Consider the following 50,672-nt stretch of genomic DNA (forward strand, 5'->3'; position numbering starts at 1 on the left):
GGCCGGTTGGGTCGCCCCACCAGGAGCCCTCCCCCCCCCCCCCCCCCCCCCACGGCGGGACCCCTTGGCTTACAGCCGCACTCCAGCGCTTTGCTGGTGTTCCTCATCTCCTCCTCCACCTGGCACGTGTAGACGGCGCCGGCGTCCCACTCGGCTTCGGTGACAACCACCCGGCTGTCGGTGACGTAGGCGGCTCTGCCGTCGGCCACCGAGGTCTCGGTGGTCACCCCCCTCGCGGAGGGGGGGTCCCGTTCTTCAGCCAGCGGATGGCGGCGGGGGCTGCCGGGGGCCGCGGATCTGGCAGAGGAGGCTGGAGTTGCGGTAGGGGCCCTCGAAGTCCCTCGCGGGACGGCGGGGTGGAGCGTGACGACGGGGGTCACGTGGGCCGAGGGACCTGCGGGGGGAGGGGACACGGGGGGGGGGGGGGGGGTGAGCGGGTGGAGGACCTCCGAGGTGGGGGTGGGGGGAGGGGAGGGGTGCGCGAGTGCTGGGGTGTAGCCGTGGTGGGGGTGCAGGACCGGGATGCTCAGGGGAAGGATGCAGGGGTGGGATGCAGGAGAAGATGCGGGGCGGGATGCAGGGGTGGGATGCAGGACCGGGATGCTCAGGGTGGGATGCTCAGGGCGGGATGCAGGGTGGGATGCAGGACCGGGATGCTCAGGGTGGGATGCTCAGGGCGGGATGCAGGGTGGGATGCAGGACCGGGATGCTCAGGGTGGGATGCTCAGGGTGGGATGCAGGACAAGGATGCTCTGGGTGGGATGCAGGACAAGGATGCTCAGGGTGGGATGCTCGGGGCGGGGATGCAGGGTGGGATGCAGGACCGGGATGCTCAGGGTGGGATGCTCAGGGTGGGATGCAGGACAAGGATGCTCAGGGTGGGATGCAGGACCGTGATGCTCAGGGTGGGATGCAGGACCGTGATGCTCAGGGTGGGATGCAGGGTGGGATGCAGGACCGGGATGCTCAGGGGAAGGATGCAGGGGTGGATGCAGGAGAAGATGCGGGGCGGGATGCAGGGGTGGGCTGCAGGACCGGGATGCTCAGGGTGGGATGCAGGACAGGGATGCTCAGGGTGGGATGCAGGGACCGGGATGCTCGGGGTGGGATGCTCAGGGCGGGATGCAGGGTGGGATGCAGGACCGGGATGCTCAGGGTGGGATGCTCAGGGCGGGATGCAGGACAGGGATGCTCAGGGTGGGATGCAGGACCGGGATGCTCGGGGTGGGATGCTCAGGGTGGGATGCGGGACGGGGATGCTCAGGGTGGGATGCTCGGGGCGGGATGCAGGACAAGGATGCTCAGAGTGGGATGCGGGGTGGGATGCAGGACAAGGATGCTCAGGGTGGGATGCAGGGCGGGATGCAGGACAAGGATGCTCGGGGTGGGCTGCAGGACCGGGATGCTCAGGGTGGGATGCAGGACAGGGATGCTCAGTGTGGGATGCAGGACAAGGATGCTCGGGGCGGGCTGCAGGACCGGGATGCTCGGGGCGGGATGCAGGACCGGGATGCTCGGGGCGGGATGCAGGGCGGGATGCAGGACAGGGATGCTCGGGGCGGGCTGCAGGACAGGGATGCTCGGGGCGGGATGCAGGACAAGGATGCTCGGGGCGGGATGCAGGACCGGGATGCTCGGGGTGGGATGCTCGGGGTGGGATGCTCAGGGCGGGCTGCAGGACAAGGATGCTCGGGGCGGGCTGCAGGACCGGGATGCTCGGGGCGGGATGCAGGGCGGGATGCAGGACAGGGATGCTCGGGGCGGGATGCAGGACAGGGATGCTCGGGGTGGGCTGCAGGACCGGGATGCTCAGGGTGGGATGCAGGACAGGGATGCTCAGGGTGGGATGCAGGACAAGGATGCTCGGGGTGGGATGCAGGACCGGGATGCTCAGGGTGGGATGCAGGACAGGGATGCTCAGGGTGGGATGCAGGACAAGGATGCTCAGGGTGGGATGCAGGACCGGGATGCTTGGGGCGGGATGCAGGACCGGGATGCTCGGGGTGGGATGCTCAGGGCGGGCTGCAGGACAGGGATGCTCGGGGCGGGATGCAGGACAGGGATGCTCGGGGCGGGATGCAGGACAAGGATGCTCGGGGTGGGATGCTCGGGGTGGGATGCTCAGGGTGGGCTGCAGGACCGGGATGCTCAGGGTGGGATGCAGGACAGGGATGCTCAGGGTGGGATGCAGGACAGGGATGCTCAGGGTGGGATGCAGGACCGGGATGCTCGGGGTGGGATGCTCAGGGTGGGATGCGGGACGGGGATGCTCAGGGTGGGATGCTCGGGGCGGGATGCAGGACAAGGATGCTCAGAGTGGGATGCGGGGTGGGATGCAGGACAAGGATGCTCAGGGTGGGATGCAGGGCGGGATGCAGGACAAGGATGCTCGGGGTGGGCTGCAGGACCGGGATGCTCAGGGTGGGATGCAGGACAGGGATGCTCAGTGTGGGATGCAGGACAAGGATGCTCGGGGCGGGCTGCAGGACCGGGATGCTCGGGGCGGGATGCAGGACAGGGATGCTCGGGGCGGGATGCAGGACAAGGATGCTCGGGGTGGGATGCTCGGGGTGGGATGCTCAGGGTGGGCTGCAGGACCGGGATGCTCAGGGTGGGATGCAGGACAGGGATGCTCAGGGTGGGATGCAGGACCGGGATGCTCGGGGTGGGATGCTCGGGGTGGGATGCGGGGCGGGATGCAGGACCGGGATGCTCGGGGCGGGATGCAGGACCGGGATGCTTGGGGTGGGATGCTCGGGGTGGGATGCTCAGGGCGGGCTGCAGGACCGGGATGCTCGGGGTGGGATGCAGGACCGGGATGCTCGGGGCGGGCTGCAGGACCGTGATGCTCGGGGGCGGCCTGTGGGGGTGGCGTGGGGGGTGGGGGTGACTCACCGGGGTTGGAGACGTCCCGCCGGCGCGTGCCGCGGGGGTGGGCGGCCGCGCAGCTGAAGGGCTGCTGGGCCTTGCCCTGCTCCAGGGGGAGGCTGAGGCGGCTGCTGGCGGTGTAGAGACCCCCGGCCGGGGTGGGGGGGAAGGCGGCCGCCCCCTCCCCCACGCTGCGGTTGGCCGAGTCGCTCCAGCTCCAGGTCAGCTCGGGGGGCAGGAAGCCCACGGCCAGGCAGCCCACCGCGTACAGCCCGGGGGCGGCGGGGGTCCCGCACGACACCAGCGGGAACAGCTCCGGCGCCATGGGGGACGCTGGGGGAGGGGGGAGGGGGCGTCAGGGGGCGGGGCGCGGCCCGACAGAGGGGCTCAGCCCCCCGCCCCCTCCCCCCCCCCGGCTGGGGGAGAACCCAGCGATTTGGGGGCAGAACCCAGCGGTTTGGGGGCAAAATTTGGCGTTTCTGGGCAGTCACCCCGTTTTGGGGCAAAACCCGGCGATTTTGGGGCAAAGCCCACCCGGCTGGGGGCAAAAAAGACCATTTCTGGGCAGTGACCCCATTTTGGGGCAAAACCCAGCGATTTTGGGGCAAAGCCCACCCGGTTGGGGGCAAAATTTAGCATTTCTGGGCAGTGACCCCATTTTGGGGCAAAACCCAGCAATTTTGGGGCAAAGCCCACCCGGTTGGGGGCAAAATTTAGCATTTCTGGGCAGTGACCCCATTTTGGGGCAAAACCCAGCGATTTTGGGGCAAAGCCCACCCGGTTGAGGGCAAAAAATACCATTTCTGGGCAGTGACCCCATTTTGGGGCAAAACCCGGTGATTTTGGGGCAAAGCCCACCCGGTTGGGGGCAAAATTTAGCATTTCTGGGCAGTGACCCCATTTTGGGGCAAAACCCAGCAATTTTGGGGCAAAGCCCACCCGGTTGGGGGCAAAATTTAGCATTTCTGGGCAGTGACCCCATTTTGGGGCAAAACCCGGCGATTTTGGGGCAAAGCCCACCCGGTTGGGGGCAAAATTTAGCATTTCTGGGCAGTGACCCCATTTTGGGGCAAATCCCAGCGATTTTGGGGCAAAGCCCACCCGGCTGGGGGCAAAAAATACCATTTCTGGGCAGTGACCCCATTTTGGGGCAAAACCCAGCGATTTTGGGGCAAAGCCCACCCGGTTGGGGGCAAAAAATACCATTTCTGGGCAGTCACCCCATTTTGGGGCAAAACCCAGCGATTTTGGGGCAAAATCCACCGATTTTGGGGCAAAATTTACCATTTCTGGGCAGTGACCCCATTTTGGGGCAAAACTCAGCGATTTTGGGGCAAAACCCACTGGGACCAGTGCTGGACCTCCCAGTTGCTCGTTACTGGGCCAGTACCAGCACCACAGAGCTGCCCCTGCAGGACCAGTATGGACCAGTATGGACCAGTAAGGACCAGTACCGGCACCCACAGCCGCCCCATAGCCGTTCCTCCAGTACTGGTACCAGTAAGCACCAGTCAGTACTGGTACCAGTACACACCAGTACCAGACCAGTACCCACAGCTGCCCCACAGCTGCCCCTGCAGAACCAGTACGGGACCAGTACGGGACCAGTACGGGACCAGTACGGGCACCCACAGCCGCCCCATAGCTGCGCCTGCAGAACCAGTACGGGACCAGTACGGGACCAGTACGGGACCAGTACGGGCACCCACAGCCGCCCCATAGCTGCCCCTGCAGAACCAGTACAGGACCAGTATGGGACCAGTATGGGACCAGTACGGGCACCCGCAGCCGCCCCACAGCTGCCCCTGCAGAACCAGTACGGGACCAGTATGGGACCAGTACGGGCACCCACAGCCGCCCCATAGCTGCTTCTGCAGAACCAGTACGGGACCAGTACGGGACCAGTACCGGACCAGTATGGGACCAGTATGGGCACCCGCAGCCGCCCCATAGCTGCTTCTGCAGAACCAGTACGGGACCAGTACGGGACCAGTACGGGACCAGTACGGGCACCCACAGCCGCCCCATAGCTGCCCCTGCAGGACCAGTACGGGACCAGTACGGGACCAGTACGGGACCAGTACGGGCACCCACAGCCGCCCCATAGCTGCCCCTGCAGGACCAGTACGGGACCAGTACGGGACCAGTACGGGACCAGTACGGGCACCCACAGCCGCCCCATAGCTGCCCCTGCAGGACCAGTACGGGACCAGTACGGGACCAGTACGGGACCAGTACAGGCACCCACAGCCGCCCCATAGCTGCCCCTGCAGGACCAGTACGGGACCAGTACGGGACCAGTACGGGACCAGTACGGGCACCCACAGCCGCCCCATAGCTGCTTCTGCAGAACCAGTACGGGACCAGTATGGGACCAGTACGGGACCAGTACGGGCACCCACAGCCGCCCCATAGCTGCTTCTGCAGAACCAGTACGGGACCAGTACGGGACCAGTACCGGACCAGTATGGGACCAGTATGGGCACCCGCAGCCGCCCCATAGCTGCTTCTGCAGAACCAGTACGGGACCAGTACGGGACCAGTACGGGACCAGTACGGGCACCCACAGCCGCCCCATAGCTGCCCCTGCAGGACCAGTACGGGACCAGTACGGGACCAGTACGGGACCAGTACGGGACCAGTACAGGCACCCACAGCCGCCCCATAGCTGCCCCTGCAGGACCAGTACGGGACCAGTACGGGACCAGTACGGGACCAGTACGGGCACCCACAGCCGCCCCATAGCTGCTTCTGCAGAACCAGTACGGGACCAGTACGGGACCAGTACGGGACCAGTACGGGCACCCACAGCCGCCCCATAGCTGCTTCTGCAGAACCAGTACGGGACCAGTACGGGACCAGTACCGGACCAGTATGGGACCAGTATGGGCACCCGCAGCCGCCCCATAGCTGCTTCTGCAGAACCAGTACGGGACCAGTACGGGACCAGTATGGGACCAGTATGGGCACCCACAGCCGCCCCATAGCTGCCCCTGCAGAACCAGTACAGGACCAGTACGGGACCAGTATGGGACCAGTACGGGCACCCGCAGCCGCCCCATAGCTGCCCCTGCAGAACCAGTACGGGACCAGTACGGGACCAGTATGGGACCAGTACGGGCACCCACAGCCGCCCCATAGCTGCTTCTGCAGAACCAGTACAGGACCAGTACGGGACCAGTACCGGACCAGTATGGGACCAGTATGGGCACCCGCAGCCGCCCCATAGCTGCTTCTGCAGAACCAGTACGGGACCAGTACGGGACCAGTACGGGACCAGTACGGGCACCCACAGCCGCCCCATAGCTGCCCCTGCAGGACCAGTACGGGACCAGTACGGGACCAGTACGGGACCAGTACGGGCACCCACAGCCGCCCCATAGCTGCCCCTGCAGGACCAGTACGGGACCAGTACGGGACCAGTACGGGACCAGTACGGGCACCCACAGCCGCCCCATAGCTGCCCCTGCAGGACCAGTACGGGACCAGTACGGGACCAGTACGGGACCAGTACGGGCACCCACAGCCGCCCCATAGCTGCTTCTGCAGAACCAGTACGGGACCAGTACGGGACCAGTACGGGCACCCACAGCCGCCCCATAGCTGCCCCTGCAAAACCAGTACGGGACCAGTACGGGACCAGTATGGGACCAGTACGGGCACCCGCAGCCGCCCAATAGCCGCTTCTGCAGAACCAGTACGGGACCAGTACGGGACCAGTACGGGCACCCGCAGCCGCCCCATAGCTGCTTCTGCAGAACCAGTACGGGACCAGTATGGGACCAGTATGGGACCAGAACGGGCACCCACAGCCGCCCCATAGCTGCTTCTGCAGAACCAGTACGGGACCAGTACGGGACCAGTACGGGACCAGTACGGGCACCCACAGCCGCCCCATAGCTGCCCCTGCAGGACCAGTACGGGACCAGTACGGGACCAGTACGGGACCAGTACGGGCACCCACAGCCGCCCCATAGCTGCTTCTGCAGAACCAGTACGGGACCAGTACGGGACCAGTACGGGACCAGTACGGGCACCCACAGCCGCCCCATAGCTGCCCCTGCAAAACCAGTACGGGACCAGTACGGGACCAGTATGGGACCAGTACGGGCACCCGCAGCCGCCCAATAGCCGCTTCTGCAGAACCAGTACGGGACCAGTACGGGACCAGTACGGGCACCCGCAGCCGCCCCATAGCTGCTTCTGCAGAACCAGTACGGGACCAGTATGGGACCAGTATGGGACCAGAACGGGCACCCACAGCCGCCCCATAGCTGCTTCTGCAGGACCAGTACGGGACCAGTACGGGACCAGTACGGGACCAGTACGGGCACCCGCAGCCGCCCCATAGCTGCTTCTGCAGAACCAGTACGGGACCAGTATGGGACCAGTATGGGACCAGTACGGGCACCCACAGCCGCCCCATAGCTGCCCCTGCAGAACCAGTACGGGACCAGTACAGGACCAGTACGGGACCAGTACGGGCACCCACAGCCGCCCCATAGCTGCTTCTGTAGAACCAGTACGGGACCAGTATGGGACCAGTATGGGACCAGTACGGGACCAGTACGGGCACCCGCAGCTGCCCCATAGCTGCTTCTGCAGAACCAGTATGGGACCAGTACGGGACCAGTACGGGACCAGTACGGGCACCCACAGCCGCCCCATAGCTGCTTCTGCAGAACCAGTACGGGACCAGTACGGGACCAGTACGGGACCAGTACGGGCACCCACAGCCGCCCCATAGCTGCTTCTGCAGAACCAGTACGGGACCAGTACGGGACCAGTATCAACTGGTACTAGCACCAGCTGACCCCATACCAGTACCAACTGGTACCCGTACCGGCTGCCCCACACCAGTTCCACACCAGTACTGGCTGCCCCATAGCAGTACCACACCAGTACCATACCAGTACCAACTGGTACCAGCCCCAGCTGCCCCACACCAGTTCCACACCAGTACCGGACCAGTACCAACTGGTACCAGCCCCGGCTGCCCCACACCAGTTCCACACCAGTACTGGACCAGTACCAACTGGTACCAGCCCCGGCTGCCCCACACCAGTTCCACACCAGTACTGGACCAGTACCAACTGGTACCAGCCCCGGCTGCCCCACACCAGTACCGGACCAGTTCCAACTGGTACCAGCCCCGGCTTCCCCACACCAGTACCGGACCAGTTCCAACTGGTACCAGCCCCGGCTGCCCCACACCAGTTCCACACCAGTACCGGACCAGTACCAACTGGTACCAGCCCCGGCTGCCCCACACCATGTACCGGACCAGTACCAACTGATAATTATCTGCACTAATTAATTAATTAATTGATTGACTGATTAATTAATTAATTAATCCCGTTTATCTGAGCGGGGCCCTTACGCTCGGCTTAATGAGGCGATCTGATTGGTTACGATGGATGGATTAATTGGATTAATCGGCGATTAATTGGATTAATCGGCGATTAATTGGATTAATCGGCGATTAATTGGATTAATGGGCGATTAATCGTTGGCAGGGCGGGAGAATGTATGGATTCCGTATCTCCCTATGGGCACCGAGGCGTTTAATTAGTTAATAACTGGATTTAATTAAGACGCCGCTATTAATAGATCAGTTAGGCCTCCTATAGATCTAAATTAACGTATTAATAGGGAGTAATAATTGACGATCGGGAACGTATAGGTGATGTATAATCGGTATGTAACAGCTGCGACCCCTAATGTTATCGATAATTAATCAGAATCGATTAAATCAATCAGAACCGATTAAAAATCTATTCGGTACCGGGTTTACACCCGTAGGGCAAGATATACGTTAAAAGCTATGCTATATCGGATTTGTATCGATATGGTGAGATATAAGTTAAAAACCTGTCGCGGATTTATGTCGACATAGCAAGATATAAGTTAAAAATCGATTCTCTAGCAGAGTTATATCGATATAATAAGATATAAGTTAAAAATCTGTATCAGATTTATATCGATATAGTAAGATATACGTTAAAAATCAATTCTATATCTATTATATCGATATAATAAGATATAAGTTAAAAATCTGTATCAGATTTATATCGATATAATAAGATATAAGTTAAAAATCTATATCAGATTTATATCGATATAAGTTAAAATCGATTCTATATCAGATTTACATCGATATAGTAAGATATAAGTTAAAAATCTGTATCAGATTTATATCGATATAAGTTAAAATTGATTCTATATCAGATTTATATCGATATAGTAAGATATAAGTTAAAAATCTGTATCAGATTTATATCGATATAAGTTAAAATCGATTCTATATCAGATTTATGTCGATATAAGTTAAAGATCTATTCTATATCAGATTTATATCGATATAGTAAGATATAGGTTAAAAATCAATTCTATATCAGATTTATGTCGATATAAGTTAAAGATCTATTCTATATCAGATTTATATTGATATAGTAAGATATAGGTTAAAAATCAATTCTCTATCAGATTTATATCGATATAGTAAGATATAAGTTAAAAATCTGTATCAGATTTATATCGATATAAGTTAAAATCGATTCTATATCAGATTTACATCGATATAGTAAGATATAAGTTAAAAATCTATATCAGATTTATATCGATATAAGTTAAAATCGATTCTATATCAGATTTACATCGATATAGTAAGATATAAGTTAAAAATCGATTCTCTATCAGATTTATATCGATATAATAAGATATAAGTTAAAAATCTGTATCAGATTTATATCGATATAATAAGATATAAGTTAAAAATCTATATCAGATTTATATCGATATAAGTTAAAGATCTATTCTATATCAGATTTACATCGATATAGTAAGATATAAGTTAAAAATCTTTACTATATCAGATTTATACCGATATATTAAGATTTGAAATCTACTATATATTAGATTCCTACCTATATATTAAGATATAGGATATGAGATATAAATCTACTATACATTAGATTTCTATCTATATATTAAGATACAAGATACGAGCTATAAATCTACTATATATTAGATTTATATCCATACATTAAGATATAGGATACGAGATATAAATCTACTATATATTAGATTAATATCCATACATTAAGATATAGGATACGAGATATAAATCTACTCTATATTAGATTTCTATCTATACATTAAGATACGTGATATAAATCTACTATATATTAGATTTATATCCATACATTAAGATATAGGATATGAATCTACTATATGTTCGATTTCTATCTATACGTTAAGATACGAGATATAAATCTATTATATATTAGATTTATATCTATATATTAAGATAAGATATTTAAATCTACTATATATTCGGTTTCTATCTATACATTAAGATACGAGATATAAATCTACTATATATTAGGTTTCTATCCATACATTAAGATACGTGATATAAATCTACTATATGTTCGAGTTCTATCTATGCATTAAGATACGAGATATAAATCTACTATATATTAGATTTATATCCATACATTAAGATATAGGATACGAGATATAAATCTACTCTATATTAGGTTTCTATCTATACATTAAGATACGTGATATAAATCTACTATATGTTCGAGTTCTATCTATACATTAAGATAGTCAAGTCTACTGTATATTAGATTTCTATCTATACATTAAGATCCGAGATATAAATCTACTACCTATGAGTTTTCCATCGATGTGTTAAAATATGCGATAAAAAATTATGATGCGTCACATTTATATCCATATATTAAGATCACCCTATATCCGTGGGGTCACATCCCTATATTTAAATATATCTAGCCACATATATAAAATATAGGTGTAAAATCACGTATGGGGATGTCAGATGTATTTTTTTACGTCCGTATTAACAGCGTGCGTCAGAACATACGCCTTTCTATATGATGAAACGTATAGATTTTGAATCTCTGTGTAAAGTGTGTTTTATATATATGAAAATACGGAGATTTGTTAAAAAAAAAAAAAAAAAAAACCAAAACACCTATTTTTTTATAGCGCCCCTAAAAATTGCCTTAAAAACGCCTCTTTCGGGGAAAGGGCTTTGCCCCAAAACCGCCTGAATTCAACCCAAAACAGCCCCCCACCAAAAAAAAAAAAAAAAAAAAGGCTGTTTTCGCCCCAGGCCAGGTGGTGTTTTTCGGACGGGGTCGGTCATTTTTCATGCAAAAAAAAGGGGAATTGGGAAAAAAAAAAAAAAACCAACCAAAACCCACCCACCCGCCCACTTCCCCTTTCTTGCTGTTTTCGAAACCGCTATTTCGGGCAATTTTGGGCTGAAAAACACGGGGCGCAGCTGCCACCTGCGGGCCGCCCCCTCCCCCACCCAAAGAGCCTTTAATGAATCTCGTTATCTCGCTGCCCCAAAAGCCAAAAAAAAAACCCCAAAAATAAAAAACGGGGGGAAAAAAAAACAAAACAAGAAAAAAAAACCAAAAAACCCATTTTTGTGATATTTTGTCACGGAGATTTCAAGCCCCGGAGCCGCTCTGTAACTCACGAGCCCTAAATTTAAAATATATTAATTTATATATATTTTTATATATATATATATATATATATATATGTATATATATATGTATATATATGTATAGTGTATTTTATATGTTGAAATTGTTATAAATTTAATTTTTAAAGATTTATCTATAGTGTATATATTTTTTATATATTTATCTCAAATATATAGGCTCGATATTTTGCATGTATATAATATATATTATATACCATACGTAAAATACTATGAATTATATAGCATATAGTATATACTATACACAATACTATGAATTATATAGCATATAGCATATACTATATATAAAAAACTATGAATTATATGGTATATCTTATATACTATACACAACACTATGAATTATATAGTATATCTTATATCCTATACACAATACTATGAATTATATAGCATGTAGTATATACTGTATATAAAAGACTATGAATTATATAGAATATAGTATATACTATGCATAATACTCTGAATTATATGGTATATATTATATACTATAGATAAAATAATGGTATGTATTATATGGTATATATTGTATCCTATACACAATACTATGAATTATATAGCATATAGTATATACTGTATATAAAAGACTATGAATTATATAGCATATAGTATATACTATGCATAATACTCTGAATTATATGGTATATATTATATACTATAGATAAAATGGTATGTATTATATGGTCTATATTGTATCCTATACACAATACTATGAATTATATAGCATATAGTATATACTGTATATAAAAGACTATGAATTATATAGCATATAGTATATACTGTATATAAAAGACTATGAATTATATAGCATATAGTATATACTATATATAAAAGACTATGAATTATATGGTATATATTATATACTATAGATAAAATACTATGAATTATGTAGTATATATTATATACTCTATATAATACTATGGTTTATAGTGTATATATTATGTATATTATATATACTGCATATAGAAGACCGGCGTACAGTTCATTTTTTTCTACATTATATACTATATATGACCATATGTTGTATAGTATATTTAATATACATTATATATACACCATATAAAAATTACTCTCTATTATATAAGGGGTGCCCTGCGTTTCGTAAACGATATATATTCTATATGTTTAAATACATATATAAAAATAATAACACTGAATCCCGCGGCCTGCGCCATAATTCACCCTTAATTTGCCCCAGAAACACTTCAAATTTTTTTTTTTATAAAATCTGACAGTTTCTTGGGTGAATCAAGTTTTCATCGGGGGTGGGGGCGGGGCAGGGAGAAAAATAAGATTAATTTTACGATTGTGTGAATTCAATCAAACGTGTCAGCGCCCTGCGGGGGTTAATCACGTTTTATCCTAAATAAATCCCCCCCCAAAAATGCATTTTCTTCACGAAAAAAAAATCCCCCACCTCCCTCGAAAACCCGATTTTCAACCTGTTCTTAGCTTTTACGATTATTTAAGGAATTAATTTTAATTCATTAATCTTTTTATAAAGCTGAGATGCTGAGCCGCCTCCCCGAAGCCACTGATTTTTCCCCCCACTCCTCAAAAAAAATCACTTTTTCGACCCAAAATGACCCACCCTGAGCCAAACTGGGGGGGGGGGGGGGGGATCATCATTATTTCTGCCGTAATTAATAAATTCCCTCTTAACGAATTAATTAGAAAGAAGTCCCCTAATTACGGATTCTAATACAATTTTTTCAGCGTCCTAAAAAGTCAAAAGAGCCCCCGAAAAGCCAAATTAACCTTTTTCTACGTCAAAATGCGGCTCCCTAAAAAAAAAAAAAAAAAAAAATAATTAAAAAAATCTAAAACTGCCTGGAAAAGGGCATTAAAAAAAAAATGATGTTTTCACCCAAAATCCCACAAAAGGGCTCGAAAAAATGAGGGGTTTCATAAAAATTGCATTTTTCAGCCCAAGTCTTAACCCATCATTTCAGGTTGGACCTCAAAATTTATATAAAAATAAATATTTCATATATTAAAAATACATCATTATTTATATATGTTAAATATGTGTGTATATATATATTTAGATAAAATATATATATAAAAATTCAGATTTTTGAAAGATTTTCGAAAAAAAAAAAAAAAAAAAGAGATTATCCTCGGGCTGAGCCCCCAAACCCGCCTCTTTGACCCCAAATTCCATATTTAAAAAAAAAAAACAAGCCAAAAACTAATGCACCTGCCCTAAAACCTAAAAACTAAAAATTTGGTCTTTTTGCACCATTTTTGCCATCAAATTTCCACCGGGTTAATTCTTTCAGAAAAAAAGACCCCAAAAATCACCTTTCTTTGCCCACTGCTGCCACCAAATAACCTAAATGTTGGGTTTTCTGCCGAAAAAAAACCCCTTAAAATCGTCTTTTTTGCCCAATTCTGCCAGAAAATCGCCCACCGATGAGTTTCCCACCTAAAAAGGTCCTAAAAATTGACTTTTTGACCTATTATTATTTATAGTATATATTGTATATAAATATATTTATTTATCTATAATATATAAATATGTTAATTTATATATATTTTATATATATACAATACTGTCAGATCCCCTCCAAATTTATTTTTTTTTTGCCAAAAAAACAGCCTAAGACCTTTTTTATAATTTTTTGCCCAAATCTGCCGTTAAAATCATCTAGAAATCATTTTTTTCCCCTAAAAAAAAAAAAAAAAAGACCCTAAAATTGACATTTTTGCCCGATTCTGCCAACAATTCGCCTCGGGGTGAATTTTTTCCCCCTGAAAATCAAATTTTTTCACCGATTTTTGACAATCAAATCGCCACCGGCCAAATCCTCCACCAAAAAAACCTCCAAAATCAAATTTTTTGTCCATCAAATCGCCTCAAAGTTAAATTTTCTCCAAAGAAAAGACCCTAAAATCCACCTTTTTTGCCCAAATCTGCCATCAAATCACCTCGGGGTGAATTTTTACCCCCCAAAAACCCTAAAATCGACATTTTGACACATCTTTGACCATCAAACTGCCACCGGCCAATTCCCCCCCGCAAAAACCACCAAAACTGGAATTTTTGACCGCAAATCACCCCCAGATGGACATTTCCACCCTAAAATCGACATTTTGACCCAACGACCGGCATTTCACCCCGATTTCGACCCCCCCAAGGGGGGGTGGGGGGGGTGGGGGTCTCCCACCCTCGACCTCCCCCCACCCCTCTGCCCCGGCCAAAATTTGGGGAGAAAAAGACCAAAATCCGTCGTGACAGGACGTCGACGACGGGGACTCACCGGAGGAGACGGTGACGACGACGCCGCTGCCCCACGCGTCGATACCACCAGCATTACACAGCGGTGCGACGCCCATGTCCCGGCGTGCAAAAACTCCTCCCCTGGCAACTTTTGGGGCTAAACACCAAAAAAAAAAAAAAAAAAAAAAGTTTTTTACCATCTTTGGGCATTTTTATCCAAGGCGCTCCGAAAAAACGCCTAAAAATGAGGGGTTTTGTCCTTCTTGAGCTCGTCCTTCAGGCTTGAAATTGGTTGTTTTTTTTTTTCTTCTTCTCGTCGGGCGCGTCGTCGGGACGGGTGGAACAGAGATCAGAGGAAAAAAATGCGGAAAAAAATGAAAGAAATGGGAAAAAAGCCACCAAAGGGAAAAAGCATCAACATATTGGGGGGAAAAGTGGGTGTAAAGGTGAGTAAAACCCGAATTCGGGATCTCAGTGCCCGTGTTTGGGGCAAAAATGGTCCAAAAAGGCAAAAAAAAAAACCCAATATTTGGGGAATAAAGAGCCAAAAGAGGCAAAAATAAATCCCAAAAGTTTGGGGAGAATGGCCAAAAGAGGTAAAAAAGTCCAATATTTGGAGAATAAATAGCGAAAAGAGGCAAAAAAAAATCCCAGCGTTTCTGGGGAAACTGCCAAAAGAGGCAAAAAAGTCTAATATTTTGGGGGAAATGGCCGAAAGAGGCAAAAAAGTCCACTATTTTGGGGAAAACGACTGAAAGAGGCAACCCCTCCCCCCAATATTTGGAGAATAAATAGCCAAAAGAGGCAAAAAAGTCCAACATTTGGGGGGAAATGGCCAAAAGAGGCAAAAAAGTAAAATGTTTTTGGGGAAATGGTCAAAAGAAGCAAAAAAAAGTCCAATATTTTCGGGGGGAAATGCCCAAAAAGAGCGAAAAAGGGCCAAATCATGCCCAGATTTGGGTCAAAAATGGCCAAAAATGGCCAAATCATGCCTGGATTTGGGTCAAATATCAGCCAAAGAGCCAAATTATGCCCAGATTTGGGTCAAATCCAGCTGAAAATGGCCAAATCATGGCCTGGTTTGGGTCAAAAACGGCCAAAAGGGTCCAAATATTGCCCAGATTTGGGTCAAAAATCCACCAAAGAACCAAATCATGCCCAGATTTGGGTAAAAATGGCTGAAAATGGCCAAATCATGCCCGGATTTGGGTCAAAACCAGCCCAAAATGGACAAATCACGCCCAGATTTGGGTCAAAAATGGCCAAAAATGGCCAAATCATGCCCAGATTTGGGTCAATAGTCAACCAAAGGATAAAATTTGGCTCCGATTTGGGTCAAAACCCGCCAAAATGGCCAAATCATGGCCGGATTTGGGTCAAAAACAAACCAAAGAGCCACAGCGATCTGGGTCAAAAGTTACCTAAAAAAGGCAAATCATGCCCAGGTTTGACTCAAAAGTCAAGCAAAGAGAGAAAACGGACCCAGATTTAAGTGAAAACCTGCCGAATAGGGCAAAATCGTGCCCAGGTTTGGATCAAAAGTCAATAAAAAAAAACAAAGCAGGCTCTGACTGGGAGAAAAAAAGAGAAAATAGAGCAAAAAATGACTCAATTTGCTAAAAATAATGACTATAAAAGGAAAAGCGTCGCCGGGCTCCGTCAGACGCGGCCAGAAAGGGGAAGAGGCACCCCCGGGGGATGGTCCCGCGGGAAAGACCCCCCCGGCCGCAGCGGGGCTGAGCCCCGGCACCTTTTTGGCCCAAACGCCCCCAAAAAGAAAAACTCCCCCCGGTTTGCACCAGTAACGCCCGGACAAGGCAAGAGCATCCTCAGGTGTGGGGCAAAGCTGGACAAAAAGGGTCAGAATGTGCCCAGATTTGGGTCAAAATTGGATCAAAAAGGCAAAGGGGTTCCCAAATTTGGGTCAAAATTGGCCCAACAAGCCAAAATGTGCCCGGATTTGGGACAAAATTTGGCCCAAAGAGCCAACAAGTGCCACAGTTTGGGTCAAAATAGGCCTAAAGTTCCAACCGGGGACCAGGTTGGGACAAAATAGGCCCAAAGTGCCAACCAGGGACCAGATTTGGGTCAAAATTGGCCCAAAGTTCCAATCAGGGCCCAGCTTTGGGTCAAAATAGCCTGAAATTGCAAACCAGGGCCCAGATTTGGGTCAAAATTGGCCCAAAGTTCCAATCAGGGCCCAGCTTTGGGTCAAAATAGCCTGAAATTGCAAACCAGGGCCCAGATTTGGGTCAAAATTGGCCCAAAGTTCCAATCAGGGCCCAGCTTTGGGTCAAAATAGCCTGAAATTGCAAACCAGGGCCCAGATTTGGGTCAAAATAGGCCCAAACTGCCAACCAGGGCCCAGATTTGAGTCAAAATAGGCCCAAAGAGACAAAACATATCCATATTTGGGCTTTAAATTGGCCCAAAGTGCCAAAATGTGCCCAGATTTGGGCCAAAATAGGCCCGAAGTGCCAACCAGGGATCAAATTAGTGTCAAAATAGGCCCAAAGTGCCGAGCGGTGCCACAATTTAGATCAAAATAGCGCAAAAAGTGCCAACCAGGGCCCAGATTCCAGTCAAAATAGGCCCAAGAGCCAAAATATGCCCAGATTTGGGTCAAAGTTGGCCCAAAGTGCCAAAATCTGCCCTGGTTTGGGTCAAAAGACGCCCAAGAGCCAACCTGTGTCCAGTATTGTCAAAAATTGGCCCCAAGAGACAATGAGTCCCCTGATTTTCGTCAAAATTGGACCAGTGTGCCAAATCATACCAAAGTTTAAGGCAAAATGGGTCAAAAAGGGTCCAAGTGTGCCCAGATCTGAGACCACACAAGACCCAAGAGACAACCAGTGCCCAGGTTTGGGTCAAATGTCAACCAAAGGGGCAAAGTGCGACCAGGTTTGGGTCAAAACTGCCCAAGCAGCCAACGAGTACAAAGATTTAAGGCAAATCTGGACCAAGAGGGTCGAAGTGGGACAAGATTTGGGACCAGATGGGACCCCAGAGCTAGCGAAGGGCCGGATTGAGGACAAAAGAGGCAAAACAGGGCAAAATATCCTGAGGTTTGCTGGAAAATTGACAATAAAGGGTAAAAAATGCCCTCAATTTGCTGAAGAAGTGGTTGGGACAGGAAAAGCGTCGCCGGGCTCCGTCAGACGCGGCCAGAAAGGGGAAGAGGCACCCCCGGGGGATGGTCCCGCGGGAAAGACCCCCCCGGCCGCAGCGGGGCTGAGCCCCGGCACCTTTTTGGCACCGCCGGCACCACCGTGGGAGCAGCATCACCCCAACCAGCACCAGCACCCACGGTGACACAGGGCAGCACAAAATCCCCCCTGCCCCAGCGGCCACCGGCTGAGCTCGTCCCTCCCACGCCACAAAACGCCCCCAAAAAGAAAAACTCCCCCAGGTTTGCACCAGTAACGCCCGGACAAGGCAAGAGCATCATCTGGCATGGGGCAAAACTGGACGAAAAGGGTCAAAATGTGCCCAGATTTGGGACAAAATTGGCTCCAAGAGCAAAAACTTGCCAATTTGGAAGGCAAAGTTTTGAAAAAGGCAAAAGTGTTCCCAGATTTGGGTCAAAATTGGCCCAACAAGCCAACACGTGCCCTGATATGGGTCAAAATATGACCTAGGAGGCAACCAGTGCTCAGACTTTGGTCAAAAGAGGCCCAAAGTGCCAACCAGGGCCCAGACTGGGGTCAAAATAGGCCCAAAGTTCAAAACCAGGGCCCAGATTGGGGTCAAAATAGGCCCAAAGTTCAAAACCAGGGCCCAGATTCAGGTCAAAATAGGCCCAACGAGCCAAAATGTGCCCTGATTTGGGTCAAAATAGGCCCAAGGTACCAACCAGGGCACAGATTTGGGACAAAATAGGCCCAAAGTGACAACCAGGACCCAGATTTGGGTCAAAATAGGCCCAATGTTCCATCCAGGGCCCAGATTTGGGTCAAAATAGGCCCAAAGTGACAACCAGGACCCAGATTTGGGTCAATATAGGCCCAAAAAGACAAAACATGCCCAGATTTCAGTTTACAATTGGCCCAAAGGGCCTACCAGGGATCAAATTAGTGTCACAATAGGCCCAAAGTGCCGAGCCGTGCCACGATTTAGATCAAAATAGCCCCAAAAGTGCCAACCAGGGCCCAAATTTGAGTCAAAATAGGCTCAAAGAGCCAAAATATGCCCAGATTTGGGTCAAAGTTGGCCCAAAGTGCCAAAATCTGCCCAGATTTGGGGCAAAAGAGGCCCCAGGAGCCAACCCGTGTCCAGTATTGTCAAAAATTGGCCCCAAGAGACAACGAGTCCCCTGATTTTGGTCAAAATTGGACCAGTGTGCCAAATCATACCAAAGTTTAAGGCAAAACTGGCCAAAAAGGGTCCAAGCGTGCCCAGATCTGAGACCACACAAGACCCAAGAGCCAACCAGTGCCCAGGTTTGGGTCAAATGTCAACCAAAGGGGCAAAGTGCGACCAGGTTTGGGTCAAAACTGCCCAAGCAGCCAACGAGTGGCAAGAGTTCAGCCAAAACTGGACCAAGAGGGTCAAAGTGGGACCAGATTTGGGACCAGACAGGTCACAAGAATCAACAAAGGGCCGGATTGAGGACAAAAGAGGCAAAACAAAGAAAAACAAATTGAGGTTTGCTGGAAAATTGACAATAAAGGGTAAAAAATGCCCCCAATTTGCTGAAGAAGTGGTTGGGACAGGAAAAGCGTCGCCGGGCTCCGTCAGACGCGGCCAGAAAGGGGAAGAGGCACCCCCGGGGGATGGTCCCGCGGGAAAGACCCCCCCGGCCGCAGCGGGGCTGAGCCCCGGCACCTTTTTGGCACCGCCGGCACCACCGTGGGAGCAGCAGCACCCCAACCAGCACCAGCACCCACGGTGACACAGGGCAGCACAAAATCCCCCCTGCCCCAGCGGCCGCCGGCTGAGCTCGTCCCTCCCACGCCACAAAACGCCCCCAAAAAGAAAAACTCCCCCAGGTTTGCACCAGTAAAGCCCGGACAAGGCAAGAGCATCCTCAGGTGTGGGACAAAACTTGACAGACAGGGTCAAAATGTGCCCAGATTTGGGTCAAAATTGGCTCAAAAAGTCAAAGGGGTTCCCAAATTTGGGTCAAAATTGGCCCAACAAGCCAAAATGTGCCCAGATTTGGGACAAAATTTGGCCCAAAGTTCCAACCAGGGACCAGGTTTGGACAAAATAGGCCCAAAGTGCCAACCAGGGACCAGATTTGGGTCAAAATTGGCCCAACGTTCCAATCAGGGCCCAGCTTTGGGTCAAAATAGCCTGAAATTGCAAACCAGGGCCCAGATTTGGGCCAATATTAGCAATAAAGATCTAACTAGGGCTCAAACTAGTGGCAAATTAGGCCCAAAGTGCAAACCAGGACCCAGATTTGGGTCAAAAGAGACCCAAAGAGACAAAACATATCCGTATTTGGGTTTAAAATTGGCCCAAAGTGCCAAAATGTGCCCAGATTTGGGCCAAAAATAGGCCCAAAGCGCCAACCAGGGATCAAATTAGTGTCAAAATAGGCCCAAAGTGCCAAGCAGTGCCACGATTTAGATCAAAATAGTCCAAAATGTGCCAACCAGGGCCCAGATTCCAGTCAAAATAGGCTCAAAGAGCCAAAATATGCCCAGATTTTCGTCAAAATTTGACCAGTGTGCCAAATCATACCAAAGTTTAAGGCAAAAGTGGGCAAAAAGGGTCCAAGTGTGCCCAGATCTGAGACCACACAAGACCCAAGAGCCAACCAGTGCCCAGGTTTGGGTCAAATGTCAACCAAAGGGGCAAAGTGCGACCAGGTTTGGGTCAAAACTGCCCAAGCAGCCAACGAGTGGCAAGAGTTCAGCCAAAACTGGACCAAGAGGGTCAACGTGGGACCAGATTTGGGAGCAGACAGGTCACAAGTATTAGGAAAGTGCCGGACTGGGGTAAAAAATGCCCCCAATTTGCTGAAGAAGTGGTTGGGACAGGAAAAGCGTCGCTTGGCTCTGTCAGACGCGGCCAGAAAGGGGAAGAGGCACCCCCGGGGGATGGTCCCGCGGGAAAGACCCCCCCGGCCGCAGCGGGGCTGAGCCCCGGCACCTTTTTGACACCGCCGGCACCACCGTGGTTAACAGGAACATTGCCGACTCCAGGAAGTTTAACGTAATAACCAGCACCCACGGTGACACAGGGCAGCACAAAATCCCCCCTGCCCCAGCGGCCACCGGCTGAGCTCGTCCCTCCCACGCCACAAAACGCCCCCAAAAAGAAAAACTCCCCCAGGTTTGCACCAGTAACGCCCGGACAAGGCAAGAGCATCATCTGGCATGGGGCAAAACTGGACGAAAAGGGTCAAAATGTGCCCAGATTTGGGACAAAATTGGCTCCAAGAGCAAAAACTTGCCAATTTGGAAGGCAAAGTTTTGAAAAAGGCAAAAGTGTTCCCAGATTTGGGTCAAAATTGGCCCAACAAGCCAACACGTGCCCTGATATGGGTCAAAATATGACCTAGGAGGCAACCAGTGCTCAGACTTTGGTCAAAAGAGGCCCAAAGTGCCAACCAGGGCCCAGACTGGGGTCAAAATAGGCCCAAAGTTCAAAACCAGGGCCCAGATTGGGGTCAAAATAGGCCCAAAGTTCAAAACCAGGGCCCAGATTCAGGTCAAAATAGGCCCAACGAGCCAAAATGTGCCCTGATTTGGGTCAAAATAGGCCCAAGGTACCAACCAGGGCACAGATTTGGGACAAAATAGGCCCAAAGTGACAACCAGGACCCAGATTTGGGTCAAAATAGGCCCAATGTTCCATCCAGGGCCCAGATTTGGGTCAAAATAGGCCCAAAGTGACAACCAGGACCCAGATTTGGGTCAAAATAGGCCCAAAAAGACAAAACATGCCCAGATTTCAGTTTACAATTGGCCCAAAGGGCCTACCAGGGATCAAATTAGTGTCACAATAGGCCCAAAGTGCCGAGCGGTGCCAGGATTTAGATCAAAATAGCCCCAAAAGTGCCAACCAGGGCCCAAATTTGAGTCAAAATAGGCTCAAAGAGCCAAAATATGCCCAGATTTGGGTCAAAGTTGGCCCAAAGTGCCAATGTCTGCCCAGATTTGGGGCAAAGGAGGCCCAAGAGGCAACCCATGTCCAGTTGTGTCAAAAACTGGCCCCAAGTTACGAGTCCCCTGATTTGGGTCAAAACTGCAGCAGTGGGCCCAAACATGCCGAAGTTTAAGGCAAAATTGGCCAAATACGGTCCAATTTTGCCCAGATCTGAGACCACACAAGACCCAAGAGCCAACCAGTGCCCAGGTTTGGGTCAAATGTCAACCAAAGGGGCAAAGCGTGACCAGGTTTGGGTCAGAATTGGACCAAGGAGCCAACGAGTGCAAAGGTTTAAGGCAAATCTGGACCAAGAGGGTCGAAGTGGGACCAGATTTGGGACCAGACAGGTCACAAGAATCAACAAAGGGCCGGACTGGGGACAAAAGAGGCAAAACAAAGAAAAACAAATTGTGGTTTGCTGGAAAATTGACATTAAAGGGTAAAAAATGCCCTCAATTTGCTGAAGAAGTGGTTGGGACAGGAAAAGTGTCGCCGGGCTCCGTCAGACGCGGCCAGAAAGGGGAAGAGGCACCCCCGGGGGATGGTCCCGCGGGAAAGACCCCCCCGGCCGCAGCGGGGCTGAGCCCCGGCACCTTTTTGGCACCGCCGGCACCACCGTGGGAGCAGCATCCCAACCAGCACCAGCACCCACGGTGACACAGGGCAGCACAAAATCCCCCCTGCCCCAGCGGCCGCTGGCTGAGCTCGTCCCTCCCACGCCACAAAACGCCCCCAAAAAGAAAAACTCCCCCCGGTTTGCACCAGTAATGCCCGGACAAGGCAAGAGCATCCTCAGGTGTGGGGCAAAACTGGACAGACAGGGTCAAAATGTGCCCAGATTTGGGACAAAATTGGCTCCAAGAGCAAAAACCTGCCAATCTGGAAGGCAAAGTTTTGAAAAAGGCAAAAGTGTTCCCAGATTTGGGTCAAAATTGGCCCAACAAGCCAAAATGTGCCCGGATTTGGGACAAAATTTGACTCAAAGAGCCAACAAGTGCCACAATTTGGGTCAAAATATGACCAACGAGGCAACCAGTGCTCAGACTTGGGTCAAAATTTGCCCAAAGAGACAACCAGGACCCAGATTTGGGTCAAAATAGACCCAAAGAGCCAAAATCTGCTCAAATCTAGGTCAAAATTGGCCCAAAGTGCCAACCAGTGCCACAATTTAGACCAAAACAGGCCCAAAAAGTTCCAACCAGGACCCAGATTTGAGTCAAAATAGCCCCAAAGTGCCAACCAGGACCCAGATTTTGGTCAAAATAGGCCCAAAGAGACAAAACATATCCATACTTAGGTTTAAAATTGGCCCAAAGTGCCAACCAGGGCCCAGATTTGGGTCAAAATTGGCCCAAAGAGCCAAAATCTGGTCATATCTAGGTCAAAATTGGCCCAAAGTGCCAACCAGGGATCACCTAAGTGTCAAAATAGGCCCAAAGTGCCAACCAGTGCCACAATTTAGACCAAAATAGGCCCCAAAAGTTCCAACCAGGACCCAGATTTTGGTGAAAATAGGCCCAAAGAGACAAAACATATCCATACTTGGGTTTAAAATTGGCCCAAAGTGCCAACCAGGGCCCAGATTTGGGTCAAAAATAGGCCCAAAGTGCCAACCAGGGATCAAATTACTGTCAAAATAGGCCCAAAATGCCAACCAGTGCCAGGATTCGGATCAAAATAGCCCAAAAAGTGCCAACCAGGGCCCAAATTTGAGTCAAAATAGGCTCAAAGAGCCAAAATATGCCCAGATTTGGGTCAAAGTTGGCCCAAAGTGCCAATGTCTGCCCAGATTTGGGTCAAAAGAGGCCCAAGAGGCAACCCATGTCCAGTTGTGTCAAAAACTGGCCCCAAGTTACGAGTCCCCTGATTTGGGTCAAAACTGCAGCAGTGGGCCCAAACATGCCAAAGTTTAAGGCAAAATTGGCCAAATACGGTCCAATTTTGCCCAGATCTGAGACCACACAAGACCCAAGAGCCAACCAGTGCCCAGGTTTGGGTCAAATGTCAACCAAAGGGGCAAAGTGCGACCAGGTTTGGGTCAGAATTGGACCAAGGAGCCAACGAGTGCAAAGATTTAAGACAAAACTGGACCAAGAGGGTCAAAGTGGGACCAGATTTGGGACCAGACAGGTCACAAGAATCAACAAAGGGCCGGATTGGGGACAAAAGAGGCAAAACAGAGCAAAATATCCTGAGGTTTGCTGGAAAATTGACAATAAAGGGTAAAATATGCCCCCAATTTGCTGAAGAAGTGGTTGGGACAGGAAAAGCGTCGCCGGGCTCCGTCAGACGCGGCCAGAAAGGGGAAGAGGCACCCCCGGGGGATGGTCCCGCGGGAAAGACCCCCCCGGCCGCAGCGGGGCTGAGCCCCGGCACCTTTTTGGCACCGCCGGCACCACCGTGGGAGCAGCACCCCAAGCACCAGCACCCACGGTGACACAGGGCAGCACAAAATCCCCCCTGCCCCAGCGGCCGCCGGCTGAGCTCGTCCCTCCCACGCCACAAAACGCCCCCAAAAAGAAAAACTCCCCCAGGTTTGCACCAGTAACGCCCGGACAAGGCAAGAGCATCATCTGGCGTGGGGCAAACCTGGACGAAAAGGGTCAAAATGTGCCCAGATTTGGGACAAAATTGGCTCCAAGAGCAAAAACTTGCCAATTTGGAAGGCAAAGTTTTGAAAAAGGCAAAAGTGTTCCCAGATTTGGGTCAAAATTGGCCCAACAAGCCAACACGTGCCCTGATATGGGTCAAAATATGACCTAGGAGGCAACCAGTGCTCAGACTTTGGTCAAAATAGGCCCAAAGTGCCAACCAGGGCCCAGACTGGGGTCAAAATAGGCCCAAAGTTCAAAACCAGGGCCCAGATTGGGGTCAAAATAGGCCCAAAGTTCAAAACCAGGGCCCAGATTCAGGTCAAAATAGGCCCAAAGTTCAAAACCAGGGCCCAGATTGGGGTCAAAATAGGCCCAAAGTTCAAAACCAGGGCCCAGATTCAGGTCAAAATAGGCCCAACGAGCCAAAGTGTGCCCTGATTTGGGTCAAAATAGGCCCAAGGTACCAACCAGGGCCCAGATTTGGGTCAAAATAGGCCCAAAGTGACAACCAGGACCCAGATTTGGGTCAATATAGGCCCAAAAAGACAAAACATGCCCAGATTTCAGTTTACAATTGGCCCAAAGGGCCTACCAGGGATCAAATTAGTGTCACAATAGGCCCAAAGTGCCGAGCGGTGCCACGATTTAGATCAAAATAGCCCCAAAAGTGCCAACCAGGGCCCAAATTTGAGTCAAAATAGGCTCAAAGAGCCAAAATATGCCCAGATTTGGGTCAAAGTTGGCCCAAAGTGCCAAAATCTGCCCAGATTTGGGGCAAAAGAGGCCCCAAGAGCCAATCCATGTCCAGTATTGTCAAAAATTGGCCCCAAGAGAAAACCTGTCCCCTGATTTGGGTCAAAATTGGACCAGTGTGCCAAATCATACCAAGGTTTAAGGCAAAATTGGCCAAACAGGGTCCAAGTGTGCCCAGATCTGAGACCACACAAGACCCAAGAGCCAACCAGTGCCCAGGTTTGGGTCAAATGTCAACCAAAGGGGCAAAGCGCGACCAGGTTTGGGTCAAAACTGCCCAAGCAGCCAATGAGTGGCAAGAGTTCAGCCAAAACTGGACCAAGAGGGTCAAAGTGGGACCAGATTTGGGACCAGACAGGTCACAAGAATCAACAAAGGGCCGGATTGGGGACAAAAGAGTCAAAACAGGGCAAAATATCCTGAGGTTTGCTGGAAAATTGACAATAAAGGGTAAAATATGCCCCCAGTTTGCTGAAGAAGTGGTTGGGACAGGAAAAGCGTCGCCGGGCTCCGTCAGACGCGGCCAGAAAGGGGAAGAGGCACCCCCGGGGGATGGTCCCGCGGGAAAGACCCCCCCGGCCGCAGCGGGGCTGAGCCCCGGCACCTTTTTGGCACCGCCGGCACCACCGTGGGACCAGCAGCACTACCAGCACCAGCACCCACGGTGACACAGGGCAGCACAAAATCCCCCCTGCCCCAGCGGCCGCCGGCTGAGCTCGTCCCTCCCACGCCACAAAACGCCCCCAAAAAGAAAAACTCCCCCAGGTTTGCACCAGTAATGCCCGGACAAGGCAAGAGCATCCTCAGGTGTGGGGCAAAACTTGACAGACAGGGTCAAAATGTGCCCAGATTTGGGTCAAAATTGGCTCAAAAAGGCAAAGGTGCTCCCAAATTTGGGTCAAAATTGGCCCAACAAGCCAAAATGTGCCTGGGTCTGGGTCAAAATAGGCCCAAAATTGCAATCAGTGCCCATACTTGCGTCAAAATATTCCCAAAGTGCCAACCAGGGCCCAGATTTGGGCCAAAATATTCCCAAAGTGCCAACCACGGCCCAGATTTGGGACAAAACAGGCCCAAAGTGCCAACCAGGACCCAGATTTGGGTCAAAATTTGCCCCAAGAGACAAAACATGCCCAGATTTGGGTTGAAAATTGGCCCAAAGTGCCAAAATATACCCAGATTTGGGCCAAAAATAGGCCCAAAGTGCCGACCAGGCACCACATTAGTGTCAAAATAGGCCCAAAATGCCAACCAGTGCCAGGATGCGGATCGAAATAGCCCAAAAAGTGCCAACCAGGGCTCAGATTTGGGTCATAATAGCTTCAAAGAGCAAAAATGTGCCCAGATTTGGGTCAAAGTTTGCCCAAAGTGTCAAAATCTGCCCAGATTTGGGTCAAAACAGGCCCCAGGAGCCAACCCGCGTCCAGTATTGTCAAAAATTGGCCCCAAGACAAAACCAGTGCCCTGATTTTGGTCAAAACCGCACCAGTGGGCCAAACATGCCAAAGTTTAAGGCAAAATTGCCCAAAAAAGGTCCAAGTGTGCCCAGATCTGAGACCACACAAGACCCAAGAGCCAACCAGTGCCCAGGTTTGGGTCAAATGTCAACCAAAGGGGCAAAGCGCGACCAGGTTTGGGTCAGAATTGGACCAAGGAGCCAAAGAGTGCAAAGATTTAAGGCAAATCTGGACCAAGAGGGTCAAAGTGGGACCAGATTTGGGACCAGACAGGTCACAGGAGCCAGCAAAGGGCCGGACTGGGGACAAAAGAGGCAAAACAAAGAAAAACAAATTGTGGTTTGCTGGAAAATTGACATTAAAGGGTAAAAAATGCCCTCAATTTGCTGAAGAAGTGGTTGGGACAGGAAAAGCGTCGCCGGGCTCCGTCAGACGCGGCCAGAAAGGGGAAGAGGCACCCCCGGGGGATGGTCCCGCGGGAAAGACCCCCCCGGCCGCAGCGGGGCTGAGCCCCGGCACCTTTTTGGCACCGCCGGCACCACCGTGGGAGCAGCATCACCCCAACCAGCACCAGCACCCACGGTGACACAGGGCAGCACAAAATCCCCCCTGCCCCAGCGGCCACCGGCTGAGCTCGTCCCTCCCACGCCACAAAACGCCCCCAAAAAGAAAAACTCCCCCAGGTTTGCACCAGTAACGCCCGGACAAGGCAAGAGCATCATCTGGCATGGGGCAAAACTGGACGAAAAGGGTCAAAATGTGCCCAGATTTGGGACAAAATTGGCTCCAAGAGCATAAACTTGCCAATTTGGAAGGCAAAGTTTTGAAAAAGGCAAAAGTGTTCCCAGATTTGGGTCAAAATTGGCCCAACAAGCCAAAATGTGCCCGGATTTGGGACAAAATTGGGCCCAAAGAGCCAACACGTGCCCTGATTTGGGTCAAAATATGACCTAGGAGGCAACCAGTGCTCAGACTTGGGTCAAAATTTGCCCAAAGAGACAACCAGGACCCAGATTTGGGTCAAAATAGGCCCAAAGAGCCAAAATCTGCTCATATCTAGGTCAAAATTGGCCCAAAGTGCCAACCAGTGCCACAATTTAGACTAAAACAGGCCCAAAAAGTTCCAACCACGGCCCAGATTTGGGTCAAAATAGCCCCAAAGTGCCAACCAGGACCCAGATTTGGGTCAAAATTGGCCCAAAGAGCCAAAATCTGCTCATATCTAGGTCAAAATTGGCCCAAAGTGCCAACCAGGGATCACCTAAGTGTCAAAATAGGCCCAAAGTGCCAACCAGTGCCACAATTTAGACCAAAATAGGCCCAAAAAGTTCCAACCAGGACCCAGATTTTGGTGAAAACAGGCCCAAAGAGACAAAACATATCCATACTTGGGTTTAAAATTGGCCCAAAGTGCCAACCAGGGCCCAGATTTGGGTCAAAAATAGGCCCAAAGTGCCAACCAGGGATCAAATTACTGTCAAAATAGGCCCAAAATGCCAACCAGTGCCAGGATTCGGATCAAAATAGCCCAAAAAGTGCCAACCAGGGCCCAAATTTGAGTCAAAACAGGCTCAAAGAGCCAAAATATGCCCAGATTTGGGTCAAAGTTGGCCCAAAGTGCCAAAATCTGCCCAGATTTGGGGCAAAAGAGGCCCCAGGAGCCAACCCGTGTCCAGTATTGTCAAAAATTGGCCCCAAGAGAAAACCTGTGCCCTGATTTGGGTCAAAACTGCAGCAGTGGGCCTAAACATACCAAAGTTTAAGGCAAAAGTGGGCAAAAAGGGTCCAAGTGTGCCCAGATCTGAGACCACACAAGACCCAAGAGCCAACCAGTGCCCAGGTTTGGGTCAAATGTCAACCAAAGGGGCAAAGTGCGACCAGGTTTGGGTCAGAATTGGACCAAGGAGCCAACAAGTGCAAAGATTTAAGACAAATCTGGACCAAGAGTGTCAAAGTGGGACCAGATTTGGGACCAGACAGGTCACAAGAATCAACAAAGGGCCGGATTGGGGACAAAAGAGGCAAAACAGAGCAAAATATCCTGAGGTTTGCTGGAAAATTGACAATAAAGGGTAAAATATGCCCCCAATTTGCTAGAAGAAGTGGTTGGGACAGGAAAAGCGTCGCCGGGCTCCGTCAGACGCGGCCAGAAAGGGGAAGAGGCACCCCCGGGGGATGGTCCCGCGGGAAAGACCCCCCCGGCCGCAGCGGGGCTGAGCCCCGGCACCTTTTTGACACCGCCGGCACCACCGTGGTTAACAGGAACATTGCCGACTCCAGGAAGTTTAACGTAATAACCAGCACCCACGGTGACACAGGGCAGCACAAAATCCCCCCTGCCCCAGCGGCCACCGGCTGAACTCGTCCCTCCCACGCCACAAAACGCCCCCAAAAAGAAAAACTCCCCCAGGTTTGCACCAGTAATGCCCGGACAAGGCAAGAGCATCATCTGGCATGGGGCAAAACTGGACGAAAAGGGTCAAAATGTGCCCAGATTTGGGACAAAATTGGCTCCAAGAGCATAAACTTGCCAATTTGGAAGGCAAAGTTTTGAAAAAGGCAAAAGTGTTCCCAGATTTGGGTCAAAATTGGCCCAACAAGCCAACACGTGCCCTGATATGGGTCAAAATATGACCTAGGAGGCAACCAGTGCTCAGACTTTGGTCAAAAGAGGCCCAAAGTGCCAACCAGGGCCCAGACTGGGGTCAAAATAGGCCCAAAGTTCAAAACCAGGGCCCAGATTGGGGTCAAAATAGGCCCAAAGTTCAAAACCAGGGCCCAGATTGGGGTCAAAATAGGCCCAACGAGCCAAAATGTGCCCTGATTTGGGTCAAAATAGGCCCAAGGTACCAACCAGGGCACAGATTTGGGACAAAATAGGCCCAAAGTGACAATCAGGACCCAGATTTGGGTCAAAATAGGCCCAAAAAGACAAAACATGCCCAGATTTCAGTTTACAATTGGCCCAAAGGGCCTACCAGGGATCAAATTAGTGTCACAATAGGCCCAAAGTGCCGAGCGGTGCCAGGATTTAGATCAAAATAGCCCCAAAAGTGCCAACCAGGGCCCAAATTTGAGTCAAAATAGGCTCAAAGAGCCAAAATATGCCCAGATTTGGGTCAAAGTTGGCCCAAAGTGCCAATGTCTGCCCAGATTTGGGGCAAAAGAGGCCCCAAGAGCCAACCCGTGTCCAGTATTGTCAAAAATTGGCCCCAAGAGACAACGAGTCCCCTGATTTTCGTCAAAATTGCACCAGTGTGCCAAATCATACCAAAGTTTAAGGCAAAACTGGCCAAAAAGGGTCCAAGCGTGCCCAGATCTGAGACCACACAAGACCCAAGAGCCAACCAGTGCCCAGGTTTGGGTCAAATGTCAACCAAAGGGGCAAAGCGCGACCAGGTTTGGGTCAAAACTGCCCAAGCAGCCAACGAGTGGCAAGAGTTCAGCCAAAACTGGACCAAGAGGGTCAAAGTGGGACCAGATTTGGGACCAGACAGGTCACAAGAATCAACAAAGGGCCGGATTGGGGACAAAAGAGGCAAAACAGAGCAAAATATCCTGAGGTTTGCTGGAAAATTGACAATAAAGGGTAAAAAATGCCCCCAGTTTGCTGAAGAAGTGGTTGGGACAGGAAAAGCGTTGCCGGGCTCCGTCAGACGCGGCCAGAAAGGGGAAGAGGCACCCCCGGGGGATGGTCCCGCGGGAAAGACCCCCCCGGCCGCAGCGGGGCTGAGCCCCGGCACCTTTTTGGCACCGCCGGCACCACCGTGGGAGCAGCAGCACCCCAACCAGCACCCACGGTGACACAGAGCAGCACAAAATCCCCCCTGCCCCAGCGGCCACCGGCTGAGCTCGTCCCTCCCACGCCACAAAACGCCCCCAAAAAGAAAAACTCCCCCAGGTTTGCACCAGTAACGCCCGGACAAGGCAAGAGCATCCTCAGGTGTGGGGCAAAGCTGGACAAAAAGGGTCAAAATGTGCCCAGATTTGGGACAAAATTGGCTCCAAGAGCAAAAACCTGCCAATCTGGAAGGCAAAGTTTTGAAAAAGGCAAAAGTGTTCCCAGATTTGGGTCAAAATTGGCCCAACAAGCCAAAATGTGCCCGGATTTGGGACAAAATTTGACTCAAAGAGCCAACAAGTGCCACAATTTGGGTCAAAATATGACCAACGAGGCAACCAGTGCTCAGATTTGGGTCAAAATTTGCCCAAAGAGACAACCAGGACCCAGATTTGGGTCAAAATAGACCCAAAGAGCCAAAATCTGCTCATATCTAGGTCAAAATTGGCCCAAAGTGCCAACCAGTGCCACAATTTAGACCAAAACAGGCCCAAAAAGTTCCAACCACGGCCCAGATTTGGGTCAAAATAGCCCCAAAGTGCCAACCAGGACCCAGATTTTGGTCAAAATAGGCCCAAAGAGACAAAACATATCCATACTTGGGTTTAAAATTGGCCCCAAAGTGCCAACCAGGGCCCAGATTTGGGTCAAAATTGGCCCAAAGAGCCAAAATCTGCTCATATCTAGGTCAAAATTGGCCCAAAGTGCCAACCAGGGATCACCTAAGTGTCAAAATAGGCCCAAAGTGCCAACCAGTGCCACAATTTAGACCAAAATAGGCCCAAAAAGTTCCAACCAGGACCCAGATTTTGGTGAAAATAGGCCCAAAGAGACAAAACATATCCATACTTGGGTTTAAAATTGGCCCAAAGAGCCAAAATGTGCCCCGGTTTGGGTCAACATAGAGCCAAAGTGCCAACCAGGGCCCAGATTTGGTTCATAATAGGCCCAAAGTGTCAATCAGGGCCCAGATTTGGGTCAAACTATTCCCAGAGTGCCAACCAGGACCAAGATTTGGTTTAAAATAGTCCCTAAATGTCGATCGGAGCCCAGATTTGGGTCAAAATACTCTGAAAATGCCAACCAGGGCCCCGGTTTAGGTCAAAATTGGCATAAAGTTCTAACTAGGGCTCAAATTAGTGTCAAAATAGGCCCAAAGTGCAAACCTGGGCCCAGATTTGGGCCAAAATAGGCCCAAAGTGCCAACTAGGGCTCAAATTTGGGTCAAAATAGGCCCAAAGTGCAAACCTGGGCCAAGATTTGGGTCAAAATAGGCCACAAGAGACAAAACATGCCCAGATTTGGGGCAAAATAGGCCGTAAGTGCCAAAATCTGCCCATATCTAGGTCAAAATAGGCCCCAAGTGCCAACCAGTGCCACAATTTAGACCAAAATAGGCCCAAAAAGTTCCAACCACGGCCCAGATTTGGGTCAAAAGAGGCCCAAAGTGCCAACCAGGGCCCAGATTTGGGTCAAATAGACCCCAAGTGCCAACCAGGGCCCAGATTTGGGTCAAAATAGGCACAAATTTTTACAAGGGCTTAAATTATTGTCAAAATAGGCCCAAAGTGCAAACCTGGGCCCAGATTTGGGCCAAAATCGGCCCCAAGAGACAACCAGTGCTTGGATCTGGGCCAAAATTGGACCAGTGTGCCAAATCATACCAAAGTTTAAGGCAAAACTGGCCAAACAGGGTCCAAGCGTGCCCAGATCTGAGACCACACAAGACCCAAGAGCCAACCAGTGCCCAGGTTTGGGTCAAATGTCAACCAAAGGGGCAAAGTGTGACCAGGTTTGGGTCAAAACTGCCCAAGCAGCCAGCGAGTGGCAAGAGTTCAGCCAAAACTGGACCAAGAGGGTCAACGTGGGACCACATCTGGGTCAGTACTGGCCCAAGTGTGACCAGATTTGGGTCAGTACTGGCCCAGCGTCCCCTGGGGAAGTTTCTCCGGGGGTTTGGGCTCCACGGGCACTTGGGTTCAGCACGAGTGTGTGGGTGCTGTGCAAGGGTGCTTGGGTGACGTGTAAGGCTGCTTGGGTGCTGTGCACCACCTCCAGGATCGGTGCCAGGGCGCTTGGGTGCTGTGCACCACCTCCAGGATCGGTGCCAGGGCACTTGGATGCCCTGTGAAGGTGCTTTGCAAGATTCCAGGCTCTTGGGTGCCGTGTGAAGGCTCTGGGCGCCGCGCAACGCGTGGCACCAAGGTCTTGAGTGCTGCCAGGCATCGCATCGCCGCCCGCCAGCTCCCATGGGTGATGACCGCAGTCCCCCCCGGCATCGCAGTCAACGCTATCAGTGCAGTCAACCGAGTCCATGTGGTCAATGCCGTCAACATCGTCAACCCAGTCAATGCCGTCATCCGAGTCAACTGCGTGCAGTCAGCTGAGTCAACGCTGTCAACGCAGTCGACGCAGTCAAGTGAGGCGATGCGGTCAACCCAGTCAACAGTGTCAACGCTGACAACGCAGTCAACCGAGTCAACGCAGTCAACGCGTCAACCAAGTCAATGCGGTCAACCGAGCCAACGCAGTCAACGCAGTCAACCGAGTCAATGCGGTCAACCGAGTCAATGCGGTCAATGCAGTCAACGTAGTCAACGCGGTCAACCAAGTCAACGCAGTCAACCAACTCAATGCGGTCAACCGAGTCAATGCGGTCAACGTAGTCAATGCAGTCAACCGAGTCAACGCAGTCAACCGAGTCAACGCAGTCAATGCAGTCAACGTAGTCAACGCGGTCAACCAAGTCAACGCAGTCAACCAACTCAATGCGGTCAACCGAGTCAACGCAGTCAACGCAGTCAACCGAGTCAACGCAGTCAACCGAGTCAACGCAGTCAACCGAGTCAACGCAGTCAACCAACTCAATGCGGTCAACCGAGTCAACGCAGTCAACCGAGTCAACGCGGTCAACCAAGTCAACGCGGTCAACCAAGTCAACGCGGTCAACCGAGTCAACGCAGTCAACCAAGTCAACCAAGTCAACGCAGTCAACCGAGTCAACGCAGTCAACCAAGTCAACGCGGTCAACCGAGTCAATGTGGTCAATGCAGTCAACGCAGCCAGCGCAGCCGGCGCGGGGTTTTTTCCTGCCTGCTCATGGGTGCGGTGCCACCGTGAGCAGCTTTGGCGCAGTAGTAGGTGGCCGTGTCGTCGTCCCTGAGGCTGCTCATCTGCAGCGTGACCGTGCTCTGGCCGTTGTCCCTGGAGATGGTGAAGCGCCCCTTGACCGACGGCGCGTAGTAGGTGCCACCACCGCTGTTGATACTCGCGACGTACTCGAGCCCCTTCCCGGGCGCCTGCCGCATCCATCCCATGCCGAAGCTGCCGAAGGCGAAGCCGGAGCCCTTGCAGACGAGGCGCAGGGACCCCCCGGGGGTCTGGAGACCCCCCCCGGACTCCACCAGCTGCACGGCCGCCCGCAGCCCTGGGGAAGGAAGAAGGGCAGGGTTGAGTCTCCCGCTCCCGGCGTGGCGCCCGCCCCTCCCCCACCCCCACCACCCCCGTCTCCGCGCCCGGGGAGCGGGTCAGGGCGCCCTACCTGGGAGGGCGGCCAGGAGGAGGAGGAGGGTGGTGGCCACGGGGACGCCCATGGTGAGGAGAAGCTGGGGGAGGTCGGGATGTGCCACCATGGGGGGCTCGGCGGCTCTTAAAGGCGCTGGGGGACGGTGATTTGCATGGGGGGGGGGGGGGCCCTCCCCCCGGGTTTTAATTGCAAATCTCAAGCCGGGCCCTCGTTAACCATCATTAACCATCGGGGGGGTGATTTCTTTAATTACAAGCTCCGCCGGGCGCTCGTTAAGCCGTGGCGGGTCGGTTTCCTTAATTGCGAGCTCCGCGACGCGCCCGCCGCAGCCGTTGGCACCCAACCGCTTGATTTAATTAAACGCCATTAATGCGTCTGGATGTCTTTAATTATTTAATTGCGACGCTTACGGCTAATTATTTAATTGCCGTGCCCCCAGGGAATGAATCACCTGTTTGTGATTAATTATTTAATTGCAGCGTCTCTAGGGAATTAATTACCTGTTTGTGATTAATTCTTTAATTGCCGTGCCTCTAGGGAATTAATCACCTGATTGTGGTTAATTATTTAATGGCCGTGCCCCCAGGGAATTAATCACCTGTTTGTGATTAATTATTTAATTGCCGTGCCTCCAGGGAATTAATCACTTGTTTGTGATTAATTCTTTAATTGTCAGGCCTCTAGGGAGTTTAATCGCAGGTGTACCATTAATTATTTAATTGCGATGCCTCTAGGGAATTAATCGCTTGTTTACGGGTAATTATTTAATTGAGATGCCTCTATGGAAATAATCACCTGTTTATGCTTAATTATTAAATGGCAGTGCCTCCAGGGAATTAATCACTTGTTTGTGATTAATTATTTAATGGCAGTGCCTCCAGGGAATTAATCACTTGTTTGTGATTAATTATTTAATGGCAGTGCCTCCAGGGAATTAATCACTTGTTTGTGATTAATTATTTAATTGCCGTGCCTCTAGGGAATTAATCACTTGTTTATGGTTAATTATTTAATTGAGATGCCTCTAGGGAATTAATCACTTGTTTATGATTAATTCTTTAATTGAGATGCCTCCAGGCAATTAATCACTTGTTTATGGTTAATTATTTAATTGAGATGCCTCTAGGGAATTAATCACTTGTTTATGATTAATTATTTCATTGTGATGCCTCCAGGCAATTAATCACTTGTTTGTGGTTAATTATTTAATTGCAGTGCCTCTAGGGAATTAATCACTTGTTTATGTTAATTATTTAATTGCAATGTCTCTAGGGAATTAATTACTTGTTTATGATTAATTCTTTAATTGCAACTCCTCTAGGCAATTTAATCGCAGATGCACCAGTAATTATTTAATTGAGATGTCTCTAATGAGTTAATCACTTGTTTATGATTAATTCTTTAATTGTCGGGCCTCTAGGCAATTTAATCGCAGATGCACAATTAATTATTTAATTGCCGTGCCTCTAGGTTATTAATCACTTGTTTATGGCAAATTATTTAATTGCAGTGGCTCTAGGGAATTAATTGCAGATGTACCAGTAATTATTTAATTGTGATGCCTCCAGGGAATTAATCGCTTGTTTACTATTAATTATTTCATTGTGATGCCTCCAGGCAATTAATCACTTGTTTATGGTTAATTATTTAATTGCCATGCCTCTAGGGAATTAATCACTTGTTTGTGGTTAATTATTTAATTGCAATGTCTCTAGGCAATTAATCACTTGTTTATGATTAATTCTTTAATTGAGATGCCTCTAGGGAATTAATCACTTGTTTATGGTTAATTATTTAATTGAGATGTCTCTAGGGAATTAATCACTTGTTTATGGTTAATTATTTAATTGAGATGTCTCTAGGGAATTAATCACTTGTTTATGATTAATTCTTTAATTGTCAGGCCTCTAGGGAGTTTAATCGCAGGTGTACCATTAATTATTTAATTGCGATGCCTCTAGGGAATTAATCACTTGTTTGCGGGTAATTATTTAATTGAGATGCCTCTATGGAATTAATCACTTGTTTATGCTTAATTATTTAATTGCAGTGCCTCTAGGTTATTAATCACTTGTTTATGGCAAATGATTTAATTGCAGTGGCTCTAGGGAATTAATTGCAGATGTACCAGTAATTATTTAATTGCAATGCCTCCAGGGAATTAATCACTTGTTTATGATTAATTATTTAATTGAGATGCCTCTAGGGAATTAATAACTGGTTTATGGTTAATTATTTAATTGCATTGACTCTAGGGAATTAATCACTTGTTTATGGCAAATGATTTAATTGCAGTGGCTCTAGGGAATTAATTGCAGATGTACCAGTAATTATTTAATTGATTCCTCCAGGGAATTAATCGCTTGTTTACTATTAATTATTTCATTGTGATGCCTCCAGGCAATTAATCACTTGTTTATGGCCAATTATTTAATTGCCGTGCTTCTAGGATTTAATCACTTGTTTATGATTAATTATTTAATTGCCATGCCTCTAGGGAATTAATCACTTGTTTATGATTAATTCTTTAATTGTCATGCCTCTAGGGAATTAATCACAGGTGTATTATTAATTATTTAATTGTGATGCCTCTAGGGAATTAATCAGGGATGTACCATTAATTATTTAATTACCCTGCCTCTAGGCAATTAATCACTTGTTTATGGTTAATTATTTAATTGCCATGCCTCTAGGGAATTAATCACTTGTTTATGGGTAATTATTTAATTGAGATGCCTCTAGGGAATTAATTGCAGATGAACCATTAATTATTTAATTGCAGTGCCTCTAGGGAATTAATCACTTGTTTATGGCAAATTATTTAATTGCCATGCCTCTAGGGAATTAATCGCAGGTGTGCCATTAATTATTTAATTGCAGCTCCTCTAGGGAATTAATCACTTGTTTATGATTAATTCTTTAATTGCCATGCCTCTAGGGAATTAATCGCAGGTGTACCATTAATTATTTAATTGCGACGCCTCTAGGGAATTAATTGCTGCTGCGCGTCGAATTTGTTCATTGCGCCCTCTGCAGCGCGCCCTCATGATTTATTGACGGCCAATTAATTAATTGCAAGCTCTGCGGAGCCCTGATTAATTATTTACGCTGGATTCTTTAATTGCAAGCTCTGCAGATCCCTGATCACTCATTTGCACTGAATTAATTAATTGCAACCTCTGCAGATCCTTGATCACTCGCTTTACAACGAATTAATTAATTGCAAGCTCTGCATTGCCCTGATTAATTATGTACACTGAATTAATTATTTGCAACCTCTGTAGATCCCTGATCACTTCTTTACACCCAATTAATTAGTTGCAAGCTCCGCAGAGCTCTGATCACTCGTTAACGCCAAATTAATTAATTGCGAGCTCTGCAGACTCTCGATCACTTGCTTTACAACGCATTAATTAATCGCAACCTTTGCAGATCCCTGATTAATTATTTACACTGAATTAATTAAACGCAGTCCCTGCAGATCCCTGATCATTTTAATTGCGCTGAGTTAATTAATCGCAAGCTCTGCAGTGCCTTGATTAATTATTTCCGCTGAGTTAATTAACTGCAAGCCCGGCAGATCCCTGGTTAATTATTTACACTGAATTCTTTAATTGCGAGCTCTGCAGCCCGTATTAATTATTCACACTGGATTAATTAATCGCAAGCTCTCTCAGGCGCTGATCGCTGCGGGCTTAATTACTTAATTACCCCCCCCCGATGACGTCATCAGCATTGTTCTGGGGTGGGAGCCAGGAAATGGGGGAGGGGTGGCTCTCCCGCCCCTCCCCCACCGCCGCCACCCCCCTCCCCCCTGCCCTGGCGCCAGGAGTTTGGGGGGAAATGCTGGGATTTGGGGAAAAACGCTGGGATTTGGGGATGCAGGGCAGGATGCGTGGGCTCAGGGCAAGGATTTGGGGGGAAATAATGGGATTTGCGTAAAATACTGGAATTTTGGGATGCTGGGAAAGGATGTTGATGGTCAGGGCAAGGATTTGGGGGAAGATGCTAGGATTTTTGGAAAATACGGGGATTTGGGGGAAAACGATGGGATTTTGGGATGCAGGGCAGGGATGCCTGGGCTCAGGGCAAGGATTTTGGGGAAAATAATGGGCTTTTTGGGAAAATACTGGGATTTGGGGATGCAGGGCAGGGATACCTGTGCTCAGGGCAAGGATTTGGGGGAAGATGCTGGTATTTTGGGAAAATATGGGGATTTTGGGGTGCCTGGGCCAAGATGCCTGGGCTCAGTGCACGATTTGGGGGAAGACACTGGGATTTTGGGCAAATACCGTGCTCAGCGCAAGGATTTGGGGGAAAATACGGGGATTTTGGGATGCCTGGCCCCGGTGCAAAGGTGCCTGCGGCCCATGGTGGATGCCGGAGCTGCCGGACCTGCATCCAGACGGCCTTGCTGAAATGTCACAAGGGAATAATTTGGGCCAAAACCTGAAGAATTTGGGATCTACAAAACACGTTGTGCTTGGTGCAACGCTCCCGGGTCCCTGGGAGAGGCGGCTCCTGGTGCCAGGGCATGGGGGAGGTGCTGGGACGCGGCAACAGGGTTGGTACCACCAGCAGCACCATCACGTTTGGCGCAGCAGTAGGTGGCCGTGTCGTCGTCCCTGAGGCTGCTCATCTGCAGCGTGACCGTGCTCTGGCCGCTGTCCCTGGAGATGGTGAAGCGCCCCTTGACCGACGGCGCGTAGCCGGTCCAACCACCACTGTCGGTGATACTCGTGACGTACTCGAGCCCCTTCCCGGGCGCCTGCCGCACCCAGAACATTCCGGAGCTGCGGACGGTGACGCCTGAGCCCTCACCGGGGTCTGGGCTTGGTGGAATGTTCTGGGTGAGGGTCTACAGCTCGTGGAGTCCGGGGGGGGTCTCCAGACCCCGGGGGGTCCCTGCGCCTCGTCTGCAAGGGCTCCGGCTTCGCCTTCGGCAGCGTCGGCATGGACTGGGTGCGGCAGGCGCCCGGGAAGGGGCTCGAGTGGGTCGCGGGTATTTACAGCGATGGTGGCAGCACCTGGTACGCGCCGTCGGTCAAGGGGCGCTTCACCATCTCCAGGGACAACGGCCAGAGCACGGTCACGCTGCAGATGAGCAGCCTCAGGGACGACGACACGGCCACCTACTACTGCGCCAAAAATGCTGATGCTGATGGTGGTTGGGGCACGTTGGCCGCAAATAAACGAGTTTTGGGGCAAAAACCCGGACCCTTGGGCGAAGCCTGGGGCCGTGGGACACAAGCAGTTAATTAGGCCCGTTGGGGCTGATAATTAACTCTCTGAGGCCTCACAGCTCCATTGATCTGCCGTCCTGCCTAAATGAGGGCTGATAGTTAAGTCCTTTGGGCTCATAATTAGATTTATTCTCCATCCCTCCAGCATTACAGGTAATAATCAGGCCCACGAGTGTTAATAACTAAGGGTGTTAGCACCAATAATTACATTTATTTCCCATGCCTCCAGCTTTATGGCAAATAATCAGGCCCATGAGCGTTAACGCTTAAGTATATTAGGGCTAATAATTAGGCCTGTTAGGGACTGTAATTAAATTCATCCCCAGGCCACCCTAAATGAGGGCTAATAATTAGGCCTGTTGGGGCTTGTAATTAAATTCACCCCCAGCCACTCTAAACGAGGGCTAATAATTAGGCCTGTTCGGGACATGTAATTAAATTCACTCCCAGGCCACCCTAAATGAAGGTTAATAGTTAGGCCTGTTGGGGCTGATAATTAATTTCACAAACACCCACCCCCGAAGCCACCCTAAATGAGGGCTAATAATTAGGCCTGTTGGGGCTGGTAATTAAATTCACCCCCAGCCACCCTAAATGAGGGCTAATAAATAGGCCTGTTGGGGCTGATAATTAATTTCACAAACACCCACCCCCGAAGCCACCCTAAATGAGGGCTAATAATTAGGCCTGTTGGGGCTTGTAATTAAATTCACCCCCAGGCCACCCTAAATGAGGGCTAATAATTAGGCCTGTTGGGGCTGGTAATTAATTTCACAAACACACACTCCCCCAGCCACCCTAAATGAGGGCTAATAATTAGGCCTGTTGGGGCTGGTAATTAATTTCACACACCCCCAGCCACGCTAAATGAGGGCTAATAATTAGGCCTGTTGGGATTGTAATTAATTTCACACAGACACACACCCCCAGTCACCATAAATTATGGCTAATAATTAGTCCTGTTAGTGCCTGTAATTAAATTCACCCCCAGGCCACCCTAAATGAGGGCTAATAATTAGGCCTGTTGGGGCTGGTAATTAAATTCACCCCCAGGCCACCCTAAATGAGGGCTAATAATTAGGCCTGTTGGGGCTGATAATTAATTTCACAAACACCCACCCCCCCAGCCACCCTAAACGAGGGCTAATAATTAGGCCTGTTGGGGATTGCCACCCTAAATTAATCAGCCCCAACAGGCCTAATTATTAGCCATAATTTAGGGTGGCCTGGCAGTGAAACCGGGTGAGATCTGGTGCAAAACCCTTGATATTTGGGGCAAATGGACGAGGTTTGGGGCAAATGGATGAAGTTTGGGGCAAAACCGGTGGGAGCTGGCGGCAAACGGTCGGGAATTGGCACGATGACGGTTGAGGTTAGCGGTAAAGGGTCGAGGCCTGGTGGAAACGGTCAAGGCTTGGGCAAAACCGGATGAGGCTTGGCAGGAATGGTCAAGGGTGCTGGAAAACGGTGGAGGTCCGAGGCCAGTGGCCGAGGTTTGGGGCCAGTGGTCGCGGTTTGGGGCCAGTGGCCGAGGTTTGGGGCCAGTGGCCGAGGTTTGGGGCAACGGTTGAGGTCGGTGGCCATGGCCAAGGTTTGGTGGATCAGGCCCAGCTTTGCGGCCAGCGGTCGAGGTTGGGGCCAAGAGGCGGCGCCTTGGCCCGAGGGTCGGGGCCGGGTGCAGGAGGTTGGGGCAGGTTCGGGGACGCAGCGTAGGGGGGTCGGGGCTCCGCGCCGCCGTCACGGCCAGCGCCACCACGAGCATCTTTGGCGCAGTAGTAGGTGGCCGTGTCGTCGTCCCTGAGGCTGCTCATCTGCAGCGTGACCGTGCTCTGGCCGTTGTCCCTGGAGATGGTGAAGCGCCCCTTGACCGATGGCGCGTAGTAGGTGCCACCACTCTTGCTAATACCCGCGACGAACTCGAGCCCCTTCCCGGGCGCCTGCCGCACCCAGAACATTCTGTGGCTGCTGAAGGTGACACCTGAGCCCTCACCGGGGTCTGGGCTTGGTGGAATGTTCTGGGTGAGGGCCTGCAGCTCGTCTGCAAGGGCTCCGGCTTCGCCTTCGGCAGCGTCGGCATGGGATGGATGCGGCAGGCGCCCGGGAAGGGGCTCGAGTTCGTCGCGAGTATTTGGAATGATGGTGGCTACACCAAGTACGCGCCGTCGGTCAAGGGGCGCTTCACCATCTCCAGGGACAACGGCCAGAGCACGGTCACGCTGCAGATGAGCAGCCTCAGGGACGACGACACGGCCACCTACTACTGCGCCAAAAATGCTGATGCTGATGGTGGTTGGGGCACGTTGGCCGCAAATAAACGAGTTTTGGGGCAAAAACCCGGACCCTTGGGCGAAGCCTGGAGGTGTGGGACACAACCAGTTGGGACCTGGGGCCGAGGTGGAGGCTGGGCGCAACGAGTCACCGTCTGGGGCCAGAGCGAGTGAGGTTTGGGGCAGGAATGGGTGAGGCTGGATGGGGACGTGTGAGACGTGGTGCGCGTGGTCACGTTTGGGGTGAACTGCTGAGGTTTGGGGCTGGTGGTCAATGGTTGGTGGAAATGGTCAAGGCTTGGTGGAGAAGGTGAAGCTTTGGGTCAAAATCAGATGAGCTTGGGTGGAAATGGTCAAGTTTCACGGCAAATGGTTGAGTTTTGGGACCAACGGTCAATGTTTGGTGGACGTGGTCAGGGTTTGGTGGAGAAGGCCAAGCTTTGGGGCACAACCAGATGCGGTTGGGTGGAAATGGTCAAGGTTCGGGACAACTGGTTGAGTTTTTGGACCAAAGTCGAAGGGTTGGTTGGACACGACCAAGGATTGGTGGATCAGGCCAAGCTTTGGGGCCAACGGTTGAGGTTGGGCCAAGGACCTGGGGGTACCAAACTGGGGGGCCCAGGCTGGGGTCCGGCGGGACGATACCGTCAGCATCATCGTCAGCGCCTCTGGCGCAGCAGTAGGTGGCCGTGTCGTCGTCCCTGAGGCTGCTCATCTGCAGCGTGACCGTGCTCTGGCCGTTGTCCCTGGAGATGGTGAAGCGCCCCTTGACCGACGGCGCGTAGTAGGTGTAGCCACCATCATTCCAAATACTCGCGACGAACTCGAGCCCCTTCCCGGGCGCCTGCCGCACCCACTCCATGCCGAAGCTGCCGAAGGCGAAGCCGGAGCCCTTGCAGACGAGGCGCAGGGACCCCCCGGGGGTCTGGAGACCCCCCCCGGACTCCACCAGCTGCACGGCCGCCCGCAGCCCTGGGGAAGGAAGAAGGGCAGGGTTGAGTCTCCCGCTCCCAGCGTGGCGCCCGCCCCTCCCCCACCCCCACCACCCCCCGTCTCCGCGCCCGGGGAGCGGGTCAGGGCGCCCTACCTGGGAGGGCGGCCAGGAGGAGGAGGAGGGTGGTGGGACGGCGGTGGTGACGCGGGGTGTGCAGACATGGAGCCCAGACCCTGCTCAGGCCTCCAGCGTCACCGTCGGCAGCGACGGAATGTTCTGGGTGCGGCAGGCGCCCGGGAAGGGGCTCGAGTTCGTCGCGGGTATCAACAAGGATGGTGGCAGCACCAGGTACGCGCCGTCGGTCAAGGGGCGCTTCACCATCTCCAGGGACAGCGGCCAGAGCACGGTCACGCTGCAGATGAGCAGCCTCAGGGACGACGACACGGCCACCTACTGCTGCGCCAAAAATGCTGATGCTGCTGGTGGCTGGGGCACGTTGGCCGCAAATAAACGAGTTTTGGGGCAAAAACCCGGACCCTTGGGCGAAGCCTGGGGACGTGGGACACAAGCAGTTAATTAGGCCCGTTGGGGCTGATAATTAACTCTCTGAGGCCTCACAGCTCCATTGATCTGCCGTCCTGCCTAAATGAGGGCTGATAATTAAGTCCTTTGGGCTCATAATTAGATTTATTCTCCATCCCTCCAGCATTACAGGTAATAATCAGGCCCACGAGTGTTAATAACTAAGGGTGTTAGCACCAATAATTACATTTATTTCCCATGCCTCCAGCTTTATGGCAAATAATCAGGCCCATGAGCGTTAACGCTTAAGTATATTAGGGCTAATAATTAGGCCTGTTGGGGCTGATAATTAATTTCACAAACACCCACCCCCCCAGCCACCCTAAATGAAGGTTAATAATTAGGCCTGTTGGGGCTGATAATTAATTTCACAAACACCCACCCCCCCAGCCAGCCTAAATGAGGGCTAATAATTAGGCCTGTTGGGGCTGATAATTAATTTCACACACCCCCAGCCACGCTAAATGAGGGCTAATAATTAGGCCTGTTGGGATTGTAATTAATTTCACACAGACGCACACCCCCAGTCACCATAAATTATGGCTAATAATTAGTCCTGTTAGCGCCTGTAATTAAATTCACTTCCAGGCCACCATAAATTATGGCTAATAATTAGGCCCGTTGGGGCTGGTAATTAAATTCACTCCCAGGCCACCCTAAATGAGGGCTAATAATTAGGCCTGTTGGGGCTGGTAATTAAATTCGCCCCCAGGCCACCCTAAATGAGGGCTAATAATTAGGCCTGTTGGGGCTGGTAATTAATTTCACAAACACCCACCCCCCCAGCCACCCTAAACGAGGGCTAATAATTAGGCCTGTTGGGGATTGCCACCCTAAATTAATCAGCCCCAACAGGCCTAATTATTAGCCATAATTTAGGGTGGCCTGGCAGTGAAACCGGGTGAGATCTGGTGCAAAACCCTTGATATTTGGGGCAAATGGACGAGGTTTGGGGCAAGTGGATGAAGTTTGGGGCAAAACCGGTGGGAGCTGGCGGCAAACGGTCGGGAATTGGCACGATGACGGTTGAGGTTAGCGGTAAAGGGTCGAGGCCTGGTGGAAACGGTCAAGGCTTGGGCAAAACCGGATGAGGCTTGGCGGGAATGGTCAAGGGTGCTGGCAAACGGTGGAGGTCCGAGGCCAGTGGCCGAGGTTTGGGGCCAGTGGTCGCGGTTTGGGGCCAGTGGCCGAGGTTTGGGGCCAGTGGCCGAGGTTTGGGGCCAGTGGCCGAGGTTTGGGGCAACGGTTGAGGTCGGTGGCCATGGCCAAGGTTTGGTGGATCAGGCCCAGCTTTGCGGCCAGCGGTCGAGGTTGGGGCCAAGAGGCGGCGCCTTGGCCCGAGGGTCGGGGCCGGGTGCAGGAGGTTGGGGCAGGTTCGGGGACGCAGCGTAGGGGGGGTCGGGGCTCCGCGCCGCCGTCACGGCCAGCGCCACCACGAGCATCTTTGGCGCAGTAGTAGGTGGCCGTGTCGTCGTCCCTGAGGCTGCTCATCTGCAGCGTGACCGTGCTCTGGCCGCTGTCCCTGGAGATGGTGAAGCGCCCCTTGACCGACGGCGCGTACTCGGTGCTGCCACCACTCTTGCTAATACCCGCGACGAACTCGAGCCCCTTCCCGGGCGCCTGCCGCACCCAGAACATTCCGTGGCTGCTGAAGGTGACACCTGAGCCCTCACCGGGGTCTGGGCTTGGTGGAATGTTCTGGGTGAGGGCCTGCAGCTCGTCTGCAAGGGCTCCGGCTTCGCCTTCGGCAGCGTCGCCATGGGATGGGTGCGGCAGGCGCCCGGGAAGGGGCTCGAGTTCGTCGCGGGTATTTGGAATGATGGTGGCTACACCTACTACGCGCCGTCGGTCAAGGGGCGCTTCACCATCTCCAGGGACAACGGCCAGAGCACGGTCACGCTGCAGATGAGCAGCCTCAGGGACGACGACACGGCCACCTACTACTGCGCCAAAAGTGCTGATGCTGGTGGTGGCTGGGGCACGTTGGTTCCAAATAAACGAGTTTTGGGGCAAAAAACCCGGACCCTTGGGCGAAGCCTGGAGCTGTGGGACACAACCAGTTGGGACCTGGGGCCGAGGTGGAGGCTGGGCGCAACGAGTCACCGTCTGGGGCCAGAGCGAGTGAGGTTTGGGGCAGGAATGGGTGAGGCTGGATGGGGACGTGTGAGACGTGGTGCGCGTGGTCACGTTTGGGGTAAACTGCTGAGGTTTGGGGCTGGTGGTCAATGGTTGGTGGAAATGGTCAAGGCTTGGTGGAGAAGGTGAAGCTTTGGGGCAACTAGTTGAGTTGCAGGCCCAATGGCCAAGGTTTGGGGCATGTGGCCAAAGTTTGGTGGAGGTCTGACCCGCTCCCCGGGCACGGAGACGGGGGTGGTGGGGGTGGGGGAGGGGCGGGCGCCACGCCGGGAGCGGGAGACTCAACCCTGCCCTTCTTCCTTCCCCAGGGCTGCGGGCGGCCGTGCAGCTGGTGGAGTCCGGGGGGGGTCTCCAGACCCCCGGGGGGTCCCTGCGCCTCGTCTGCAAGGGCTCCGGCTTCGCCTTCGGCAGCTTCGGCATGGGATGGGTGCGGCAGGCGCCCGGGAAGGGGCTCGAGTTCGTCGCGAGTATTTGGAATGATGGTGGCACCAGGTACGCGCCGTCGGTCAAGGGGCGCTTCACCGTCACCGTTCACTTGGCTTGAAGGCTTGACCTCCACCAAACCTTGGCCACATGCCCCAAACCTTGGCCATTGTCCCCAAACCTTGGCCATTTCCACCAAACCTCGACCACTGGCCCCAAACCTCGGCCACTGGCCCCAAACGCCAACTGTTTCCCGTGAGCCGTGACCGTCTCCACCAGTCCTTGGCCATCGCGTCCAAACCTCAACCGCCGGCCCCAAACCTTGGCCATTTCCTCTGGACCACATCTAGTTTGGCCCCAAAGCTTGGCATTCTCCACCCAACCTTGACCCAGTCCAACAAAACCTTGGCCACTGGTCCCACAGCCCAACCAGTTGCCCCGAACCTTGACCATTTGCCCGTAACCTTGCCAATTTGCCCAAAACCTTGATGATTTCCCCCAAATCTCAACCGTTTGAGCCAAACCTTGACCATTTGCCCCGAACGTTGACCATGTCCACCAAACTTTGACCATTTGCCCAAAACCTTAACCATTTACCCAAAATCTTGACCATTTACCCCAAACCTCACCAGTTTCCCTCAAATCTTGACCATTTGCCCCATACCTTGATGGTTTGCCCCAAACCTTGACCATCTGCCCAAAAATCTTGACCATTTCCACCAAACTGTGACTATTTGCCCAAAACCTTGAGCATTTGCCCCCAATCTCGACCATTTCCACCAAATCTCGACCATTTGCCCCAAAACTTGCCCATTTGCCCAAAACCTTGATGATTTGCCCCAAATCTCAACCATTTGCCCCAAATCTCGACCATCTACCCCAAACCTCAACTCTTTCCCTCAACCTTGACCATTTGCCCCAAATCTCGACCGTTTGCCCATAACTTGCCCATTTGCCCAAAACCTTGACGATTTGCCCCAAACCTTGCCCATTTGCCCCCAGCCTTGCCCATTTGCCCAAAACCTTGACGATTTGCCCCAAACCTCGCCCAGTTGCCCCCAGCCTTGCCCATTTGCCCAAAACCTTGACCATTTACCCCAAACCTCAGCTGTTCCCCTCAAACCTTGCCCATTTGCCCAAAACCTTGACGATTTGCCCCAAACCTTGCCCAGTTGCCCCCAGCCTTGCCCATTTGCCCAAAACCTTGACGATTTGCCCCAAACCTCACCCGCTGGCCCCCAGCCTTGCCCATTTCCCCCCACCCGCACCTGCTTTTGCCCCAGACCGTGACCATTCCCCCCTCCCAGCACCGTCCCCGTGCCCTGAGCCTGGATCCCCGCCGGGCACCCAGACCCCCGCCCTCGTGCGCTTCATGATTAACCTTAATTAAGAGGGGACGGGGGAAGGGGGTGCCATTTAATTATTAGCCCTAATACACGTAATTAGTGGCTCGAACGAGCTAATTATGGGCTGTAATTTTGAGCGCCGGGGACTGAATTCGATTTATAGCCCCGGAACGCTTAATTATTAGCAATGATAGAGTTAATTTTTTTTTTAGCGCTAATTAAAAGGAGCAGGGTGATAGATTTAATTGTGCGCTGACATCCAGGTGCCGGGGGGGGGGGAGGGTCGGACCCGGCGGCCACGCCCCCCGCCGGGGGGTTCGGGACCACCCCTGGGTATTTTGGGCGCCGGCAGCTGCGCGGGGGGGCTGGGCACCGGGGGGGGTGGGGGAGGGGAGCGGGGGAGGGGGGAGGGGGGGCGGCGGCACCTGCGCGCCCAAAATACCCCGCGGGGTGACGGGAGCAGCGGGTCGCGCCGCGCGGGGGGGGGTGGGGTGGGTGTTTTTTATGGATTTTATTCATTTCACCCATTTTCAGCGTTTACAGGTTGCGATGTTTCCCGTTATGATTTTCGGTGATTATTTGCGATTATCATTTTTCATTGTTGCTTACATTTTCGATAATTATTTTCTATTTCATTTCTATTCTTATTTTCCATTCTTATTTTCCATTCTTATTTTCCATTCTTTTCTTTACCACCATTTTTTATTATTTTATTTTATTTAGCACCCTCTATTCTTATTTTCCATTCTTAATTTCTTTCCTATCACTATTTTTTATCACATTATTTTATTTAGCATCTTCTGTTCTCATTTCCCGTTATCATTTTCTTTTCTATCACCGTTTTTGATTATTTTATTTTATTTTATTTAGCATCTTCTATTCTTATTTTCCATTCTTTTCTTTCTTAACACCGTTTTTTATTATTTTACTTTATTTACTAACTTCTATTCTTATTTTCCATTCTTATTTTCTTTTCTATCACTATTTTTTGTCATATTATTTTATTTTATTTACTATCTCCTATTCTCATTTCCTGTTATTTTTTTTCTATCACCATTTTTTATTATTTTATTTTATTTAGTATCTTCTATTCTCATTTCCCATTCTTATTATCTTTTCTATCACCATTTTTTATTATAGTATTTTATTTAGTACCTTCTATTCTTATTTTCCATTATTTTATTTTCTATCATCATTTTTTTTAAATTTTATTTAGTACCTTCTATTCTTATTTTCCATTATTATTTTCCTTTCTACCACCATTTTTATTACATTCTATTATTTAGTACCTTCTATTCCTGTTTTCCGTTCTTATTTTCTGTTCTATCGCTATTTTTTATTTATTTTATTTTAATTTATTTTGTTCCGTTTAGTACTTAACCTTTATTATTATTTTATGGGGAACACTCGCTGTTTCGTTGCAACTTTCAGTGTCTCGTTAGAAATGCGGGATGGGGGTGGCGGAGAGGAAGAGGAGGGAGAAGGAGAAGAAGGAGAAGGAGCAGGAGAAGGAGGAGAAGGAGCAGGAGAAGAAGAGGAGGAAGAAGAAGAAGAAGAAGAAGAAGAAGGAGAAGAAGAAGAAGAAGAAGAAGAAGACCAAGAAGAAGAAGAAGACGACCAAGAAGGAGAAGACTTGAGTGCTTCCACCACCACCCCCTTTCGTTTGGGGCCAAAGCGACTGATGGTTTGGGACCAACGGTCGGGGCTCGGCGCCGGAGTTGGGGCAACGACCATCACGTTTGGCGCAGCAGTAGGTGGCCGTGTCGTCGTCCCTGAGGCTGCTCATCTGCAGCGTGACCGTGCTCTGGCCGCTGTCCCTGGAGATGGTGAAGCGCCCCTTGACCGACGGCGCGTACCTGGTGCCACCATCCTTGTGGATACCCGCGACGTACTCGAGCCCCTTCCCGGGCGCCTGCCGCACCCAGAACATTCCGTGGCTGCTGAAGGTGACACCTGAGCCCTCACCGGGGTCTGGGCTTGGTGGAATGTTCTGGGTGAGGGTCTACAGCTGGTGGAGTCTGGGGGGGGTCTCCAGACCCCGGGGGGTCCCTGCGCCTCATCTGCAAGGGCTCCGGCTTCGCCTTCGGCAGCTTCGGCATGAACTGGGTGCGGCAGGCGCCCAGGAAGGGGCTCGAGTTCGTCGCGAGTATTAGAAATGATGGTTTCACCAGGTACGCGCCGTCGGTCAAGGGGCGCTTCACCATCTCCAGGGACAACGGCCAGAGCACGGTCACGCTGCAGATGAGCAGCCTCAGGGACGACGACACGGCCACCTACTGCTGCGCCAAAAATGCTGATGGTGGTGGTGTTTGGGGCACGTTGGCCGCAAATAAACGAGTTTTGGGGCAAAAACCCGGACCCTTGGGCGAAGCCTGGGGACGTGGGACACAAGCAGTTAATTAGGCCCGTTGGGGCTGATAATTAACTCTCTGAGGCCTCACAGCTCCATTGATCTGCCGTCCTGCCTAAATGAGGGCTGATAATTAAGTCCTTTGGGCTCATAATTAGATTTATTCTCCATCCCTCCAGCATTACAGGTAATAATCAGGCCCACGAGTGTTAATAACTAAGGGTGTTAGCACCAATAATTACATTTATTTCCCATGCCTCCAGCTTTATGGCAAATAATCAGGCCCATGAGCGTTAACGCTTAAGTATATTAGGGCTAATAATTAGGCCTCTTGGGGCTGATAATTAATTTCACAAACACCCACCCCCCCAGCCACCCTAAATGAGGGCTAATAATTAGGCCTGTTTGGGATATGTAATTAAATTCACTCCCAGGCCACCCTAAATGAAGGTTAATAGTTAGGCCTGTTGGGGCTGATAATTAATTTCACAAACACCCACCCCCGAAGCCACCCTAAATGAGGGCTAATAATTAGGCCTGTTGGGGCTGGTAATTAAATTCACCGCCAGGCCACCCTAAATGAGGGCTAATAATTAGGCCTGTTGGGGCTGGTAATTAAATTCACCGCCAGGCCACCCTAAATGAGGGCGAATAATTAGGCCTGTTGGGGCTCATAATTAATTTCACACACCCCCAGCCACGCTAAATGAGGGCTAATAATTAGGCCTGTTGGGATTGTAATTAATTTCACACAGACACACACCCCCAGTCACCATAAATTATGGCTAATAATTAGTCCTGTTAGCGCCTGTAATTAAATTCACTTCCAGGCCACCATAAATTATGGCTAATAATTAGTCCTGTTAGCGCCTGTAATTAAATTCACTTCCAGGCCACCATAAATTATGGCTAATAATTAGGCCTGTTGGGGCTGGTAATTAAATTCACCCCCAGGCCTCCTTAAATGAGCGCTAATATTTAGGCCTGTTAGGGATTGTAATTAATTTCACAAACACCCACCCCCCCAGCCACCCTAAATGAGGGCTAATAATTAGGCCTGTTTGGGATATGTAATTAAATTCACTCCCAGGCCACCCTAAATGAAGGTTAATAGTTAGGCCTGTTGGGGCTGATAATTAATTTCACAAACACCCACCCCCGAAGCCACCCTAAATGAGGGCTAATAATTAGGCCTGTTGGGGCTGGTAATTAAATTCACCCCCAGGCCTCCTTAAATGAGCGCTAATATTTAGGCCTGTTGGGGCTGATAATTAAATTCACCCCCAGGCCACCCTAAATGAGGGCTAATAATTAGGCCTGTTGGGGCTGGTAATTAAATTCACCCCCAGGCCACCCTAAATGAGGGCTAATAATTAGGCCTGTTGGGGCTGGTAATTAATTTCACAAACACACACTCCCCCAGCCACCCTAAATGAGGGCTAATAATTAGGCCTGTTGGGGCTGGTAATTAATTTCACACACCCCCAGC

At 50.6% G+C, this 50,672-nt stretch overlaps 3 gene segments (V, D, J or C); 2 read left to right on the top strand and 1 right to left on the bottom strand.

Moving 5' to 3' along the window:
• Positions 1 to 13,119: 13,119 nt before the first annotated feature.
• On the bottom strand, positions 13,120 to 34,006 carry LOC129783265 (Ig heavy chain V region 914-like). The segment is given in 5 exon segments: positions 13,120 to 13,127; positions 14,671 to 14,733; positions 25,729 to 25,737; positions 33,501 to 33,803; positions 33,918 to 34,006. Coding segments are annotated over 5 exon segments (435 nt in total).
• Positions 34,007 to 38,436: 4,430 nt separating this feature from the next.
• LOC129783266 (Ig heavy chain V region J539-like) lies at positions 38,437 to 39,164 on the top strand. The segment is given in 2 exon segments: positions 38,437 to 38,646; positions 38,767 to 39,164. Coding segments are annotated over 2 exon segments (608 nt in total).
• Positions 39,165 to 41,151: 1,987 nt separating this feature from the next.
• On the top strand, positions 41,152 to 41,832 carry LOC129783267 (immunoglobulin heavy variable 3-33-like; the record flags this gene model as incomplete). The annotated part of the segment is given in 1 exon segment: positions 41,152 to 41,832. A coding segment is annotated over 1 exon segment (435 nt), but the record flags the coding sequence as incomplete, so codon positions are not given.
• Positions 41,833 to 50,672: the final 8,840 nt, after the last annotated feature.

This window comes from Falco peregrinus, unplaced genomic scaffold (assembly GCF_023634155.1).
Source record: "Falco peregrinus isolate bFalPer1 unplaced genomic scaffold, bFalPer1.pri scaffold_110, whole genome shotgun sequence".
Lineage (NCBI taxonomy): Eukaryota > Metazoa > Chordata > Aves > Falconiformes > Falconidae > Falco > Falco peregrinus.